General features: G+C 38.7%; 1 protein-coding gene and 1 pseudogene across 1 annotated transcript; one reads left to right on the top strand and one right to left on the bottom strand.

Annotated features, from left to right (window-relative positions):
- Nucleotides 1–259: 259 nt before the first annotated feature.
- Nucleotides 260–605, bottom strand: LOC114686448 (small ubiquitin-related modifier 1-like). The gene has a single exon (XM_037203320.1). The coding sequence runs from the start codon at nucleotides 572–574 to the stop codon at nucleotides 260–262; it is 315 nt and encodes a 104-aa protein (XP_037059215.1). The 5' UTR covers nucleotides 575–605.
- A 20,807-nt stretch (nucleotides 606–21,412) lies between these two features.
- LOC114686446 lies at nucleotides 21,413–21,869 on the top strand (annotated as a pseudogene).
- Nucleotides 21,870–72,089: the final 50,220 nt, after the last annotated feature.

Here is a 72,089-nt window from a genome sequence, read left to right as displayed (position 1 = left end):
CTGAAAAGAGTGGCCTCTCTGTGCACACATGAATTCTTTTAAAATAAGAAGGGCAATATTAAGGGAGCTGAGGTCTGATCACCAAAAATCAGCACAACAAAAACAACCAATAATGAATATTGAACACTAGAATTCAGATTACCAGATGTTCTAAAGAGATGGAGTGCCAGTATTCAATTTTCATTTTGAACACCACATTACAAAAGAACTATTTTCAAAAATAAAAAAGGATTGAGGGAAAAGGAAAAAATAAAAAGAATTATCTAAACCCTGGAATGACCCCCCCCCCTGTTTGTTCCTGATAAACTTCAATCACATCTTCTCCCTCCATTCCAAGTTCTTTTGGAGTATGATTATCAGCAATTCTCTGACCATCAAAGAGAAACCCGAGTGAATCCATTGGAACTCCCTGTCTCTGACAGTATGACTCTTTGAGTTTCTTGAGATGTGTTGTCATTTTCACTTTGAAATGTATCTCACTGCTATCCTGTACAATAACTTTGAGTTTAATGTATTCTCCTTCCTTCTTATCCCTTAAGTCCTCAGTTGAAGGTTTTGCCTCCTGGTCAGACATGGTGACGGTGGCTTCACCGGGGGGGGGGGGGGGGAGGGATATCTCCGCACCACAGCGGCCTCTGGCAAGGTAGAACTGCACACTCTGAGGTTTACAAATCTGTCTCTTTCCTCCCACAGCACAACACCGCGGCAGCAGGCTCATTTCATTTCTTTTGTGTAAAAATGAGTAGATTAGGTGATAACTTTATATTTAACCATTTGAGAAGTTATCAGACTGTTTTCCAAAGAGGTTGTGCCATATTGTTTCACATGCTAGCCCAAACTGCTAATTGCCTATCTATTTAGTATATGTGGAGTGTTATGATATTGTGTTTGGTTTCCTTACCCTAATGACCAGTGATATTAAAGTATCTATTTGTGTATCTTTTGGCCTTTGCTACGTGTTCTTTGTGGAAATATCCATGCAAATCTTTGTCTCTATTGAGTTGACATTTGTGATTATTATTTCCTTTCTTTGTAATATACTCAAGATTCTGAACCTTATTCAAATGTATGATTTGCAAACATTCTATTCTGCATGTTGCCATTTCATTTTCTTGATACTATCTCTGAATGCACACCAGTTCTTAGTTTGATGAAGTCTCATTTATCTTTTAGTTTATTGTCATGCTTTCATTGCTGTAACTTAACTTGAAATTGGAAGTAAAGATGAAACAGAGAGGCATCACTTTGGCTTAGCATCATTTGGATGCCTTAACAACATATAGGGAAGGAGACTACCAAGTTCTGAGTAACTTTCCTGTCTATTGTATTTACTGTACAGAACAAACAAGAGAGATGTTCTTTTAAAAGACAAAGACTTTCTGAGAACTTGACACTCACCTTAAGTAACATTTCTTTTTTTGTTTCAAGACTCAAACATTTTTTTCTCAAGGAGGGAAGTACAAATTATTATTCTTATGATCAATGAGGTATTTTCCGGAATTCCTCACTTCATATATTTTCTTATAAACTGTGATGTTTTTCTATAGGAAATAGTAAAATCTTAACTAAAGGATGCATGTTAGAAGAGGTTCTTCTGACATATTTTAGTACATGATAGGGATACAATCCCAAGTTTCAAGTATGTGAGATCTTTGACATGGATTAATCATTTAATTCTCTGTGTGGTTGATTTTTGTCATCAGTGCATCGAGTTAAGTGATACCTAGAGAGAAGAGGTATTTGCTTTTCTTTCTCAATGTATTCATAAGCTTATATCTGTAAATGATTAGTGTTATACTTGCAAACTCAGAAAATTGGCACTAATATGGGTGAACATTTATGCTGTTGTTAGAAAGCTAGAATAGAACAAAAAAGAGGAGAGAGAGAGTACCAGGAGAGAAAAGCAGTCAGTATGCTTACCAAACTGTGGTGCCAAGAAACACAATAGCCAACATGGGAAAATATCCCCAAAGGTATAACAGTGGCACTTATCTCTTTGCAGTAACCAATAACTGTCTAATTTGACTTAAGACTCACTCATGATGAGGAAATTTATACCTGATATTGTAAACCTAGCCAACGACTCATGGCTGGTGAGACAATGGAATCTAGAAGAGAACTTACTACTGCAATTACCTAATCCATTATACTTTCTAACTTTATTCTAAGTACTTGTCCTTATGACCACATATAAGAGTAGCTCTCACCCTTCAGCATCAAAGATGGTTTTGATTTTGTGGTAGAAAGAGGCCATTGCAGAAAGTCATTACTAGTCAAAATACAGAGAACAGAATCAGCAACACAAACCTACATCTATGGCTCATGGAACATTGTAGAAGAGTGGGCAGAGCAATCATAAGAACCAGAGGCCCAGGGTATCTGATGCAAGATTGGGTCTCTACATATGACAGGGAAGCTACACCCATGACATTTCAATGATATAACTGCTTAAACCATGTCCAAACAATGACAAACACTAGTTGACATGCCTATGTCATCCATAGATGAAAGGCTATAGGCAATTAATGATTACTTCCCACAGTGATGAGGATTCTAATTGATTATCCAAAACCTTGTGGCCAGATCTAAAAACACATACATTTAAACAACACTAAATTAATTCAGGGGGTAACACATATATATATATGAATATATATGAATATATATGAATATATATGAATATATATTGAATATATATGAATATATATATATATATATATATGAATATATGTAACAATAATAAAGGCAAAGCGACCATGAATTTGAGAAGGAGTTGTGAGGGGACAAGAGGAATTAGAGGGAGGAGAAAGAGAGGTGGAATGACGTAAATTTAGTACATATATATGAAATTTAAAAATAAACAAAATACAAGCATATGAGAAAAGAAAGCCTCAATGCTTGGAAAACCACATGTAGAAGAATGAATGTATATTGATATTTCCCACCCTAAAAATAAATTAAAATATATCAAAGGCCTTAAGATCCTTAACTCTGAAACTGCTAAAGGAAGGCATAGGCAAACACAGAGATCTGGGTACAGACAAAGAATTTCTGAAACAGACTCCAACACTACAGGGAATAAACCAAAAGCCAACAGAAGGGCTTACATGAAACAAAAAGCTACTGCAGAAAATGCAAATAATCAGCAGACTGAAGAAAGCCTGCAGGAGATTAATATATTTAATACATAAAGAACTCCAAAAATTAGACACCACAAAGCCAAATGATCTAGTTAATCAGTAGGCTAACAAGCTTTATAGACAGTTTCAAAGGAAGAAATACAAATAACCCAATAAATACTTCACCAAAAGTGTTCAGATTCCTCAACTATCAGGGAAATGAAAATTAAAGTTACTTGAAAATTCCATTTATCTTCAGAATGGTTCTCATCAAGAAAGTAAGTGAGGAGAAATTTTTATTCACTTCTTGTGGGTTAAACTTAAATAACTATCAAAATTGGTATGAAGAAATTAGAGTCAGTATAAAGAAATAACAAAGTTGGGTACCATATTACCAAGATATACCTTTTTTGGTTTATAATTGAAAAACACTAGGTCTTTTTAGACATTCACACATTATTAAGCCATAAAGAAAAATGAAATTATGAAATAAAAAAATGAAAGGGCTAGAAGGATGGCTCAGTAGTTACGAGATTTTGCAAAGGACCTGAAATCAGTTCCCAGTAACCTCACCTGGTGACTCATAAGTGCCTATAACTCTAGCTCCAGAGGATCCAATATTCTCTTCTGGCTGCTACGGGGATCTGCACATGTGGGTGTTGCTGGGTCCTAGTGGCTCCTTTAGGGGAGGGGGTGAGAAGGGGTGGCATCAAACACTAGGAATCAGGTGAAAAGACAAACAGCAGACTCCTTTATTCAGCAATGAGGAAAGCCTTATATACCTTCCTTCCAGCACCCAGGCTGTGTCCTGATCTGGTGACATTGGGTGGCATCCCTCATTGGCTGGGCACAATCAGGAGCTCTGACAGCACCTGTTGCTAGGCCCTCAAGCAAACTCTAGGTTGGCTCATGAGGATGCATGTTATGTATGTCCATGCTTCAGCAACTGTTTTAAGCCAATTTCCTTGACCCTATGGGTCCTACTATACAAGGGCACACACACAAGTGCATACACTTACAAAAATGAAAGTAAATAAAAAATTAAATCAGGACTGGATAGATGGCTCCACAGTCAACAGCATCAGCTGCTCCTTCAGAGGACTCAGGTTCCATTCCCAGTACCCGCTTTGTGGCTCACAACCACTGTAACTCTAGTTCTACAGGATCTAATGCCCTCTCCTGGCACCAGGCTTGTATGGGATACACAGACATACACACAGGCAAAGTACCATACATAAAAAATAAAATAAAATAATTAAAAAAGGGAAATCTTGATATTTAAAGGAAAATGAATGGAGCTGGAAATCATTGTGTTAAGTTAAATAGTCCCAAAGCAGAAAGACAAACACCTCATGATTTTCCAATTATTCAGAACCTAGATTTAAAATTCCACATAATGAGGCTGGGAAGATTGTTGAATTGGTAACATACTTGCAGCACAAGCTTAAGGAATTGGGTTAGAACCCAGCACACAAGTAAGAGCTTGGTGTTGTGGTGTGCACATGTGACCCTAGCATTGGTAGAGGAGGCAGGGGCAGGTGAGTCACCAAGAGCTCACTGGTCTCCAGTCTAAGCATTCAGTGAGCTATAGTTCAATGAGAGACCCAGTCTCAAAAAATAAGGTGGAGAGCAATAGTGTGAGGTGTTGACATCAACGTATACACACATTTACATGTGTATGTGCGCCTGAATGGTGAAGTGTACAATCACACAGATATAGAGTTTGCACATCTCGTAGTGTTCAGGGAGCAGAGAGAGAGAATACTTTACCCTTGGGACTTCTCCCCACTCCCCCCTCCCCTTATTGATTTCTGTCTCCCACCTTATAGGGTGTACCACCCATATTCTAGATGGGTTAGACTTTATGATGACTACTGAGCAACAGACAGAAAAACACAGAACAGACTGAACCTGTTCGCCATGCTTTGTTTCTCAACTGTACTCCCAAACTGAGCATCAGTGTAGTCTGCATTCTCCACTTCTTTCCTGTATTTTCTTATAAGGACCAGGGGACTCCCAATTTCTAAATCCACCATTGCTGATTCTTGAGTGGATTTGAGTCTGAGTTTTCACCCTCTTTTGGCTTGAAGGAGCTGGTTCCTCTTGTTCCCTACTCAGAAGGAAATCGAGTGTTGTTTTCCAAACAGGTAACTTTAACAGAAAACCTTTTAAATTTTATTATTATTATTATTATTATTATTATTATTATTATTATTGTGTGTGTGTGTGTGTGTGTGTGTGTGTGTGTGTGTGTGTACATGACAGGTGTCCCATGAAGCCAGAGATGTTATATTCCTCTGGAGCTGGAATTATAGGTAGCTGTGAGCTGCCTAGTAGTGGTGCTGGAAATTGAACTTGGGTCCTCTGGAAGAACAGTATGTGCCCTAAACAATGAGCCATCTCTCTAGCCACAAAGACCAAAACATTCTAATTCTTAGGAGCAGTTACATTCAAAGGGATGTCTTAGAATGCCAAGTGTCACTGATGACATTGTTTCCATTGGGGAAATCCCTCTCAAATTCGAGCCACTCAGACAAAAAGGAACTTTGGGAATAGGAGCTTATATGAGCTGGAAATATTTCTATAGCCATAGATCCCATTATGAGGCTTACCAGTCTTCTCCCTTTCTTCCTCTTTCCATTCTTATTTTCCTTTTCCTTCCTCTCTCCTCATCTTCTTCATCCAGTGGTTCATGTCTATCACAAGGCAGGCAGCATGAAAAACTACAAGCTCACAAAGCATTAACCTGTCCTGCCATGAGTGCTAAGTCTTCTGTGTTGGCAGGAGCACAGGGCTGACTCTCCCTGACTACATTCTCTCAGAATGAGTTCTACCTGGCACCAAGGCTTGACCTTCAGTCATCAGAGTCCACTAATGTATTTTAAGCCCAAGTCTTTAAATATCAAATTGTCTGGTACAACTTGATTATGATGCACACTTTGAATTTAGGAGCCTATATGTGAGATGCTTGAAAATGAGATTTGATTTTGTAACCATAGAAAGCAGACTTAGTTTAGACACAGATCCTTGTGTCTCCATGCAGAGGCTTATGCACGCACAGAAGAAATAATATATGACTAGTTCAACTTCTAGACTTAGCAAGTTAGTAATTAATTAGACTAACAGAGTCTAGCTGATGTTTGACTGACAATATTAGAGAAAAGTTTGAATCTCCTGCTTGGTGACTAATTAGTCACTCATGGCTTGCTCTAAAGAAGTTAAGCTAAAGGTCACCTTGAAAGACAAATATTTCATAGCCTGTCAAATCTTGGATTTGGTTAGCATAGAAATACATCATTAAAATACCAGAGAGCAAGTAAATTTTTCTTTTAGCTTCAATTCTTGTATGAATACAAGATTAATACTGTCTAAAACTAGTACTGTAAGATATTAGGGTTTGTCAAGTATGAAAAATAAGGTCAGCCATTTCCATGCGTATACACACACACACACACAAAACACCACCTAATGATGTTGCATTTTACCTTAAGAAGTAAAGAGAAAATACTTGTAAAAAAGAGAATAGTAGAAATCACAAAATGAGTGGGAAAGGAATATGGAAATTTTGCCATTGAGGATCCTCTCTTGGGCAGGTGCTTTTCCAAGTATGGCCATTTAGGAGGAGAGAAAAACAAGGCCTATGAACCTCAGGAAACACAAAGACCTCTCCTGGTTGCAATTAGTGGTTTTTTTTGTTTTGTTTTGTTTTTTGTTTTTATTTTTTTTCTGAGAATCTTGTATAATCTGACAATCTACTGTCTTTATAAGTCAACCATTAGGCAGAATGGGGGTAGGTTTTAATTGTTCTCATCTTTACTGAAAGTGGAAAAACTTATACTAAGCTAATTGCAAGTCTTAAATTTGCTTTTCTGGTTTTGTTCAGGCACTTTTTGGCAGACAATGAGAACCTATTACAGAACTCTATTCACTTTAATTCAGTAAATGTTTATTTAGCACATTTTTTGTGCCTTGTAGTATATCATGTGAGAGAGAAGAGGAAAAGATAGTCTCGGTGATCAATGATGTAGACATCTGTGGAAGGATCAGAACTCATCCTAACAGGTTGAAGGTGAGGTAAAACATAACAGAGCCAAGTAGCAGTTCTGACAGAGGATGTGCTGAGAGGTTCCAGGAACAGCCTCGTAAGAACACAATACAGTGAAGAATGACTCAGCCCATGCAGATGAAGAAACACAAGGAGGAACAGAAGTAGGGGCTTGGGACTGGGGCAGAGTGAGTTCCAGAGAGCTGGGGATGTGAGGGTACAGTGTTAAGCTGGCTATAAAGATAGACTATTCTGAATTTTGAATGTTGAACAAATCTTAAGTGAGAGATCCAGTGAGGCAGGTAAGGCTGAAAACACTTAGCCATGCCTTAAGCAAACAAAGAACTCTGACATGCACAGTAGTATCCTGACCCAGAGGACCCTGAAACTGGACCCTCAAGATGACCACTGCTGACATACGAGCCAGAGCCAACCAGAAAACACCACAGCACCTGGAAGCAGAGCTCACCAAAAAGTACACACATAAATACCTCAGTCTTTTGTTTAATAAGTGAGATTGCTTACAATCTACCAGATCCTGTGCTGTTTGGTTCTGTGTCTATTCACCTTTTGCCCCTGGGATCAGAGACAGTGGAACTCCAGCTGCAGAGCCAGCAGCAATCCAGAAAAGTGGTTTTTTTTTTTTTTAAATCATGGCAGTGTCATAATCACCATTTTAGTTTTAGAATATAATTTTGGAGATAGTGTGAACCTCAGATAAGAGAATAGAGAGAATATGGAAGCTGAAGTTCTATAAGGAGCCATTGTTGTCAGTATGTAGTTTAGAAATTACAATGGAATAATCAGGATGTAAGTAATATCACTGGAAAGATATATTAAGGATAGGCAGAGCTCTTGGCATGAGCATTGGACAGCATAAAGGCTGATGGTGCTCACACAGGTACTTAAGGCAAGTCTTCAGTGACTGAGCATCCTCTCCTCATCTGTGAAGGGAAGTGAGATCTGGCTTACAGGAAGATTTGGAAATGTTTGATAATTTTTTAAATTCTAAGTTTCTCTGTACAATAGTATTGCTGTGTTTTTATTACTTTGATATTGTCTCATTGAATTATTTATTTTTGGACTATATATAGAATGTTCAGGCAACCCAGGCATTATTTACTTTCTAGGAATCTAGCAGTGAATAAAACAAAGTGGCAGCCTGTATCATGCTGGGGAATAAAAAGAAACAAGGTAAATAAATAAAGTACAGAATAGTTATAATGTTGATAAAATAATTTAGGAGAAAAATGTAAATATAAAATAATGAGAGAGAATGCCAAAAGTTCAGATGAAGTGGCGAGGACCGATGATTAGTGTGACAGACTGAAAGGTAGTGAAGGTAGCATGCAGGTTGGGAATGGAAGTGGAAACAGGAAGTGGGGGGCAAGGCTATGCTTGGAGTCTGTGAGGAATCATATAGAGACCATGTAGCTGGAGCAGAGGGATAGAAAGCTGATCATGGAGAACTTGTGGTACATAACAAGTATTCTGGCTTTTCCCACTCATGAAAAAGGAAACATTTGGGAGATTTCTAGAAGACTAAATTATGCTCTAACTGGATGCTTCTGACAGTAACTTGAGAAGCTATGGAGGAGGCAAGGATAGGAAAAGACACCATTTTGGAAACTTGGAATCATCAGGCACAGATATACTCAGAGGTGGTGACAAGTGAGATGAGGTATGAGAACATTTTTCATGTGTTTAATCACAGCATTTGTGGACAGATACCAGATAGAGTGTAAGAGAAAGAAAAGTCAAAAGAAATTCACCAATTAATAAAGTGGATTTCTAATTGCTTAGGAAATAAGTGTAGAGCAAAATGAGATGGACGAGAATACCAGGAGTTCCGTTTTGAGTGTTGTTAGTGAACAGTAAGAGCTGAGTAGGCAGAGCTTTGCTTCCCTCATTTGGTCTTGGTTGATCTGCACATTCCTCTCATGTCTTTACATATGGAAACATGAGTCTAGAGAAGTATCCATGGATGTATCTAGAAATAGAGTTGGGCTACTTTGTGCCTTAGAGCCCTCCACCAGACCTTAGCTCCCTCCACCAGAAACACTATAATATCCTGAGATTCCTCTCCTCCATTACTTTTTGGCTTCCTATGAACTTACCAAGCCATCATATTTTTAAAGTATTTAGACTCATTGTTGATGCATCAAAGAACAATTATAATATTAAATTAGCTTTTTTCTACCAAGCAGTAACTGAGTTGAAAACAGTCAGTTATATGATCAATTCATTGTCCTAAAATGGTTACTTTTACAAAAATAAGTAGAACAGAATTGACTATTTACTATATTAATAAGCTTCTGGATTTCATTTGGTTTAAACAATTTACTAAAAGCATTTTTAAAATTTATTTATTAAATTTAATTTTACATATCAGCCACAGATTCCCTTGTTCTCCTCGCCCCATCTTCCCCCCAGCCTACCCCCTATTCCCATCTCCTCCAGGGCAGAGACTCTCCTGAGGATTGAGTTCAACCTGGTAGATTCAGTCCAGACAGGTCCAGTCCCCTCCTCCCAGGCTGAGCCAAGTGTGCCTGTATAAGCCCCAGGTTCCAAACTGCCAGTTCATGCACTGAGGACAGGACCCGGTCCCACTGTCTGGATGCCTCCCAAGCAGATCAAGCTAATCAACTGTCTTATTTATCCAGAGGGCCTGATCCAGTTGGGGGTCATTGCAGGGGATATAATTATTTTTTTAAAAAAAACTGAGATATCAACAGCATTTTTATTATGAAAAGCTTGAAATATTATAGTCCACAGTCTTGAACAGAATAAATGAACCATAGAGTAAACATATTTTCCACAAATACTTCTCTCCACACTTAAGACTGAAAACTGAAATTTTATTGTCACATGAGAAAGAAAAAAAAAAAACCACACTCCCTCAAAACAACAACAACAACAACAACAACAACAACAACAAAAACAACAACAACAAAAAAACCAACCTCTTTGAAACCAGATGGGAGAAAATACTGCATGCTTACTTTTAGACGACTTGAGTTGCAGCCTTTGTTGTGCTACAGACAAATCCCTTGGGCTGACCTTGTAGGTTCTCTTGCCCCCAGTTGTATGAACCCCAAGGGTGGGACAGCATTATCTGCCTTGGGTACTGCTCAGTACCATCTTGCAGATCTAGTGAGCTTACACATGAAAGCCTTTAGTGAGCTAAGTGCTAACAGTGACAAGATGCACAATAACTATCCAATGAAAATTACAGTGAGATTAGTATAAAGCTCTCTTTTGCCTTTCCTTGCAGTTCTAGATTGGACAATGCCTCATTTTATAACAGAACAAGCTAAGCAGAGAAGGACATCTTCTTAGAATGAAAGGGTTGATTTGCTGTGATCAGGCCCCTTTCTTTTATGACAGTAGATTATCATTTCAAATTTGTTTTATTTATTTATGTTTTATTTATTTATCTACATGATTACCACAAAAAACAACAAACAAACAAAATCGGTCCATTTGATTATATAGGAATTAGTATGAGTACCTGCTTTAATCTGTTTGTACTGCTATAACAAAATACCAGAGACTGGGAAATTTATAAAGAACAAAAATGTATTTCTCACAGAATGGAGGTTGGAAATTGCTGGCACTGGTATTGGTGAAGACTGCTCTCTGTATGCTCATGGCAGGAGAGCAGAAGCACTTGAAGCCAAATGGATTTTGAAGCATCCTTTGTAACAGCCTTAGGTACCTTTTCTTAAGGCTATCATATGTATCAGTTATTAAGCTTCAACATGTAGACTTTGAATGGGCTGTTAACATTAAAATCATGCACAGCCCCATTTGGAATTGGTCTAATCTGTTGGAACACAATGGGAAATGCTAATCCAAAACAATGAGCACCTATAGATTTTGCTTAACCTTGAGAAAACATTTCCAGCCAGTGTTACTGGGGAAGAGGTTCTCTTTTGGGTTTCTTAGTCTCATTAATGACAGTGTTTAGACCCAAAGGAAGCTCAAGGACAATCTTACTCATCTATGATAAACAAGATAGTATAGATGAGGGGAAATTCCTGGCAGCCACTAGAAGGAAATGTAAAGTCCTGCCTTTCAAGTTAGATATTGTGGTGGTTTAGATGAGAATATTTCCCATAGGCTCATATGTTTGACTGCTCAGTCTCCGGTTAGTGGAATTGTTCAGCGAGAATTACAAGGTGTAGCCTTGCTGGAGGACATGTGTCACTGTGGATGGGCTTTGTGGCATCACAAGCCTAACCCAGGTTCAGTCTCTTCCTCTCTGAGATGTAAATTCTCAGACACTGCTCTAGTTCCATGCCTGCCTGACTGCTGCCATGATGGTCATGGACTCATCCGCTGAGACTATAACCAACCCCCAATTAAATGCTTTATTTTATAAGTTTCCTTGGTTATGGTATCTATTCATAGTAATATAACATTAACTAAGACAGGTATTTAATAAAAAACAAGCAGTTTATTAAAAAAGAATAAAGTATTCCCAAGAATAAAAGTGGGTTTAGAAATCAGGAAAGAGTTTCCAAAATATATAACCTGGCAATGTTGGTGTTATGTCCTCTTATAGCCCCTGCTCACACTTGTACTTCCTGGGCCCATTCACTCTGTTCTAGGAAGGCAGAGGCTTCTAGTCTTCCTCTACATACTGGCTTCTTTGGCATGCCCATCATGGTTCAGCTTTTTTAGTTCCTAGTCTCCCAGCATAGCAGGCAGTAAGGAGACAATGCTTCACTCCCTTGTTATACCTTCCTCTCTTATTTTACTTTATTGAGACAAACTGCCCATCTCTTTTATCTAACAAGAATGGAAATCTACTTGGTCCTTCCTTATGCTCCACTCTCTAGGAGCTTTAAGTCATTGTTAATGACATAGTCCCTGAGGACTAGTGATTTGTGGCATTCAAAAGGTGGATCTAGACTGGTAAGAACAAATTAGCCTGCAATGGGCATGTATCTCAGCTTCCAATCACTGAAACATATATATTCAAAACATGACTATGTGACTTGGTTTTCACAGGTGATACAAACCAAATGACTCCATTGAACATTCACCTTCCCACCAACATCTCTGAACTCATAAACACAGCATTCCAAATCCAGTGAGTCCACACTTGATAGGTCACTTGGTTACTTTCTAGTGTGTATGCTTTTGTTTTCTTAGATATCTTCTCTTGAAAATAAAACTTTCTTGTATCAACAGGAATGAGAACCTGGACCAAAGTGGTCTGACCTGCTTGTCACTCAACAACAACCTCCCTATTAGTTCTTGTACATATCTAGTACCTCAAAGTGTCCTAGATTGTGTTGAGCCTTCTCAGATGGAGTAAGAAATGCTGGAGGTCCCTTATTCTTAGCAGGACCTTCACATCTCTGTTTTTTTTTTTTTTGTGCTTATAAATAGCAACTGAGTACCAGACTGTAGCAAGTTCCTATGGTTGCAGGACACAGCTCCAAACTGAGCTAGATACTTGAGACCAGAAAAGCAAGAGAATGTTATGAGCTACAGACATAATATTCAAGAACAAAATTTAAAGACTTATTAACAGCTGTGTGGGCTTGTGACTCTCACCCAGAGCTTCTCCCTTCATCACTACTCTTCATGTCATATTCACAGGGTATACGGAAAATACACTCTCATGCCACAGAAATGCACTCAATAGAAGTGCTTTTGGGATTTTTTTCATGTGTAAAAAGAATTGAAATGTACCCAAAGAAAGAGTATTCTCTCTCTTATTAAGGTGTACTCTGCTAACATCCATACAAAGCTGGAGAGACTCTTCACTCCTAATTAGTGGCCTTGGGAAAGGCCTGCAGTGGAGCGCTCGGAATTGTGCAGACAGACTGTGCCTACAGTGTTGTTTTTTGACTATTTGAAGGTTACCCTGAGTCAGGGTGCTCCAGTGCCTTCTCTCAGAGACATGTTGTCCCCTCTGTGAACACAAAGTAAACCAAGGACACGAAATGCTTCAATTTCTCATATGATCACCACATGGTAGCATCTAATTGATTCTATCACTGGGCAAATGAATTAGCAATACTTTCCACTCTTAAATGTATTAAAGATGAATATATTTCACTGGCTCACTTAAGGCAGTGTGTTTTGAATACTTATTCACTCCTGACCTGGGGAAAACATGAGTTCATGATTTGGATTATAACACAATCTTTACCTAGCTTTTCAAGTCTTAAGCTTTTACAGTGTGCCACCACATGAATCTCATACTAGCTCTCTAGTCCTGCATTTTCTGCAGAGACCCCAGTTTGATTACTGCCCCATCCTTGCACATGACAGATAAAGACAGTGAATAAAATGTTAGGATAAAATCATAGCAAGTCTTTGTTCTGAAGTATTTTTCCTGTTTATCACGATTCAAGGTAGTTTCTAAATGTTACCTTGGGACACAATCCTTAGTTACAGTAAGGGATCCTGGAAGTTAGTCTGTTATCTGCCATGGAGAATCAGAACACACCATCCACAAACATCCTACTTTGGAACAGAGATTATTTTGATCTAAAAGCAACCGAGAGATAGAAAATTGAAAAAGAGCTCTCCATACTCCCAGGTGTGTAGAAGGAAGAATATATGTTTCCCTCCATGTGTTGTTCTCTAATTGTTCAAACTACCAAGAGGAGAATGCCCTTAATCAAAAGAGATGACATCAATGGAGATGAGGATTTTATTCGCCATAAACAAACCTTTCAGAATTACCTTTGTATTCCATTAGTTTCCTCCTGTATTTATTGTCTTACATTTTCCTGACCCCCCCAGCCCAAGTCCCCTTTTATTTGTCTAATAACTTTCATATAATTTATCATCCTGTGTTAAAATGGTATGTAAGTGCTTCTTTTCACTTCTTTACTGTGAAGTGTCAGTATGCAAGCAAAATATTTTTTGTTCTATTTATCCTTACTTTTCAAGTTGAATGTACAGGACCTGCACACCTGACTTTACAAGGATTATTTCCTTTCCTACAGTCAGACTTCTAGAAACGCAGATTATCCCTCTATTCAGCCAGGAAACTAAACATCTATACCAACAAACTTGAAATAAGCAGGTCAAAATGAGAAACACACAACTTTATTAATTTTTGTCTCTCCTGTCAATTTAAAATACTGTATGACCTCTATCACACAGGATGTTATTTCTGGCTAGCTACCCCCGGCTTCCCAGGCCAATTGACTCAACTTAGAGCATGCGTGAAGTCATCTTTAATCCACTACAAAGTCTTCCCACTCCTTTCGCTGATTGTGTTTCTTCCAAAACTCAGGTGTGGATGGCTGACCCCTAGCTACGCTTAGGATACCATCTTCTTTCTTCATCTGGATTTACTTCTACTTACATATCTTCTCATCTGGCTGAAGTTCTCTATATATCCTCCTTTATGCAAGGGTTTTGAGGATGGCATACTGGCTTGCCTATCTGACTTTTTAAAAAAATGTATTCTAAGCCGGGCGGTGGTAGCGCACACCTTTATTCCCAGCACTCAGGAGGCAGAGGTAGGTGGATCTCTGTGAGTTCGAGGCCAGCCTGGGCTACAGAGTGAGTTCCAGGAAAGGCACAAAGCTACACAGAGAAACCCTGTCTTGAAAAACAAAAAACAAACAAACAAACAAAAAAACAAAAAGAAAGAAAGAAATGTATCCTAATCTCACAAAGTATTATTTTGTAATAAGTATATTTATCTATAAGCAAAAACTAATTGATGTGCCTTTTAACAGGACAATTAGTTAAACGCACCTTGATGAAAGGTTTTTGTTCCATGGAATATCTATTTTAAAAAGTCTATAATCAGACCTCATGACAGAAGATTCTTTAAGCCCCAATTGATGGCTCACCCCAAGAATCTATGGACAGCACAGATTGGACTTTGAGTTATTGTTTTTTAAAAAGAGAGAGGGTGTGAAATTGAGAAGGGCTGGGTGAGTGGAGGGTTGGTCAGGGAGCAGTCAGGGAAAGAGTGAGGAACAAATATGATCAAAATAATTGTAGGCAGGTATGAAATTCTCAAAACATTAATGAAAGTATTTTATAAAATGTTCTATAAACATGATGTATTAAACTTTAAAAATTTCACACAGGAGTATTGTATTTATAGTATTTCCACTCCACTTTCTTCTCTTTTTAAATCATTCCATGTCCTCACCTCCTCTCAACTTCATGACTTCTTCTTTCTTATTATTTTTTTCTTATATGTGTATATAGGTAAATTCAACCTTCTGCTTCCATTTAGTGTTTTCACGTGTACATGTGTTCAGGGCTGACCACATGGAGTTGGACAGCCTCTTAGGGATTTATTCTTAGATAAGAACTGATTCTCCATCTCTCAGCAGTTATTAATTGCTTGTATCTCACAAACTTATGAGACTTCTCCATTCACTTTGGTATGATAACTGGTGTTGTCACTTGCAGGTCTTGATTAGGAGACTATATTTTTGAATTTCTGTAGGTACAGCTCCTTGTCATATATGGAAGATGTTATCTCACATCAGATGTCCTGGTCCTCTGGATCTCAGTCTTTCTGCCCCTTCTTCTGTAGTTTTCCCTGAGTCTTAGGTGGTGATGCAGATGTATCAGTTGGGGATTGGCACCCCATGGTCAGTTTTTCTCTGCATTTTAAACAATTGTGAATTTCTTGGATGGCCTTTGTTGCAAAAAGAAGTTTCTTTGATAAGGGGTGTCCTAGTCAAAGTTCTATTGTTGTGAAGAAATGCAATGGCCATGAAAAAATGTTATGAAGGAAAATATTTAATTGGGGTAGTTTATAATTCAAAGGTTTAGTCCATTGTCATCACGGCAGGAAGCACGGTAGCATGCTGGCAGAAATGGTGCTGGAGAGTAGCTGAGAGTTCTACATCTGGATTGACAGGCAGCAGGAAGAGAGAGAAAAATTCTGGGCCTGGTTTCAGCATTTGAAAACTTAAAACCTACCCCTCCATCCCCTACCCTCCCATCTTCCAACACGGCCATATTTCCTAATGGTGCCATTTTCATTCAAACCACCACTAGATGGTGGTTATCTGTGAAAATAAGGATAGGTGTTTAGACTGCAGTTGGGAATTGTACTGGTCTCAGAAAGTGGCAGTAGTAGGTTCTCCTTTATGGTCTATGACCTCATCAGTCATAGGTTGGTTATGTTTGGAGTGCCAGGCATGAATTCCTTCCTATTGAATGGACCTTAAGTTCAATTAGGCAGCTGCTGATTAAGATATTTAGTATTTTATGGCTCTATTGAGGTAAAATTGACAAATAAAATGTGTGTATATTTCCAAATTACAACATAATGTTTTGTTATATGCATACATCACAATTTGATTACCACAGCCGAGCTAATTAATATGCATGAGCATCTGTGTTTGACGAGATCTGTCAATGTGTGTGTGTATATATATATATATATATATATATATATATATATATATATACACACACACACATATATATATATAGCAATTTTATATATATCTATATATAGCAATGTTAAATTATATAATGTGTTAGCTGCTGTGATCAGGCTATACAATAAATCTCCACAATTTATCCGTGGTGTCTTATTGGAGAAATTATTTTGGCCACTCCACGTAGTTAAAAGGATATTTATTTAATGGCGAAACTCACAAATTAAGTAATGGGTAGGTTGCAGGGTCTGGGAAGGTGTAATGCAGTCCAACGGTGTTCTCCGGAGCTCTACACAGTCAATCTGCACTGGTCAGCGTCCCGGCACGAGAGAGCGCCCAGAGCGAGCGCTGGCCCATCCAGCTCTCGGGTCCCCAGGCGCCTCCCCTTGCCCCGCCTCGTAGGCGTGACAGTTGCCAGAGTCTCAATGGGGGTTGGAACTTCCAGAACCAAGTTGGAATGGCTACCCACTACATCTCCCCCTTTTTGTCTAAATAAGAAGGTTCTAAACTAATACAAGACTATATACAAAGGAATGGTTATCAAATATTGTCCAGAAATAATGAGAGATAATGACCTAGATAAGATGTAACTACAACCAATGCAAACAATATCAAGCAAGAAACACATACTAAAATCCAGAGAAGTATAGAGCATAGGTAAACAGCATATTATAAAGATCATTCAAAGGTGTCCTATCCTAAAGAAACTGAACCTAATACTTAATAAGTTCTATCTAAGATATTATATATATACTAAGTTGTAACTATAACTGCTAGTCTTCAATCCCATCAAAGACCTGAGAAGGAATATAACGGTACCTGAGAAATGGAAGACGGATGCAAGCAACTTTCGGGAATCTTGCAAGAGTAGACCAAGACAGCTGGCAGCCTGGACAGTCACCTAATGTTTCTCAGCATTGTTGGTGCATTCAAATTGGCTACAGGCCTAGAGTATCTGACAGACCATTTTCAGAAGCAGGATTTCTGAAAGACCATCTTACCCTGTCTTGGCAGAGTACAGTGGTCGCTTTCCTTGTGTCCCGCTTGTCCAGAAAGGAGAGCATTGCATTTGTACTGTCAGCCATCAAGGCAAGGGCAGTTCTTTGGCCAGTAGGCCATTTTGTGCCAAAAGACAAACTTCCAAATGGAAATGTCTTAGAAGCCCAACATTCTCTCGGGATCAATTGGTGCAGCCAGGAGCAATTGTGTCTCACGTCAACAGAATTCTAAGTTATTTAAATGCCATATTCTCCAGGTCTATGAAGTGTTTGAAGATTACCTGCCCATCTAACCTATGTATCTGTAAATCCGGATAACCTAACTAACGTAACTATAGAGATGACATAGGCGACTATAAATCTATAAATCTTATCTATCAAAATAACCTAAGGACTAAGGCTTCACGTAAATAAGGTAAACAGTCTATAAGCAAATGTATGGTGAAGAACGATGACTTCAAAATTGTGACAATACACAAGATATTTATAACAGAGGTAGGAATATATAGTGCGATATGCAATATGACAATAATATTAAATATATATCAATATACCGAATATCCTAAACAGAAGTAGAACATATATAAAGTATGACAGATATAAATTTACATTTGTATCAATATAAAAATGTTTCAAATAAGAGTAGAAATATATGTACATTATAACAAATATAGTTCTGTATTTGTATCAATATACAAATTATCTTAAACAGGAGTATAAAAATAGTCTACATTTGTATCAACATATAAGATTCTATAACAGTACAAATTACAGTGCAAATTATCTAAGATTGCTATTTTACTAAGTTTGTTTACTAGTATATACAATGATTTACCATCATATCTTATACCTATCCGTTCCATTTCTTCTCCCCCACCCCTTCTTTTTTTTTTTTTTTTTTTTTTTTACAATCCTGAGTTAATATTTTCTTCCACCCCAACCCTATAACCGTCATCCATAACCCTGAGAATTATGAAACCTAAGGGAGAAGGGGCGTCGTTTTCTTAGAATTGCTTCCTGCCGTTTAGGGGGTGATGTTATCTCTGTTGGGTACTGTGAGAAAGCTCAGATAGTTAAATCTCAGTTAGACTAACTGTAGGTTCTGCAGCAAGTTTTAGAGTAATGGGTAAGATTGTCTGAAATTCTGGCAAGAAGTGTAGTATGATGATGATTACCATGGCATCATTCTGGATTGGGTAGAGTTGTTGTTGTTGGGGCCCCATCTTCCTTCTGGTGACTTCTGAGATTGCTATTGGAAAAACTTATTTGTTATCAAAAATGGGAGGTTTGGATTTAAAGAGGACATAGCATGTAAGAAAGGATTCTGAGAAATCAAGAGTAAGCATGGAGAGAATTAGAATTTAGAAGACAATGGTCCCTTTTTATTGGTTTCCTTCTGTCTCACACCAGAGGGCTCTTCTGATATGGGACTGAAGAATCTCTTAAACTTTTCTTTTAGCAATATGCTTGGGTTTAGAGAAGGAGTGAGCCAATTCCATCTCCAAAGCCAGCTTGGCTATAATTGAATTGGAACCACAACTTTTCTAGATTGATAGAGAGAAAGATGTTAGACAGTGAGATTTTACCATGTGTAGATTGGTACCAATAGATTCTTCCTTTCTGCTGTAAACATCCGGATATCCAAGGCCTTATGAGTTTTGAAAGATGGGTATTTCCATTATCCTGTAAAGACAAAAACAGAACCCTACCCCACCCTTTGATTGTTAAATTTTTCTTACAACTTGTAGAGATGTCACATTGGTGGATGATCTTTTACTTCTCTTCATCAAGGGTTTTTCCTGTTCGAATCGAATTTTTATTAATTTTGTTGGTATCCATAGCTTTTCTTCTCCTGCAGAAACAAAGGCAAAACCCCTTCCCCAACGTAGAACATATCCAGGTTTCCATTCTGAGGTCAGCACATCCTTAAAATAAACTGGTTGGTTTAGCTCAGGAGTTTTGTCTGTTGTCCAATGTCTCTCCGCAGCTGTTGTTCCTTTCTCATTAGCATTGAGAAAATTCAAGGTTAATAAAGCACTATGCAGTCTATTTCTAGGAGTCATTGTTACCTGTTGCTGTTTATTTAGCATATCCTTTAAAGTTCGATTGGATCTCTCTATGACTGCTTGGCCTGTGGGATTGTGTGGTATACCTGTAACATGCTTTATATTATAATAAGCAAAGAACTGTCTCATTTTATTGGAGACATATGCTGGGGCATTGTCTGTCTTAATTTGTACAGGTATTCCCATGATGGCCATAACTTCTAATAGGTGTGTAATCACAGAATCAGCCTTTTCAGAACTCATAGGAGTTGCCCATTGAAATCCTGAATAGGTGTCAATGGTATGATGTACATACTTTAATCTTCCAAATTCTGCAAAATGAAACACATCCATCTGCCAAATTTCATTTCTTTGTATACCTTTTGGATTACTCCCTGCAGGTAATGGAGTTTGGTTATAGATGGAACAAGTAGGACATTTTTTCACAATATCCCTAGCCTGTTGCCAAGTGATGGAGAAATCCTTCTTCAAACCTTTGCTATTTATATGGTGTTTCTTATGATATTCTGAAGCTTCTAGCATGTTACCTATTAGTAACTAATCAATCTCATCGTTACCTTGTGCTAGAGGTCCTGGCAGACCTGTATGGGATCTGATATATGTTATATATATAGGATGTTCCCTTTTTCTGATGATTTCCTGCAATTGTATGAATAATGAAGTTAATTCTGTATTATCAGGAATAAATTCAGCAGTTTCAATATGTAAAACAACTCTCTCTGCATATTGAGAGTCAGTGACTATATTGAGGGGTTCTGTGAAGTCCATCAGTACCATAAGAATGGCATACAGTTCTGCCTTTTGTACAGAGTTATATGGACTTTGAACCACTTTACTTAAGTCTCATGATTTGTATCCTGCTTTCCCTGATTTATTTGCATCAGTATAGAATGTGAGGACTCCAGAAATTGGCTTTTGTCGTACAATGTGAGGAAGGACCCATTCAGTCTTCTTTATGAATTCTATTCTCTTGCTTTTGGGATAGTGGTTGTTAATCTCTCCCAAAAAGTTACTGCAGGCTCTCTGCCAGTATTCATTATCTTTCCATAGTGATGAAATTTCCTCATTAGTTAATGGTACTACAATTTCTGCTGGGTCCATTCCTGTCAACTGGCGAAGTCTTAATTTACCCTTTTGAATCAAATCAGAGATCTTTTCTATATAAGTCTTTAATTTCTTATTTGGTTTACGTGGTAGGAATATCCATTCCAATATAATATCTTCCCTCTGCATCAAAATACCTGTTGGGGAATGTCTGGAGGGGAATATGACAAGAATGCATTTAAGTTCTGGATCCACACGATCCACATGTGCTTCTCGAATTGTCTTTTCTACTCGCCAGATATTGGAGAAATTATTTTGGCCACTCCACGTAGTTAAAAGGATATTTATTTAATGGCGAAACTCACAAATTAAGTAATGGGTAGGTTGCAGGGTCTGGGGAAGGTGTAATGCAGTCCAACGGTGTTCTCCGGAGCTCTACACAGTCAATCTGCACTGGTCAGCGTCCCGGCACGAGAGAGCGCCCAGAGCGAGCGCTGGCCCATCCAGCTCTCGGGTCCCCAGGCGCCTCCCCTTGCCCCGCCTCGTAGGCGTGACAGTTGCCAGAGTCTCAATGGGGGTTGGAACTTCCAGAACCAAGTTGGAATGGCTACCCACTACAGTGTCTATCTGAAACTTCGGAGCATTTAGCTTCTTAGTCAGCCCCTAGTTCTCCAGTGCAGTTCTCCAGGCTTCGACTCCATTGGTGGTGGATGCAGGCCTGGTTGGTCTCTAAAGTGACTGAAAAATGCAGGACAGTGGGCCGCTGGCACCTTTACATTATCTCGGCTTTGGCTATGCAGCCCTGGTTGCTACTGGTGGGATTATTGGCTATGCAAAAGCAGGTAGTGTGCCGTCCCTGGCTGCTGGACTCTTCTTTGGGAGCCTAGCAGGCCTTGGTGCTTACTAGCTGTCTCAGGATCCCAGGAACATGTGGGTTTTCCTAGCTACATCTGGGACCTTGGCTGACATCATGGGGATGTGAATATACAACTCTGGGAAATTTATGCCTGCGGGTTTAATTGCGGGTGCCAGTTTGCTGATGGTTGCCAAGCTTGGAATTAGTGTGCTGAATTCTCCCCATCTATAGTAGCCACACCCCTGCTTGGGCTAATGAAGAATTGAAACTCTCCAAATGTCCACATTTATAATGTCTGAAGAAAAAAGTGCAGCATATTTACATATTCTGACATTTTACAAAGATACCCTGAAGTAGAAGATGAGATTTCACTGGGTGGCAGGTGTTGAACCTGAGACCAGCTGCTACCTTCATGCAGTTTCATTCTTGTGTGATGACATCTCACCTTTTTGTACTAGTAAACAAGGGGTAAAATGTTGGGTGTCAACACAGGGGGTCCCAGAGCCACATGTCCTGCCCAGAAGTGTATGAAACCTCTTGGTGACATTTGTGATGTGGGATCTTTTGCGTAGGTCTGCTATGAAATTATGTCCAATGAAATACCGGTGAAAATAAAGTTTGCTGTTAAGAAAAGAAAAAAAAAAGAAATAAAACATTTTACAATGGCATTAAAGTCACTGAGGTCAGAATAGGTTTGAAAATAAATTGTCTTTGCTTAAACTGAAAGATTTTTCAGCTCAAAATTAATTGTCCTAGGAACTGGTTTCTTAGGTCCAGCCTCAGAGACACACAGAAGTCTGTGCAACTGTGGCTCAAGGAGATCAAAGTATAACCTCAAATGAAATTTGAAACTGGCAAAGTCATCCATATTATACTGGTTTTGTAAGCATGGAAGATATAAGAGTAAGGAGGTCATGTAGGCTAATGTTCTTTCCTTCCAGTTGTATTATGCCTATCATTAGGATCACACATTTTGAACTGTTTGACCCAGTTCATTACCTCTCAGATGGAGGTCATGAAGCTGCAGGTGATTCTGACCTCAGAGCCAGTTTATCAGGTGGTCAAACAAGGGCACCCTGATCTTGCAGGCTTCTATGACACAGAATTTTAAATTGGAGCTTATAAAATATTTTAATAGCTCCAACAAGGGGAAATGAGGTAGAAGAAACTCAAAGTAATAAAATTGATATAATAAAAGATTTGCTATAAAATATTTGCTTAGGAGTCATTAAAACACACAGCGTAGAATTTAGCTAAGGGAGTGCTGCTCCCCAAATACCCTAAAGACCAGTAGTATACTAACCAGGCCTGTTAATGACAAGGGAAATTGTTGATGCTAGGATGTAAATGTTTGTTTACTAGGATTGACCAGCCTCGAGGCTCATCCCCAGCTCAAGGGGGCAGTACAGGGTCACAAATATCACTAGGCCTTGTCTGTCATTAAGTCCCCTGTGCTTTTTTTAAATTTAATGTATTTATTGATTGATTAATAAATAAATTTGTAATTTTGAAATTATTTCCATTACTGTAAATTTCTGATTCTTAGAAATAACATAACTTACTAGAAGTATTACTGAAAAATTCAATTGATCATAAAAGAATATATATTGGAATTTTTTTCTTACTCTGAAATTACTCTTTTTTAAAAAATTAATTTAATTTTACATGTCAGCCACAGATCCCCCTGTCCTCCCTCCTCCCAGCCCCCTCCCCTCTATACAACCCCAGTTCTCACCTCCTCCAAGGCCAGGTCTCCCCTGGGGATTCAGCTCAGCCTGGTAGATTCAGTTGAGGCAGATCCAGTCCCCTCCTCCCTTCACCTAGGCTGAGCCAAGTGTTGAGCATAGGCCCTAGGTTCCAAAAAGCCAGCTCATGCACTAAGGACAGGTCCTGGTCCCACTGACTGGGGACCTCTTAAATAGTTCAAGCTCATCAACTGTCTCACTTACACAGAGGGTCTAGTCCAGTACCATGGGGGCTCCTCAGCTATTGGTTCACAGTTCATGTGTTTCCACTAGTTTGGCTATTTGTTCCTGTGCTTTTTCCAATCATGGTCTCAATATCTCTTGCTCATATAATCCCTCCTCTCTCTCACCGATTGGACTCATGGAGCTCCAACTGGGGCCTGGCCGTGGATCTCTGCATCTGCTTCCATTAGTCATTGAATGAGAGTTCTGTCATGACTGATAGGGTGTTCGACCATCTAATCACCAGAGTAGGTCAGTTCAGGCTTTCTCTTGACCATTGTCAGTAATCTATTGTGGAGGTATCTTTTTGGATTTCTGGGGACCTCTCTAGCACTTTGCTTCTTCCTATTCCCATGGGGTCTTCATTATCATGGTCTCTTATTCTTTGTTCTCCCTCTCTGTTCTTGATCCAGCTAGGACCTCCTGCTCCCCTAAGCTCTCTTTACCCCAATCCTTGTCCTTCATTACCTCCCCTCCCCATGTCCAGTTTGCTCATGTAGATCTCATCCATTTCTCTGTCGTTGGGAAATCCCTGTGTCTTTCTTAGGGTCCTCTTTACTAGGTAACCTGCCTGGAGTTGTGAGTAGCAGCCTAGTCATCCTTTGTTTTACATCTAGTATCCACCTATGAGTTTACCATAAAAAAAAATACCATGTTTGTCTTTCTGAGTCTGGGTTACCTCACTCAGCATGATTTTTTTTTCTAAATCCATCCATTTGCCTGCAAACCTCATGATGTCATTTTTTTCTGCTGAGTAGTACTCCATTGTGTATGTGTACCACATTTTATTTATCCATTCTTCAGTTGAAGGGCATCTAGGTTGTTTCCAGGTTCTGGCTATTACAAATAGTGCTGCTATGAACAAAGCTGAGCATGTGTCCTTGTGGTATGATTGAGCATACCTTGGGTATAAGCTCAAGAGTGGTATAGCTGGGTCTTGGGGGAGACTGATCCCCAATTTTCTAAGAAAGCGCCATATTGATTTCCAAAGTGGCTGTACATGCTTGCATTCCCACCAACAGTGGGGGAGAATTCCTCTTGCTCCATATCCTCTCCAGCATAAGCTGTCTTCAGTGTTTTTGATCTTAGCCATTCTGACGGATGTAAGGTGGTATCTCAGAGTCATTTTGATTTACATTTCCCTGATGATTAGGGATGTTGAGCAATTCCTTAAATGTCTTTCAGTCATTTGAGTTTCCTCTGTTGAGAATTCTCTGTTTAGCTCTATAGCTCATTTCTTAATTGGAGTGTTGGGCATTTTGATGTCTAATTTCTTGAGTTCTTTATATATTCTGGTTATCAGTCCTCTGTCAGATGTTGGTGAAGATCTTTCCCCATTCTGTAGGCTGTTGCTTTGTCTTGTTGACCATGTCCTTTGCTCTACAAAAGTTTCTCAGTTTCAAGAGGTCCCATTGATTGATTGTTTCTCTCAGTGTCTGTGTTCCTGGTGTTATATTTAGGAAGTGATCTCTGGTGCCAATGTGTTCAAGACTACTTCCTACTTTCTCTTCTATCAGGTTCAGAGTAACTAGATTTATGTTGAGGTCTTTGATCCACTTGGACTTAAGTTTTTTTCACGGTGACAAATATGGATCTATTTGCAGCCTTCTACATGTTGACATTCAGATATGCCAGCACCATTTGTTGAAGATGCTTTCTTTTTTCCATTGTACAGTTTTGGCTTCTTTGTCAAAAATTATATGTTCATAGGTGTGCAGATGTCAGGGTCATCAATTTGATTCCATTGGTCCACATGTCAGTTTTTATGCCTGTGCTTTTATCAAAGCAAACAACCAAACAAATACCATAATTTTTCCAGGTGGGTAAGATGACTTTTGGTAACAACTGTTCAGAAAAGAACAACACCTTTGTGCTTAAAATAATTTTGGCAATATGTGATATTTTTGCTGTGTAAATCTATCTGTCTAAGCAGCCAGACTTGCAGTCTCTGGCCCTGGGTCAGAGAGTTGAAAGAGATTTAAGGATGACAGAGTATGTGAAACATATAAGCTGATGTGCATATGAGTTAGTAAAACCTTCTGTTCAATGCAGACACTTTGTGTGTTTGCCTGAGTCAGCCAGCACCTTTAGGAAACATCTCTCCCTTCATCTCTAAGAAGTAGAGTGATTTTTATATAATGGCATATCATTTCTATAGCAATATTACTAAACATGTGAGAAACAGAAAAAAACAGAAGCATGAAGGGCAAAGGGAAAAGATGTAGGGTCGGAGCAGGTTCTTTCAGAGGTGGTAGTATGTCTGTTGTTCCTATGTTAATGAATAGCTGGAAGGTAGCCTGGCCTTCATGTGCTGACCTACACTCTCTGCACTTCAGTAATGTCCCTTCTTGGCCCACAGGGACCTTTAGCTTTAAAGTTTGTGGGCTACATTCTCTGCCATCCTATCCTCATCAGGTCACACACCTAGGAGACCAGATAGAAAGCTCCCACAGCCAGCCTAGCCATGGTTCAGGGCTACCAAATCCAAAGCTACTTCAGTTGGTAATATCTGCTTCCAGCCACTGAGAGTGGGCTACCTTTCCCTATGTCCTTCATTTCCTGCTCCTCAACTCTGGCCACCTGAACTTTTGCATGACATTGTCTGATCCTTGTAGCTAGAGTTTTGCTGCCTGGCCCACAGTCAGGACAAATCTCTCTCACCCACCAGTCCTGCAGCCACTCAGACTCAACCAAGTAAACATACAGAGACTTATATTACTTACAAACTGTATGGGCATGGCAGGCTTCTTGCTAACTGTTCTTATATCTTAAATTAACCCATTTCTATTAATCTATAAGTTGCCACATAGCTCATGGATTACTGGTATCTTAACATGTTGCTTTTCATTATGGCATGTGGCAGCACCTCTCTGACTCAGCCTTCCTGTTCCCAGAATTCTCTTCTCTGCTTGTTCTGCCTGGCTACTGACCAATCAGCATTTTATTTATACAGAGCAATATCCACATCACTTCCCCTTTTCTTCTTTTTTTTCAAAATGGAAGGTTTTAACTTTCACATAGTAAAATTACATATAACAAAACAATTATCAAGCATGAATTACAGTTACAATATCTAGTCTATTTATAATCTCTAGTCTATTTGTATTTGGTAAAATTAAAGAAGATATCCTATCTGTCCTATATTTGTGAGTCTAAGGTTTCATATCTAACTTATTTTTATCATAACTAAAGAAAATTATAACTATCTAGTCTCAACTATACCAAAAACCTCAAAAGGATATAATATTACCTAAGAAATGGGAGAAGGACGCAAGCAACTTTCTGGAGTCTTGTAAGAGTAGATAGAGACAGCTGGCAGCCTGGACAGTCATCCAAAGTTCCTTTGTAAAGTTAGGGCATCTGCCTTCAGCCCATAGGTCTAGAGTCTCTCAGTCACTTCTCTCTGTGTCTTGTAGAATGTTTGGTAGTTTCCTCTGCAAAGCAGGAACCTGAAGGACCATTTTGCCAAGCAAAGTTCAATGGTCACCTTTCTATGGGTCCTACATGTCCAGTCAAAACATTTTTTTCAAGCAGTTCAGGCAAGAACAGTTTCTTGCCCAAATGGTTATTTTTGCCAAGAAGAAGATAAACTCCATATGGAGTGTCTTCGATGCCCATCCTCCTCTCTGAAGTAATTTGGTGCTGCCAGGAGCAGACATGTCTCACTGTCCAGAAAATCTAAATTTTTAAAACATTTTAAATGCCATATTCTGTAGGTCTTTGAAGTATTTGTAGATTACCTATTTATCTGAAATATATCTATGTATACCTAGAAAACTTAACATGACTATAGGTTTGACTATCTTAGAAGACTAATTGTAACATTACAATTTAAATGAGTTGCATAAACACAATACCTTAAATAAGAGTAAAAATACACATACAGTATAAAAAAATTAAGTTTAAACTTGTATCAATAAACTAAAATCCATAGCAATGTAAAACATTTTAAACAAGTTGCTCTTTAAAAGTAGATTCAATAATCTACCCTTTCATCCTATCATATCTATATCATATCCCCTTTTCTTCTTTAGAAAGAGATTGCATTTACCATCAACCTGATTTAAATAAAAATATTGTTTTTTCTCTGTCCCACACCAGAGGGCTCTTCTGATATGTGACAAAGGAAACTCTCAACTTTTTTTTTAAGCAATATGTTTGGGTTTAGAGAAGGAGTGAGCCAATTCCATCTCCAAAGCTAGCTTGGTATATTTGGGAATTTGGGTGTAGCTTCTCTTACTATTTCCTGCTGGAGGGGGGTGCTGTATCTTAAGCGGACACAAAGAATATTTTAGGATTATGGAGTAGTCTGTGAGGGTGTATCATCTGAGCTGGTTTCCTTGAAACCATTCTGGATGTTGGATCATCTGGGCCATGGTGTCATTTGAGACCTTTCAGGGGGTCTTGGTTGGTCAAACCTGATGTATCTTAATCTAGAACAAATCCATAGCCTCTGGCTTTCTGTGGAAACAAAAGCAGAGCCTCCTTTCCAAAGCAACATATCCTTAGATCCAAATTTTGAAGTCAAGGTACCTTTAAAATAAACATATTGGCTTAACTCAACAGCTTTTACAAATGTTTTTCTGTAGTTAAAATTCCAAAAGACAACACAAATCCAGATTCTCTGTGTAATGTCCATCTTTTCATGACTTGTTTTTTATATTAATTTTACTGTCTCATTAAAGACTATTTTTTAATTTAACATATATATTATATTTATTACCAAACTAAGGTTCATTAGCATTTTTCAACTTCTGTCTTCTAATATCACTGCCAGAAATGATTCACTAATAAAAGATGCTATTATAAATGTTCTATAAGGAATAAATTAAAAACTTACCTAATTTAAGATATCTCTCTGTGGTAAGGTGAATTAGAGCAGTCTACTCCCCATACTGAAATAGAAATTCAAGTATTTCTCTATATATCCAACAAATACCCACCTGACACATAGTCCTTCTCCAGTCCCAATGCTATTGACATATAGATGTTATTCTAACTTTAGTGCACTACTTCTGTAAAATATCTCTGACTTTATTTTTAAAAACTATCTGTTTGTATAACTGTATATATTCCTTTTTCTCTCTCTTTCAAGCCTACATACATTTTTACACACATTGTAAGCTATTCCACTGAGTCTGTCTTATTGTGAACCTCTTGCTTTAAACTGCAGCATTCTAAGACTGAACTGGCACTGTGGCTGCTGGCTCCACTCACTTCCCAACCTGGCAGTGGTACATTTACCGCCAGCTCTGGGAGCCATCAACTCTTAGAAACGGTGCTTCTATCAAAGTAGTGTGTAGCCCAGAAACCTCTCTCTCTCTCTCTCTCTCTCTCTCTCTCTCTCTCTCTCTCTCTCTCTCTCTCTCTTTCTCTCTCTCTCTTAACTAGCAAAAACTATATCCAACACACAGCATAGTGTACAGCTTGGAGACAACTCTGTGTAACACAGCATAGGTCAAGCTTGCACACCACGAACCCACCATAGAGTAGCTCAAACCTGCAGGCTGCCGCTAACTTGAGAGAGACAACTAGGAAGCTGTTTTTAGCTCCATTTTAGAATCTTTTTTCTTAGGTTTTAGGTGGAAACTCTTGACAACCCATTGAATGCCATTTGTAGCTCGAGTGTTTTCTTCCAGCTACCACCAAGCCCTGGCAGTCTGACAGCCCACTTATAAAATAAACACACAGACGCTTATATTATTTAAATGATTTGGCTTAATGGTTCAGGCTTCTTGCTAATACTCTTTTATCTTAAATTAACCCATTTCTATTAATCTATAAGTTGCCTTGTGGCTTGTGGCTTGCTGGCACTTTACATCTTGCTTCTCATCACGATGGTTGGCAGCGTCTCTCTGACTCAGCCTACCTGTTCCCAGATTCTCTTCTCTGTTTGTCCCACCTATACTTCCTGCCTGGCTACTGGCCAATCAGCATTTTATTTAAACAGAGTGATATGCACAGCAGATCCTCATCTCTTCCACAGCTCCTCTGAGGACTGCCTCTCACCCACATGCAGTGGCTGGTGGAATCTGGCCTCCCTGATGTGGCATGTTCCTGCTCTCAGACTTTTTCATAGAAAACTAAATGTTTTTATTGTTGAACTTTTAAATACTATTTTTGAATTTATTTGTTTTCATTTCAAACATTTTATATTGAGTTATCCAATAGTAATATTTTATTTTTTCTATTAAAATTACAGGATTTTTACCTAGTATAGAAAGTACATGGCCAGACTCCCATTGTTGCTTTTAGGAGCAGACATTTCACTTATCTGTTTCTGAGGAACTTTACTATCAGCCTGATTTTCTGCTTCTCCTTGTGTATTTAAAATCAGATTTTATAGTGGGGTGTGTGTGTGTGTGTGGGGGGGCTAGAGTTAGGCCTAGAGTTGTGGCCTAGCACATCTAGCACATGCAAGGTTCAGGGTCAATGCCCATGATGAAACAAAGCAACAGAAACATAATGAGTTGACTTTCCCTGTATAATTCTTTCAAGCAAGCAAACCCAGTCCCAGCTGGTGCCACCTTCCTCTCTCATGTGTGGAAATAGTCACGCAGTATGTGAGGACATATTGCTAACCAGTTCCTGAGAAGCATGGGATAAGAACAGTATTTTGAAGTATTTCCTGTAAGAAACTAATCCTGTAAAAAACTATTTCACAAACATCCATATTTTTCTGAGTATTCCAAATAAAGATTCAGCCATGTGATATCTATTACAAGATAAGAAAATAAATATTTATTTATTACGTGGATTCTAGTGTGTCTTTTTCTTGGCCTTTCCTTGGCAGGAGAAAGTAAAACCTTAAAAGTTGGTTTATCCATAACACAGATGAGCCTGAAATTGAAGAATATTGACAGGGACATAGAGAAGACAAAGCCAGTTTCAGTGACAGAAGCAAGCAACCGTGTGAGTGATGGGAACTGGGAGTGAGAGTGTTAACTGAAATATCTAATCTTGGTTAGGAAGAATAACCCATAGTAAATACTGCAGGGAGGAGAACATCTGAGGCACCTTCAGGTCTACTTCCTCTGTGATGTCAGCTGGAGGAGTCTTGAATTTAAGTATGCAAAGCTCCTAGGGAATTTCATGAAGGCTGTGGCCACAGTGTGCTGTCCTCACCAGCCTTACTCACAAAGCTGCCTGATTCCATCTCCTGATTATCTTTAGCTTCTTGTTCCTCGAGGAATGTGGCAAGGGTTTTTCAGAGGGATCCTGTCTGGTGAGATTCTCCATGTAGTGTGCTACCCTTGGTTACCAGATATGAGTCTCTTCAACAATCAGCTCATATGCTGCTGTCAACAGCTTATGTTTTCCAGTCAGAAAGGGGGTTTTCAGTTCTCTGAAAATGTCTCCAAGTCTGCCATTCTTTACATCGAGCTTGTAAAGCAGAGCTGAGATTTCTTCAGTGTTTGTTTTCTCTCCTCAAACTGTGATAACTACATATAACTTCCCTCCTCAACTACAATAACCGGAAGACTAAACTACCTTTACCTGATACAATAGCACTGTGACACCTCATGCACATCTGAGACTGAGCAACACCCTAGACTCTTTAGTGTGATTCGGATTCCCTCTTACTGTGGTACCCTCTAAGTCACACAGACTGACAAGATGGCATTTGTCTCTACTGTTGACTGTCTTCCAGAGGATCACTGTCTCACAAACGACTGTTTCTGAGGCTTGTCCTATGGGTTTCTGGCTTGCCCTTTGAGTGAAACTTTCCCCCACCTCTTCCTAACAAGGAACCTTGTGTTTCCAGCTGTTTAGGGTGTGGCTTGTTTTCAGTCTATCATTTGTCGTACTCTCCACACTTTTCACTTGTCTTCCCTCTTTTCTTTCCTTGGACTGGCATACATCTTGTCATATTCTGATGTTGGTCCTTCACTGGGTCAGACATAAGCAGGTGCTAGTCAGCTGCCTTGCTGGGAAATCCCTGGGTTATGCTTGCTTCACTCCTTCTTTTGTTCATTTATAAATTCATTCTGTCATCTCACAAGCAGTCATGGAGCAAATATTGTGAGATGACTCTGGCACAGGGCATGATTGCAAAGTCAAATCCTACTATTATCTGCAAAGGACAACACACCCAGGAACCACTCCTGGCCAGAAGCCTGGGGCTAGCTTTAACTATCATCTTACTTTCTCTGTTGTGTAGATCTGAATGCATCCTCTTCTTGGAAAACCAGAAGCAACTCCTGTCAGGGAAGCAAATAGGCTGACTACAGATCTTCACCTCTCTTTCTGCTCATCAAGTCCCAATTACCCAGTCTCATCTCCAGCTCTGTAGCAGAACACTTCCTGCAGTCTCCTTTACTTGCTGACCCTATCCTCAGTGTATCAAAAAGATCTTCTTCTCCACCCTTCTTTCCCAATTCACCCTTCTTTCCTAATTCACCCCAGGATTGCAGCCTCTAATACCAGTAGACATTTTCTGCAAGCACAAGAGCTGAGCAGGCCAGGGAAACTGGTAAGCTAACTGAAGACCTTCACCATTCTCCTTCCCCGAGTCTCATCCCTACCTTTACAATAGAACACACGATGCAGCCTTCCCTCCCCCTCTGCCCACATCTTCTGTGGATTCAAGATCTTCCTCCACAGCCCCCTCTCCCCACTTGTTGCTTGAATCCAGCCCTCAACTCCAACATGAACTTCCTGATAATACACAGACCACTCCTGCTAGGGAAACAAGCAGGCTGTTTGTAGACTTCCTCTCTCCTTCTGTTGCTCTAATTTCACCCCACTAGTCTTATCCTCAACACTATAGCAGACTTTCAGAGTAAACTATTTTCACTGTCTCCCCACATTCTACTGAGACAAAATAAATAGATCCTTTATTCTATACTCTGTTCTCTCCCTCCTGTTAACCCTTCAACTCCTAACCTATCCTCATTCCTAAGTGTCAGCTCTCAAAACCCAGAAACACATTTATCAGGAACCCCCAATGGCCACAACTAGCAGGTCCAAAGAAAATGTTCTACCAGGCAACATACAGCGATTACACTCTCTGAAAATCTACAGGGGAATCAGAAAACAAGCAACAAAACAATTACCCACAAAGACAAATCCAGATATAAGCACCTTGGCCTATAATCATCCCAATTCCAGATACCTAGGCACCAGCATAAAGACACAATCAATAAAATCTAAGGCAAGATGGCTCCACTTGAGCCCAGCTAACTTACCACCAGAGGCCCAGCATAGCTGCAGAACAGAGAACAACTTAAAATAGCCTGTATTAAGATAATAAAGATCCTTAAAAAGGAAATTAACAAATATATTAGAGAAATCCAGGAAAGCACAAACAAACAGTACAAGGAAATCAATAAAACTATTCAAGACCTCAAAATGGAAATAGAATAAATAAAGAAAACTCAAACTGAGGGAATTCTGAAAATGAAAAGCTAAGATTTCAAACAGGACATACAAGGCAAGCTTCACCAACAGAATATAAGAGATAGAAGAAAGAATCTCTGGTGTTGAAGATATGATAGAAGAAATGGATATATATGTCAAAGAAAATGTTAAATCTAAAAAACTTCTGACAGAAAACAACCAGGAAATCTGTGACAGTATGAAAAGACCAAATCGAGGAATACTAGTGATAGAGAAAAGAACAGAAATCCAGGTCAGAAGCTGAGAAAATATTTTCAAAAAAATCATAGAAGAAAATTTCATAACCTAAAGATAGAAATGCTTATAAAAGTAAAAGAAGCATACAAAACACCTAATATATTGGACCAGAAAAGAAACTCTATTCATTACATAATAATCAAAACACAAAACATACAGAACAAAAAATAATATATTTTGTTGCTAAGGAAAAAGTAGCAGATAAGAGCAGACCCATTAGAATTAGAGAGAATTTCCAATGGAGACTCTAAAAGCCAGAAGAGCCTGGACAGATGTGCTGCAGAATCTATGAGACCACACATGCCAGCCCAGACTACAATAACCAGTTATAGTCACCACAGATGGAGAAAATATGACATTCCATGATAAAAGTAATCTTAAGCAATATTTAACTACAAATACAGCCCTACAGATGGAACTAAAAGGGAAACTCTACACTAAGGAGGTTAACTATACCCATGAAGACACTGGGAACAAATAATGTGACACCAGCAAAATAAAAAGAAGGGAGGTACACAAACACACACCAAAAATCACACAACCAACAACAACCACCACCACAACAACAAAATAATAGGAATCAAAAATCACTCATTATTAATATCTCTTTTAATTCCCCAATAAAAAGCCAGAGACTAACAGAATAGATGAAAAAAAACAGGACTCACCCTTCTGCTGAATTCAAGAAACATGCTTCAACATCAAAGACAGACATTCTCTTAGGGTAAAGGGTTGGAAAAAGATTTTCCAAGCAAATGGACCTAAGAAGCAAGCTGGTGTAGTCATTTTAATATTTAACAAAAGAGACTTCAAAAAAAATCAGAAGAGATAGAGAAGGAAACTACATACTCATCAAAGGAAAAATCTACCAAGTGTTTACAATTCTTAATATTTATTCACTAAGAACAGGAACATCCAAGTTTGTAAAAGAAACACTACTACAGCCTAAATTACATATTGACCCTCATGCACTGATAGTGAGAGACTTCAATACCCTACTTTCACCATTGGATATGTCATCCAGAAAAAAAACTAAATAGAGTGATGCTGGAGCTAACAGATGTTACAAATAGACCTAATATGTATTTACAGAACACATCACCCAAACACAAAGAAATATACCTTCTTTTCTGCACTTCATGAAACTTTCTCTGAAATTGACTATATTCTCAGACACAAATCAAGTCTCAATTGACACAAGAACATTGAAATTATTCCTTGCATTCTATCAGAGCACCATGATTAAAACTAGAGATCAATCACAAAAGAAACAATAAAAAGATTACAAACTCACAGAAACTAAACAAGTCTGTACTGAATGAACAAGGGGTCAAGACAGAAATAAAAGAAGAAATTATAGATTGTCTAGAGTTCAATGAAAATGAATATACAGCATACTGAAACTTATAAGATACACAAAAATGTTCCTAAGAAGCAAGTTCATAGCAAGAAGTGACCTCAAAAAAGAACAACAAAACACAACAAAAACTGGAGAGATTTCATACTAACAATTTAATATCACACCTTTCGAAAGCTCTAGAACAAAAAGAAGTGATCAAGAAATAATCAAATTCAGGGTTGAATTCAATAAAATAGAAGCAAAGTGACAATGCAAAGGGTCAATGAAACAAAGAGTTGGTTCTTTGAGAATATTAACAAGATAGATAAATTCTTATCCAAACCAATTAAAAGGTGGAAAAAGAATATCTAAATTAATAAAATCAGAAACAAAAAGAGGGATATAACAGACAACAAAGAAATCCAGTGAATCACATGAACATGCTTTCAAAAATATATATTCCTCCAAAATGGAAAATCTAAAAGAAATGGATAATTTTCTCAATAGGTACCACTTGCCAAAGATAAATCAAGATCAGATTCAAGCAATTTAAACATATTTAAAATCCCTAGTGAAATAGAAGCAGTCATTAAAATCTCCCAACAAAAACAGGTACAGAGCCTGATGGTTTTAGAGCAGAAGTCTACAAGTGTAGATGTAACCAATCGTCTTATTAAAATAAGAAACACAGAGCCAATGTAAAAGAGAAAGCCGAGAGGTCAGAGCTCAGAGATAAAATCTTACCTCCTGCAGTGCTCCTAACTTCCCCATGAGAGAGAGCTACTTCCTGTTTTTCTGTGTTTAAATAGTCTTTCTGTTCTGCCTTCTCATTGGTTCTAAACCCAACCACATGACTGCCTCATCACTGCCTGTAAGTACCACCCTCCAGGTCTTAAAGGCATATGTCTCCAATACTGGCTGTATCCCTGAACACACAGAAATCTACCCAGCTCTTCTAACCACCACACTCTTGCGATGGCTCTAATAGCTCTGACCCCAGGGCAACTTTATTTATTAACATAAAATTAAAATCACATTTCAGTACACATAAAATATCACCATATTTCCCCTTTTCTATTTTAATAAAAAGAAAAAAGGCAAAAGGTTATAACTAACAAAAGAAAAACTATATACAAAAGTACAATAACTATATACAATATATACAAGTAACAAATACCTAAATGATGTCTAGTCCATTTGTATTTGACAAATCAGAGAAAATAATTCCCTTATCTATCCTATTTTAGTAAGTCCAAAATGTATCTAATTCACTTTCTATCCTAATTAATCTTCAACTATAACTAACTAATCTTCAACTCCCTCAGAGACCCAAGAAGGAAATAATATTAGCTAACAAAAATAAAAACAAGAAGTACACAAAAACAACTTCCAAAAATTTTGTGAGTTGACAGAAACAGCCAGCTGCCTGGACAGTCACCTGAGGTTTCTCTGCAGTGTTGGGGCATCATCTTCAGCCTATAGGCTTAGCGTATCTGACAGACTCATTTGTGAAGTAGGTTGTACACAAGGTCAACAGTTCAACCTCACATTGGGTGAGAGCAGTCCATGTACCAGAAACACCTGAATTCCACTAGTGTCATGTCATGATTCAGGATTTTAAATTCTGGAAATTGTTGACAGTTTTTGAATTCAGCTGTCCATTCTTCTTGGCTGTGTATATATGGCTTCATCTCAGCATCCCCTTCTTCTCCACATCCCTCTATTAGATGCCAGTCTACTATTGAGAGGCGTGAGCTTTCAGTTGCTGTTCCATTGCACACCAGAAGCCATCGGCCCACTGCCTGTTCAGCTGCCTTCAAGAAAAGGGCACTGTACCTTTTCCAGATTGTGAAGGCCACTTCAGGGATGGTGCCATATTGTCCTGGCCTCAGAAGATGCCTTCTGATAAAGCCATAACCACACTTGTTTTGGCAGGAATCGGTAGTCCTTTGTTTCGTGTTCTGTCTGTCCATTTTGTCCTGTTGATTTGAGGATACTTTGTTGCCCAGTGGCTAACTTTTGCCACAATGAAAATTAACTCCATATGCAGTTTCTTCAATGCCCATATTTTCTCTGAAGTAGATTGGTACTGCCAGGAGCCGACATGTCTCAAAAAAGAAAAATTTCTAAGTTATTAAAACATTTTAAATGCCATATTCGGTAGATCTCTGAAGGGTTTGAAGATGACCTGTCTAAAACATCTGCTCAATTTTTAAAATGTATCTAATATGACTACAATTTCTATTGTAATGTCTATAACTACTAGCTTTCATTTCCTTATATCCTAATAGTTGGTAATAATGTAAAATATTTAAAACTAGTAATTATCTTTTTCTTTTCTTTTCTTTCTTTCTTTCTTTTTTTTTTTAAACAAGAACCTTAAATCTAATCTCCTTTGCTTAGCCTTTTTCCTAACCCTTGACAACAACTTGTAACCAACCCCCTTTAACAATGAAAATTATCCCAGACCCAAAACCCATTAAAAGAACCAAAAAACCACCCGCCTCATACCACCTCTTTGGGAATGTGGGTATCATTCTTAAAATTGCTTCCTGCTGGGTATGGGCAAAGTTATCTTTATCCTGAAAGAAAAATTTTAGGTTAATTGTCAAATTCTAGGAAAGGTAACTATATCCTTCATTATTATCCAGTCTGTGTATAATGCCAAAGTTCAGGGTTTATCTCAAGTCCTTATTCAAGTAGTCTTTGAGACTGGATCATCTCAGCTAGTCATCTCAAAATTGATCTGAGCACCTTGTAGTTCAAAGCTGATCTGTAGATGATGTTTGTCAGTTCAGTGATATTATTATTGTCCACGTGGAATTGTTGTTGTTGTGGGGCCCCATCTTCTTCCTGGTGACTTCAGTTGATGTTAGGCCTGGCCATGATTTCCTGCAGAAAACTGATAAGAGACTCGAACACAAAGACATATATATGCAGCTAATTGAAGCCTTTTTTCTAGAATTAGTTAGTACTCTATATGACCATTCATATCTTAATAAAGTTTAAAATGTATATGTATATATTAATCTTGTAAATTTTGATATAAAATTTATACTTTAAGAAAAGTTTAAAGAATCAGAATAGAATCAAAGAGTTGAGATTAGTAATAGAATAGTCCCTTAATTAATTTGGCTTTTGTCCTGTCCCATAGCAGAAAATGGCTCTTTTATTCTGGCATGATACAGGGAGTTTGTATTTTCATTTTAACAACATGCTTGATTTTAAAGAAGGAGAGAGCCATTCTCCAACTCCAAAGTCAGCTTTAAATTTTAATTGAACTGGGACTATTAGAAGACCAATAGTGTTAAATCTTTAGAGAAAAGCAGAAACAAACATTTAAGAAGATATAAAATTTTTTAGATAATATATACCCATACGCCGTTTCACTTTGTTTCCTGGGATAGATGATTTGTCCCTTTTCTTCAGTTGTCTCATTTTTCTTGTGTTCTTCAGATTCCTTAACCATCATTCTCCTAAAAGACAAAAACAAAAACCTTTCCCCAAGACTAATTTTGGGGATGTTCCTTTTTGGCAAGTTATTATCTGATTAAATGAAAAGACATGTGTTACTGGTACAAGTTAGTTTAAATTGGATGTTCATGCTGATTGATGAACTATCATCTCCTCTAATTAAGAGGTTTCTCTTGTTCAAATGGAACCTTTATCAATTTTGATGGTACCCACAGCTTATCTTCTCCTGTAGAAACAAAAGCAAAACCTCGTCCCCAACGTAATACATACCCTGGTTTCCATTCTGAGGTCAGCACATCCTTAAGGTATATAGGCTGATTTAATTCTGTAGTTTTTTCTATTATCCAATGTCTCTCTGCAGCTGTTGTTCCTTTCTCATTGGCATTCAGAAAATTCAAAGTTAATAGAGCATTATGCAGTCTATTTCTGGGGGTTTTTGTTACTCCTTTCTGTTTATTTAGCATATCCTTTAGAGTTCTGTTTGATCTTTCTATAACTGCTTGACCTGTAGGATTATGTGGTATACCTGTAATATGCTTTATTTTGTAATAAGAAAAAAACTGTTTCATTTTAACAGAGACATATGATGGAGCATTGTCAGTTTTGATTTGTGCAGGTATACCCATGATGGCCATAACTTCTAGCAAATGAGTGATTACAGAATCAGCTTTTTCAGAACTCAAAGCAGTTGCCCATTGAAATCCTGAATAAGTATCAATGGTGTGGTGTACATATTTCAATTTTCCAAATTCTGCAAAGTGAAACACATCCATCTGCCAGATTTCATTCCTCTGAGTACCCTTTGGGTTACATCCTGCTGGCAATGGCGTTTGATTATAGAAGGAACAAGTAGGACATTTCTTTACTATTTCTTTGGCTTGTTGCCAGGTTATGGAAAAATCCTTTTTTAAACCTTTACTATTGACATGATGTTTTTTATGAAATTCTGAGGCCTCCAGCACATTTCCTATCAATAATTTATCAATCTCATCATTGCCTTGTGCTAAAGGGCCTGGCAGACCAGTATGAGATCGGATGTGAGTTATATATAAAGGATGACTCCTTTTCCTGATTGTATCTTGTAATTGAATAAATAGTGAAGTTAATTCTGAAGCATCAGGGATAAATTCTGCAGTCTCAATATGTAACACCACTCTTTCAGCATACTGAGAGTCAGTTATTATGTTGAGAAGTTCTGAAAAATCCATTAATACCAACAGAATAGCATACAATTCTGATTTTTGCACTGAATTATAAGGACTTTGAACCACTTTACTTAAATTTTCTGATTTGTAACCTGCCTTTCCTTGTTTGTTGGCATCTGTATAAAATGTACAAACTCCAGATATGGGTTTTTGCCGTACAATTCGAGGCAAGATCCAATCAGCTCTCTTTATAAAATCAATTCTGTTGCTTTTGGGATATTTGCTGTTAATTTCTCCCAAAAAATTACTGCAAGCTCTTTGCCAAGGTTCACTTTCTGTCCATAATTTTTCAATGTCCTCCTTAGTTAAAGGTACGACAATTTCTGCTGGGTCTATTCCTGCTAATTGACGAAGTCTCAATTTTCCTTTCCAAATCAAGTCAGAGATTTTTTCCCCATAAGTTTTTAATTTTTTATTTGGTTTATTTGGTAAAAATATCCATTCCAATATAATATCTTCCCTCTGCATTAATATTCCAGTAGGGGAATGCCTAGAAGGTAAAATAACCAAAATGCAATCCAGCTTTGGATCAATACGATCCACGTGCCCTTCATGTACTTTCTTTTCTACCAAGGCAATTCTTTCTCAGTTTCAGGTGATAATTCTCTTGGACTATTTAAGTCCTTGTCACCTTCTAAGGTTTTGAACAAATTAGTCAGTTCATCATTTTTTACCCCAACAATAGTTCGTAGATGAGAAATATCTCCAAATAATCTTTGAAAGTCATTAAGAGTCTGTAGTCTATCTCTCCGAATTTGCATCTTTTGGGGTCTAATTTTTTGTAGCTCTATTTTATATCCTAAATAATTAATAGAATCCCCTCTTTGTATTTTTTCAGGAGCAATTTGTAATCCCCAGCAAGGCAAAATTTTCTTTACTTCTTCAAACATTCTTTCTAAAGTATCTGCATTTGAGTCAGCTAGTAAAATATCATCCATATAATGATAAATTATAGATTTAGGAAATTTTTTACGTATTACTTCCAATGGCTGTTGTACAAAATATTGGCACAGAGTTGGGCTATTTAACATTCCCTGTGGGAGGACCCTCCATTGAAATCTTTTAACCGGTTGAGAATTATTATAAGTAGGCACTGTGAAAGCAAATCTTTCTTCGTCTTTTTCTTGTAAGGGTATTGAAAAGAAACAGTCTTTTAAATCAATAACTATGAGAGGCCATCCTTTTGGTAACAGAGTAGGCAAAGGAATTCCAGATTGTAGAGAGCCCATCGGCTGAATTACTTTGTTAATTGCTCTAAGGTCTGTTACCATTCTCCATTTACCAGATTTCTTTTTAATAACAAATACAGGAGAATTCCAAGGGCTGGTTGGCTGTTCAATATGCTGAGCATTTAACTGTTCTTCTACCAGCTCTTCTAAAGCCTGGAGTTTCTCTGTTGTTAAAGGCCATTGCTGAACCCATACAGGCTTGTCTGTTAACCATTTTAAAGGTAGAGCTGTTGGTATTTTTGGAAGATTATCAGTTGTTGTGCTCTGTTCTTGTATAATATGGATGGCTAGTGACCACTCAAAATAATGCCTTCTAATATTTCTCTCAGAAACATGTGCTAGTTTATGATTTGTTTCTGAGATTGGAGGGATTTTAATCTGAGTATTCCATTGTTGCAACAAGTCTCGACCCCACAGGTTCATAGCTATGTTAGCCACATATGGTTTTAATTTTCCTCTCTGTCCTTCTGGACCTATACATTCCAGCCATCTTGCACTCTGTTTCACCTGAGATAATGTCCCAATTCCTAACAGTTGAACGTTTACCTCCTGAAGAGGCCAAGCTGGATGCCAAAATTCTGGTGCAATTATGGTAACGTCCGCACCTGTGTCTACCAGACCAGACAACAAAACACCATTTATTTTTATCGTTAATTTTGGTCTTTGTTCATTAATAGAAGTTTGCCAAAAAATTTTCTTTATGTTTTCTCCTGAATTTTCTATTCTCTCTGTTTCATCATTCTGACCAGCATGATTTATTCCAATAGTCATTTGGTTATTTAATCGCTCAGAGCAGGGATTTCCTCTACAGCTGCAGGAAAGGTTTGAACTGGTTTTGCTATGGGGGCCTGCATGAGGCCCCTCTGGGAGTTTCCCGAAAACTGAGGCAAAGGATTACCCTGTCTGTCCTTTGTTGATCTACATTTATTGGTCCAGTGTTTTCCCTTACCACACCTTCTGCATACTCCAGAAGGAAGGGACATTCTGTTGCCATTGTTCCTTGAAGAAACATTGCTTCTAGGAATGACCTGTTTACAGTCCCTTTTAAAATGTCCTTGCTTTCCACACCCAAAACATCTAACACTCCTCAAACCTTTTGAAATTACTTCTCCTACCCACGTATCATCATGCTCATCAGCCTCAACATTAATTGTTTCTCTAATCCAATCTTCCAAAGGTGCAGATCTTGCCCTTAATGGCCTGATTATTCTTTTACATGCTGCATTCGCATTCTCAAATGCCAAAGCTTCAATTATTGCCTTACTAGCTTCTGATCCTGAGACCATTCTGTTTACTGCTGAAGCCAGTCTTTCTAAAAAATCTGTGAAAGATTCTTTTGGGCCTTGCATAACCTTCGTGAATGACTCAGGTTTTTTTCCTGGTTCCTCAACTCTGTCCCATGCATTCAAGGCTGCCATTCGACATAAAATTAGGGTTTGAACATCATATAAACATTGTGTTTGTATTGAAGCATATTGGCCTTCTCCAATAAGCTGATCCTGACAAACTTGTATTCCTTTATTCCTCCATTGTTTTTCTACGTTTCTAGCTTCCTCCTTAAACCACGTTAGAAATTGAAGTCTCTGGCTGGGTTCCAGAATAGCTTGTGCAAGGTCCCGCCAGTCCTGTGGTATAATCCTATTATATGTTGACCAAGAGTTTAACATTTGCTTTACATATGGGGAATGCATGCCATAAGATACTATTGCCTCCTTAAACCTTTTAAAATCCATCAGTTCAATTGGAGCCCAAATATTTTGTGTATCCATTTGATCAGGCATCTGCTGTACGGTTACAGGATAAATTAAGGGTGACTGTGTGAAAACAGGCTTTCTTTCTATAACCTTATGATCCAAACTTGAACCAACTTCACTTTTAATTTCTTCTGTCTGAATTTTTACAGGTTTAACAGGTTTTTCTAAAGCTGTTATCCTGGCACTTAAATCGACTATCATTTTAAATAGTAAAATGAGAATAAGCATGGTGATAAACTGCATAATTCCCATAATACTAATCTTTTCATATAGTTGTTCCATTGTCAGACTGCCTAAAATTTCAAACAAAACCCAATTTTCTTCCAATGTACACAGGAAACCCATTTTTTTAAATGTGGAAAAAATTTGTCTTTTAAATAGTTTCCTTTATGACTTACCAAATCTGCGTAGAACAGTAGAAATCCGAGCGAATTTCAAAACAGCCACCTAGTGTCCTAGGTGTGAATCCAGAGAGAGAGATAGAGAGACAGAAACAGAGAGACAGAGAGAAAGCAAGAGAGAAAGCAAAAGCGAAAGTGAAAGTGAAAGTGAAAGCGAAGGGGTAGCCGGCTAAAGCTTAAATCCAGCCACTTGTTCCCTCTTGAACCGAGTCAAGGCTTGGCTTTACAGGCAGGGGCCCTGTTTAGCAGGGCAGGCCTGAGTTGTTTGTAGCACTGGCTTTAAGCAAGCAGCTCACAGTCTGGCCTGAGCCCAAGCAGACCTGGGCCGGGGCTAGGGATCCGGCTGCTCCAGCTAGGGAGCCGGCCCCAAGCAGTTTTTAATGGATTCTTGTCACGTTGGGCACCAGATGTAGATGTAACCAATCGTCTTATTAAAATAAGAAACACAGAGCCAATGTAAAAGAGAAAGCCGAGAGGTCAGAGCTCAGAGATAAAATCTTACCTCCTGCAGTGCTCCTAACTTCCCCACGAGAGAGAGCTACTTCCTGTTTTTCTGTGTTTAAATAGTCTTTCTGTTCTGCCTTCTCATTGGTTCTAAACCCAACCACATGACTGCCTCATCACTGCCTGTAAGTACCACCCTCCAGGTCTTAAAGGCATATGTCTCCAATACTGGCTGTATCCCTGAACACACAGAAATCTACCCAGCTCTTCTAACCACCACACTCTTGTGATGGCTCTAATAGCTCTGACCCCAGGGCAACTTTATTTATTAACATAAAATTAAAATCACATTTCAGTACACATAAAATATCACCATATACAAGACTTTCAAAGAAGAGTTAATGTCAAGACTCTTTAAATTATCCCACAAAATAGAAAGAGAATACTGATAAGTTCATTTTATGGAGCCACAATTACCCTTATATCCTAACTACATACAGACCCAACAAAGAAAGAATTGGAGGCCAATTTCCCTATGAACATAGATCCAAAACCAAAATCCTAGAACATAACGAAAAGAACATCTACCATCATCAAGTTGGCTTTGACACTGACTTGCAGAAATGGTTCGATAGAAGAAAATCAATAAATATAATCCAACATACAAACAAACTTAAGGAAAAAAAAACACATGATAACTTCATTAGATGCAGAAAAGGCCTTTGACAAAATTCAGCACCTCTTCATGACAGAAGTCGTGGAGAAATTAGAGATATGAGGGACATATGTAAACATAATAAAGGCAGGTTACATCAAGCCAATGGCCAGCATAAACTAAAATGTAGAGAGACTCAAAGCAACTCCACTAAAATCAGGAACAAGACAAGGCTGCCCACTCTGTTCATACTTATTCAATATAGTATCTGAAACCTTAGCTGGAGCAGTAAGACAACTGAAGGATGCAAATTGGAAAGGAAGAAGTCAAAGTGTCTTTATGTTCAGATGATAGGATAGTATACATAAATGACCCTAAAAATTCCATCAGAGAACACCTACAGCTGATAAATACTTTCAGCAAAATAGCTGGATTCAAAATTAACTCACAAATATCAGTACCCTTCCTATACACAAATGACAATTGGACTGAGAAAGAAATTAGGGAAACAACACATTTCACAATATCCTCAAAGAATATAAAATGTCTTGGCGTAACTCTAATCAATAAAGTGAAAGACTTGTATGATAAAAACTTGAAGTCTTTGAAGAAAGAAACAGAATAAGATATTGGAAGATGGAAAGATGTTTCATGTTCATGGCTCAGTAGGATTAATATAGTAAAAATGGCCATCCTACAAAAACCAATCAACAGATTCAATGCAATCACATCAAAATTTCCACACAATTATTTAAAGTTCTTGAAAAGACAATTCTCAACTTCACATGGAAAAATACCCAGGATAGCTACAACAATCCTGAATAATAAAAGAACTGCTAGAGGCCTTGCATTCTCAATTTCAAGCTATACTACAGAAATATAGTAATAAAAACTGCATTGTGTTGGCATAAAAAATAAACAGACTGCTTAATGGAATCAAACTGAAGCCATAGACAAAGATCTACAGACTGATGGGCATCTGAATATTTTTTTTAAGAAGTCAGATACACACACTGGGAAAAAGAAAAAAAAAACTACATCTTTAACAAATGGTGCTGGCCAAACTGAGTGTCTATATTTAGAAGAAGGTAAATAGATCCTAACTTATTACTGTGCACAAAAATCAACTCCAGATGTATCAAAGACCTTAATATAAAACCAAATATACTGAACCTGATAGAAGAGAAAGTAGAAAATAGTCTTGAACTCCTTGGCACAAAAGACGACTTTCTGACCAGAACACCATTAGCACAGGCACTAAGATCAACAACTAATAAATGGCACCTCAAAAAACAGAAAATTTTCTGTAAAGCCAAGGATACCATAATTTGAACAAAGCAGAAGCTTATTGGTTTTTACCATTTCTTCAACTGATAGAGGACTAATACACAAAATACTGAAAGAACTTAATAACTAGATATGAAAAAACAGATAATCCAACTAAAAGTAGAGTACAGATCTAGACAAAAAATTCCCAATAGAGGAAACTCCAATGGCTGAAAAACACTTAAATAAATGTTCAACATTCATAGCCACTGGGAAAATGCAAATAAAATCTACTTTGAGATTCTATTTTACACCTGTCAGAATTACTAAGATTAATAGCACAAGTGACAGCTGATGCTGGTGATGATGTGGAATAAGGGGAACATTCATCCATTGCTGGTGAGAGTGCAAACTTGTACAACCACTATGAAGTCAATATGTGGTTCATCAGAAAGTTGAGATTGGATCTACCTCAAGATTCTGTTATTGCATCCCACTGTATATTGGAGTATATATCCAAAAGATGCTTCATTCTAATACAAGGACACTTGCTCACCTATGTTCACTGCTGCTCTATTCATAATAACCAGAAACCTAGACTGTAGTACATTTACACAATGGAGTATTACTCAGCTGTTAAAAATGATGTAATGAAATTTACAGGCAAATGGATGGAACTAGAAAAAAATCATCCTGAGTGAGGTAACCTAGACTCAGAAAGATTAATATGGTATGTATTCACTTATTGGAAATTTAGCCATTAAATAAATGATAAACAAGCCACAATCCATAGACCAAGAGAGGTTAGGAGTAGAGGAAGTGATTAAGTAGGGCACATCGATCTTCCAGGGAAGGAAAAATAGAATAGATTTTATAGATGGACTGGTGGCAGAGCAGGCACAGGGAGGGAAGACAGGGTTGAGAGGGAATGTAGAGAGTCCTGGAATTGGAGGGCATTTGAGGGATGGAATGGAAACCTACTGTAGAGGAAGGTTCCATGTATACATGAAGGTAATCCTAATGAAGTTTCCAAATAATGGAGGAGATGGAGTTCCACCTGGCCATATCTTGTCACCAAGTGAGGTTTCCAGTGTCATGACTGGGTTGCATTAAATTTATTTGTTAGTCAATGGGTCTCATGGAAATTTCCCCCAAAACCCAGGTTGTTGCCAGGACAATGGGTTGGTCTCAGAAAATTTACAGCAAGGTCCCATTTCTGAGGACAACACCCACACAACTCATTGAACATGAAGAATTCAAGATGGTGCCTACATGGAGCCTTCACCCCTACATTCCAGGAAGGTACCCTGTAGGCTACCAAAGGAGAAATCTAAATACCAACCCAGCCACAAAATATTTGACCTGTCTATAAAATCTGCTAGGGCAATGGTAGCACAGAACTTGTGGGAGTAGCCAACCAATATCTGATCTTACTCAAGGCCATGCCAAAAAATGGAAACCATACCCAACACTGCTTGGATGACCAAGAACAAGAAACTAGACAGCCCAGAGACTTGGGGTAAAATCAAACACTACTGGTCTAAAAAAAGGTTTAGTAAAATGACTTCTAATGATATTATGCAATACTGATAGATCAGTGCCTTATTCAGTCACCATTAGAGAAGCTTCTTCCTGCAACAGATGGAAACAGATGCAGAGATCTATAGCCAGACATCACACACAAAGAGAGAGCGAGTGTGTGTGTCCATCAACATACCGCTCTAAATAGGGTGTTTCCATCCAATCCTTTTCCCCAAGGCTCAGGGAACCCCATGGAGGAAGAGCCAGAGTGAAGAAGGACACCAACCAAACAAGGTTCTCATATTGTCTAGATACCAGAGAGTCTTCTCATAGATAAATATTGTGGCTTCTACAGCTTCAATTCATTGTCAGAATTGCTTAATTTCAATAAATGTGTTCAACAGGTATTCTTCAAGGCAATTTTCTTCTATTTTTTATTTGTTTTTATTTTATGTGTATGGTTGTTTTGTACAATATGTGTGTGCCTGGTGCCTGAGCAGGCCAGAAGAGGGCAAATGCCCTGGAACTGGAGTTACAGATGGTTGTTGCTTCAAGCTGCAGAAATATGATGGAGGAACTCAGCTGGCATTGACACAGCTGACCCATTAGAGCCAGGCCTATGATGGAGGTGACAAGGAGTTCTGATGATATTGGCTTTTGAATGTATTAGCTGTTTCCTGTAGTAAATTTCTGTGTGCTATTGTAGCTTTCCCACTTGATTCATTTCCCAGGAACCTCCAACAGTGTGACTGACTAATCTTTATTGGGCACAACTTCCCCTATAAGTTTGGAGCATACAGATGACATCCGTTTGACTATGTGAAACAGTCACAGAAACAAAGACCCTTTTTCCCACAATCAGGCCTTTGTTCCTCTTATTCTAGCATAGACTTAGAGTCTGCTTTCCTGTAGTTATCTTCATTAGCAGACAGACATCTGGCCAGTGCCATCTCTGAGCAAAAGTATTTCATTGGAGACACTCCTCAGACATCCAAGGACAGACTGCAGATAGCTGAGCACTAGCATGCCATGGGTTCATCTTACCAGCAAATAGGAAAGTGCTTCCCCAAGCTAACCCCAAACTACCAAATTCTTAACTTCTTTTACTTTCACTGTGGTTTGTTAATTAGCTTATTATCTAACCACACTTAGGAATGCAGTATTATACATGGATTCTCCCCTTTCCTTTCTTAGATTTCCCTAATTGATTTAAGGTCTCTCTCCCTCTCATTTGACCCTTTTCCTTTAAGATTTTTTTGCAAGTCACCCCCTCCTTGAGTCATAAAGCAAGCCTGACAGTTACTGCCTGATGTAAACTCTTACCTGCTTTCATGACCCTGAAAGAATTCAAGCCTCCTGACCTGGCTTTGGCCAGAGAATTGCTGATTGTATGTGTAAAAAAACAAACAAACAAACAAAAAACAAAAAAAAAATACCTGGAAACTTCAGAGATCTGGAGAAGAACTAAGAACAAAGAGAGAACAGCAGAAAAGTGCTATGGGATGCTCTGCATGTCAAATTGCTCTTATTGGTCAATAAATAAAACACTTTGGCCAGTGGCTAGGCAGGAAGTATAGGTGGGACTAACAGAGAAGAGAAAAGAAAGAACAGGAAGGTGGAAGGAGTCACTGCCAGCCATCACCATGACAAGCAACATGTGGAGATGCTGGTAAGCCATGAGCCATGTGGCAAGGTGTAGATTTATAGAAATGGGTTGATTTAAGATATAAGAACAGTTAGCAAGAAGCCTGTCACGGCCATATAGTTTGTAAGCAATGTAAGTCTCTGTGTTTACTTGGTTGGGTCTGAGCGGCCTTGGGACTGGCGGGTGACAGAGATTTGTCCTGACTATGGGCAAGGCAGGAAAACTCTAGCTACAGAAAAGGGTACAGACAGTCAGGCAAAAGAAAAGCAAATAATGAGAGCTGAAAAGAGGCAGTATAGGTAGAGAGAACTTAGAACAATAAAGTGAATGGACTGATAGAGCAGTGTAGGTAGATTCTTTTGATACCCCTTCAGATCAGATCCCAGATGTTTGTAGCATCTTCCCCCAGATTCTGGAAAGAAAACCTTATGGGGGCTTTTGACAGGTGGTGAGCCTCTATGTGAGTGGAGCCAGTAATGGAACCTGGATCCTCTATAAGAACAGTCAGTGCTCTTCACTGTTGAGTCACCTCTCCAGCCCTGAGGCAGTCCCTCCTCAAGGAGCTGAGTTAAATTGGAAATTTGCTTTCACTCAAATGAACAAAATAAAGTACAGAAGCTTCCAAATTCTCAGACACAACTGATGTCTTTTAACATCAGAGTTTAGTGATCAAAAAAAATCCTGAAGAATATAGAAAACAACTACTTCAATATGTTCGAAAACACTAAGTGCCTAGTTTAAGTCTGCTGAGGAATGAATAGCTCACTCAGGTCTCTAAGCCGACCCCCTCTTCTTTTTTCCTCCTTTTCTTCTCTCTATTTTGTGATATTGGAGATGACAATGTGGTCTTCCAAATACTGGAAAGTGCTCTACTATTTAGCTTATTCCACTTCCCCAGTGTTTTTACACAGTGAAGGAAATTCAGGCCTTCACCGTGGTTCTAAATCATTCATAATGCTGTACTCCATTTACAGTTTTTCTAATCATGTATGAGAATGATAATTTGTGACACAATGATGTATCTGGCATCTAGCACTTTGCACATAATTATAGAGATTACTGTTATGTGATACTCTTCTGCTTCATATATGCAGACATTGTATTTCACTTAGATAAATTTCTCATTCATATTTATTTGCTTAATTGTTTTTCAGGAGCTTTTAATTCTGTATTGTTCTTGATCAGTTAAATTCTTTCTTATTAAGATTTACAGAGGTCAGATTCATATCAACTCATGCAGAACATGCACACCCTGGTAAAATATCTGCTTTGTCAGAACTATGTAAAATGATGGTGTTTCATTATTCAATAAACTGGGAAAACAAGCAAATTATCCATCCATCCATCCATCCATCCATCCATCCATCCATCCATCCATCCATCCATCCATCTATCTATCTATCTATCTATCTATCTATCTATCTATCTATCTATCTATCTATCTTCATCATTATCTATCTATCTATCTATCTATCTATCTATCTATCTATTTATCTATCTATCTATCTATCATCTGTCTGTCTGTCTATCTATCTTCATCATTACCTATCTATCTATCTATCTTCATCATCATCATCATCATCATCATCATCTGTCTATCATATGTCACCATCTGTCTGTAATCTATTTATCTGCAAACTTTATCTATCTACCTATTAGTCATGATTTAATATTCTGGTTAATTTTTTGTCAACTTGACACAAACTAGTCCTTCCTATAGTTTGTTATGATACACTGTATCAATTCATTTTACTGGGAAAGGAATGGCAGCAGGAGCAAAGGTCACACTGTATGGACAGTAAAGTAGCAGAGGGCAAAGAGGAAGTGGAGTTGGGCTGTAAAACAAAGCTTATTCTTAGTGACCCACTTTGTCCAGGCCAGCTACCTCCCTTTATGTGTGTGTGTGTGTGTGTGTGTGTGTATCTATGGTGTGTGGTGTCTGTGTGTATATGTGTGTGTATAATTGATATCAATGATAAATATATTATATCACAATTCTTTACTGTTTCTTTGGGAATTTCACATCATGAACCCCAATCCTGCTTACCTCCCAATCCCTCCATATCTGCCACTCACTCCTGCAGTATCCTCCCAAAGAAAACTCTTCACATTGATTAAAAACAAACAGAAAACCCAACTTGCTCCTCCATCTTTCGCATTTCTCCAACACCTCTTCATTCATCCTAGTGGCATTAGTAGCTGAGGCAGCATGTCATGCAGTTTACCCTCGTGTTCAATCAGCACCATCTGTAAATAGTCATTGCAATGAGTCATCATTGGTCTGGTTCAAGGCCTCTGGCCTGAGGCACACCATCATCACTGGGCCCTCACTGAAACTCCTCTTAGAAATCCTGCTGTTGCCTCTAGTAATGGAGAACCTGTGGCTATCATTCTGGGGGACCAGTGCCTTCATGTGCTTTATCAGGTCACAGATGGGGTAGATACTAAGGTAGGTCAACCCAAGGCTCAGGTTGTGGGCCTGGGTAGTAGCTTAGCTGGTCAGTCTGGGGATGCTGGGACTGCTCACTCAGATGAGGGGCAGAGCCAGCTGTCCTTTCCTTGACTCATGGCAATTGGAGCCAGCTCTCCCATGCCCTTGGTGAGGGGTGGGGCCATCACTCACAAGAACTGGGAGGAGGCAGCTCTCCCATGAGGGGTGCTGCAGTGTGTAGTGAGGAGCAGGGTTGGCTATCCCTGGGCCAGTGAAGAACAGAGCCAGCTTAGCTTAGCCCTCAGACTTTAACACACATGGTTCCTATGCCCACCCTGTGGTAAAATGACTCCTGTTACCACTGATGGCCATGCAGATGCCTAAGATCTGGTCAGCTAGCTGAGACCATGTTCATGTCCGAGGGACATGTGGCCACTTGTGCCATACTGATCTGGATGGCTTGTGCTGTCACCCGGTGCCATGATGACTTCTAGGCCTGGCTGCTGCAAAAGGCTATGTCTGGGTCCATGACCCTGCAGTAGCCATGGTCTAAGTTGATGTTCATGGTTCCTGTTACCACCGAGGGCTGTGCAGATACCTGAGGTCTGACCAGCCACCTGAGACCATGTTGGTGTCTGAGGGACATGCTGCTGCTGGGACCATACTAATCTGAGTGACCTGCACTGCCACTGGGACCAAGATGCTGCCTAGGATTATGTCTGGGTCTGTGGTCCTGTTTAAACTGGGGTCTGTGTTGATGTCCATGATCCATTTTACCACAGGGGCCATAGGAATAATGCAGCTCTTAAAGGTTCCATGACCTTCTTGTCCTAGATTACTTTCTGCTATGATGCTAAACAATGTGACCAAAAGAAACCTGGGGGAGGAACTGATTTATTTGGCCTACACTTCTATCATCAGAGAGTCAGGAATGGCAGTGGTGGAATTCAGGGCTGGAACCTAAGCAAGAACTCAAAGTAACAAGCATGAAAAATACTGTTTGCTGGCTCAGTCACTCACTCACCGGCTTGTGCTTAGAACTACTGCCTATGGATGGTGTCATCCACAGTGGGCTGGGCCCTGCTGAATTAATTAATCATTGAGACAATCCCCCACAGACATGCCCACAACCAATCTAAAGGAGACAATCCCTCAATTGAGGATTCTCTTCTCAGATGATTCTAGGCTATATCAAGCTCACAATTAGGATTAACTACAACACTTGGCCACCAGTGCCACCAATGATTGAGTGTTCAAACACATGAGACTATGGGAAACATTTTTGCATTCAAACCACAAAAGATACTGAAACTTTCTACGTTGTATAGGATGGCTACATATATAAAAGGAATGTGTGGCCTAAAACATCAAAAATGCCAGTGATCTTTCCATAGCTCATCTCATCCTCCCTTCCATATACCTACTTTATTTTTGTCTTGTTGCATATTTCTCTTTATATACATTCTGTTACATTATATCCAATTAGATATAGATAAAAATAATAAATAAGCTAGATAAGAAAATAGAGACTGTTTCATTTTGTCTGAAAGCAAAAACTAAACTCTCATCAATCTTTGTAAGCAAGATACAGTGAAACATTAAAATTAGTAAGCAAAAGTTTGTAAAGAGAAAATATATTTTAATTGTCTCAAATTAGTCCCCTAACGTATTTATTAATAAGAGAAATATAATTCATGTAGTTATTATCATACAGCTTCATAAACAAATGACTATAAACTTTGTGGTTTAATATAACATCTATTTATTGTCAGTTTCCCTAGGCCAAGAAGGTCTGTCTGCTCAGAGTCTCATAGACAGGAATCAAATGCTGGCAGGTTCTGTTTTGATTTATAGCTCAGGGTTGTCATGTAAACTCAGGTAGTGTGTAAGCAGAGTAACTATGTGATAGAGTTACCATGCACCTCCCCACCTCCTATGCCCTCATGCTATCATTTAAGGTGTTTTCAGGTCCTAGATAGCACCCTAGTTCCCTGCCACAGAAAGGGAAGGGTATTTATTGCAATTTGCAGTTTACCCCTTCAAGGCCAGCAGGGAAGTCTTCCTCACTTGAAACTGAGTCCCCTTCTTTTGCTAGCTCTTTACATTAGTACAAACCAACATAGAAATAGTCTTTTTTGATTGACCCCAAATCAGCTGACTGTATTTAAACTGCAAAATTTGTTTTTTTTTCAGTACAAAACAAACATGGCAGTGTTCTCTACTATTTCGTTTTCAGAACTTCTTTATAAGCCTCAAATTATTTCATAATGAAAAGTTAAAGAAAATCAGTTAGTGCTCTTTTCCAGAAGGTGGGTGAGGTCTAAGAGCTGATGGGTTGGAGCTGTGCATTCCAGCTGTGGTTGTATGTGTGAGGGGAAGAGTAGGATTTATTATCTTGACTTTTCAAACAGTGAACCCTTTGAAGAAGACAGAGACATGTATAGAAACAATCTGTCACTCAATTAGTAAACAATCCACACAAAAATTGGGGGACGGGGAGAAAGGGGCCACCACACACTGACAGTACAAAGTATGCTGAGGTCAGTCAGTGCATGCCATTGGTTTAGGGGGCTGGATGCCAGTTTAATTGATTCAAGATGACCAAAGCTAAGAATTGTTTGAACACAGATGGAAAGCTAAAAATTTAAACAGAGGTAATTCTTAATAACCCCAAAGACAAGGCTGGTTTCCTTTATGTGTCACTGTCTCCAGCATAGGGCACTGCACATGGAGAAAAATAGGAGACTGTGGGAACAATACAGGAAGGAATAAGAACCACAAAGCACCCAACACAGCAGAGTGCAAAGCTGAGCCTAAGTAATGATCACCAAGAGTATGAGAGTGGGTCTGTGGGTACAACAAGTTGAGGTCTTAGTCAAGACACCATTGTGCTGAAGTACCATACCAGCAGGCTGGGCAGTGCAGAGCAATTCTCAACCTCCACTCAGTTGTGAGGTCAGGTTGAGTTGTTTGGTGATATATATTCATTTATGCCATAGTCTGGAATCCATAGGTAAAGAACCAGGCCTAGCAGAGCTAGGCAAACTGCAGGAAGTAGTCATAGACTCCTGACCTAGACATGGTGCCTGAAAAACAGCTGAGGATTAGTCAGGTAGTGTCTGAATTCTAACTAGAGGCAGCAACAGGAACAGACTGAATGTGGGTTGAATATACAAAGGGGATTCATAGGCAGATTCTGTCTTAATCACTAAAGCCCTCTGAGACCTAAAAATAGCTCCAAAGGCTGTTGCTCACCTCAATACTGCTGGCAGGATGATGGGGTACAGCTACCAGTGCCCGCAATGATTCACTAAGAACTGAGCACCAGCAGGGAATATATCAGAGGTCTCTCTTTACAGGATCCACAGCCACAGAACAAATCAAGTTCTGGATGAAATATTTGAAAACAAATATATCTATATGAAACTTTCATAGATTTATTTTGTTCGTATTTTCCCCTAGAAAATATAGTATAACATTTAATAAATTTCTATGAATGAGTATTTTAAGTAGTTTAGGGATGATTTAATGTGCACAGGTTTTTCATTAACTCAGTACTACTCAGTAAAAAACATGAACACTTGCAGATTTTAGTGTCTGTGAGCAGGCACTGAAAACACTCCCATACAGAAGATCCTGAAGGATGACTGTGTTGACTGTTGTACCAAGTCACCAAAGACCACCAAGAGACTGAATCCAGTGCAAAAGTAAAGGGTCTTTTTACTATTATGAGTTAACTCGGGACTCTCCATCCATCTGATGCAGTACACCCCGATTAGCAATGGGGCAGGGTTTTTAAAGCAAGGGGGGCTTAGGGTCTACACACTACATAGGAACAGACTCAAGATTGGTTTATGTGAGTGTCAATCAGGTTAGTAAATTTTAATTGGATAGGGTTAGTTGGGGGTGGGTGGGTTACAGTTATCCATTTTTGGGTAGGCCTGGACAAGTCCTAAGCTTTGTCCTTGAGCTGTCATGGAGGCTGGCTGGCCTAGCACATACTGACCGTGGGGGCTAACTCAGTGGCCCAGGCTCTGTCCTTGATAATACATGGAGGCTGATTGGCCTAGCATGTACTAATTGTGGGGGCTGACTCAGTGGCCCAGGCTGTCACATTGATCCATGCATATAGCTTTAAGTTGGTGAGGGGTCCCAGACAATAAACAATTGGCTTAATCTTGAGCACTCAGAGTATATGCAGAAAGGGAGCTATTGCAAGAACTATGTCTTTTGTTCATGGCCATCCCAAAAACTGCTTGCTCAAGTCTTAGGAAACTGAAATTGAGGCCTGATGTCTCAGAGAAGACTGAGCAGCCTGTTATGGCCTCTGGTCCTTTCTTTGACCAGATGTGTCCAAGTCTGGAAAGGCCTCATCTAAGTCTTCCAGATATCCCTGTACACAATTCATTATTTTGTTTTGATATTACTAAACACCATATGTACAAACACATGGAATAATTAAATATTGTTAATCACTCATGAATTAAATATTTAACACATTGATCTTGATCAATGTTCAGAAGAATATGAACAGTTTTTATTCTTGGTTTTGTCCTATTCATTCTTCTCCACAATAACACAACCCAGACAAAGATGATTTCTAGAGTGGCACAGTTTTCTAAAAATCTAATCCAGTTCAACTTCCAACAGACCTTTAAAAGGCTGATTACACTAGAGGAAGCATGATAGAGTGATATTTGCAGATGTGTCATGGGGAAGAAGCCGTCAGGAGGGGATAGATTGGTACACATTTTTCTCTCTGGCAGTGGGACTCCTGCACAGATTTTTAATAAGCACTGTTTTTCTTAACCTCATTTCACAAATTTATTTTCAAAGCTCACTGCATGTTTAAGAACTTAATTCTTTGCTTTAAACACACTGAGATCATTTGCCTACAAACTATGTTTTGGCCAGGGAATATTATTATCATTTAAATTGTTTACATAAATTATATAACAGTTAGCAACAATAATAATTGTTAGAAATCTTTTCTTTCCATATAAAAACCAAATATTTATTTCTTTTCATATTAATTTTTGTTATAATTCAAGAAAAACATTTTTATTTTATATCATTACCTAATTTCCTATTTTTCATCTTTAATTACATTAGTTCCTTCTACCCTTATATACAGGATTCATTTTAATAGATTTGCAATAGTCATCTGAAACCTCAGATAGTAGTGAACCTTAGGCACAAGCACTGTAGTATCAGGAGTGGGAGTCCATCTGATAATTACAATAGATCTGAAATGGCCAATGGCAGTTCAGTGTGCACAGTGTGAATACTCCATACAAAGGGTCTTTCATATCCTAATGGGACAGAATGAGAATGTGGGATTTTATTACACTACTCTGAACACCAAACTTATAAAGTATCTACTTTAGAAATATTTTCATTTTTAATATTTTAGATCATGATGGTTGACATTGGGTAACACAAATCATGTGATAAAGAAAATTACTATAATTTAAATACTCTATTTCACAATGAGATAGAAAACATCTTCCTAAATTCACTATGAAGATCTTAATTTAGCTATTTGTCAATTTTCTTTCTCTCTCCATCCTCCCTCCCTTCCTTTCTGTCCTTTTTCTTTCTTTCTTTTTTTGAAACAGGGTCTTACTGCATAGCCCAGGTTGGGCTCAGACTTGCCAGTCCTATTATATTTTTACTTATATGAAGGAAGTTTAAAATTTTTGGTAGTGTTCACTTAATTTATTTTTTATTTTGTTTCTTGAAAAAAGTTGAAAAAATGGCATTCTTAGTCGAGGGCCACTGACATTTACATCATCATACATTTTGGTTCTGTGTTAGGTGTAGCCCTTACATTCAGGATATTGGTTACTTTTAATTAATTTTTTTATTATATAATGATCTAACATAGCTTTTCTATGTGTTGCTATTCAGGTATATGTAGTGATTTGTGTCCCCCAATATATTGTGCACTCTAATAAACTTATCTGCGGTCAAAGAGCAGAACAACCACTAGACAGATATAGAGGCCAGAAAATGGTGGCACACTCGCCTTTAATCCTAGCATTCCAGAGACTGAGATCCATCTAAATCTCTGCGAGTTCAAAGCCACACTGGAAACAGTCAGGCATGGTGACTCACGCCTTTAATCTCAAAGTGGTGGCAGGAAGTAGAAATATATATAAGGCATGAGGACCAGTAACTAAGCTTGTTAAGCTTTTAAGCTTTTAGTAGCAATTCAGCTGAGATCCATTCAGATAAGGACACAGAGGCTTCCAGTTTGAGGAAACAAGATCAGCTGAGGAATTGGCGAAGTGAGGTTAGCTGTGGCTTGTTCTGTTTCTCTGACTTTCAGCATTCACCCCAATATCTGGCTCCCGGCTTTGTTTTTATTAATAAGACCTTTTAAGATTTATGTTACAGGTATCACATATCACAAAGGTATCCCAGAACTATTTGGTGAAAGACCTGCTTCCTTCCTCCAATTGTCTTGACAAAGTCTTTGGAAAATCACTTAATTTATTGAGGTTTATTCCTGAATGTGGTTTTGATCCACTGATTGCTTTTTGTTTTCAAATTAATGCCAGCCTCAAAGGCTCTTCATTACTGTAGTCTTCCATTAACTTTTGAAATTGGATGTTTGACTCCTGCAATTTTTTTTTTTTTTTTTGGTCAAACATTATTTCAACTATTTGGATTTTCACATGAGTTCCTATTCAGCTTTCAATTTTCACATGAATTCCTATTCAACTTTCAAATTTCTGGGAGAAAATGGTAATGTGAGTTTTTACTGGGATGATATTAAATTTATGATCAAATAGTCATTTTAACAACATAAGACTTTCAAATGGTATATATCTGTTTTAGTTTATTTCAAAGGCATTTTTATTTCAGAACATGTTTTGCACATTTGATTACATTTATTCTTATGTTTTTATCCTTGACACTACTTAAAATTGATTTAGTTGATTTTATTTTTGATTTGTTTCTTGCTACTGTACAGAAATACAGATATTTTTCTACTGACATATACCCTGGCATTGTGGGAAAGGTTAAAAAAATGCACTGTCTTTTCTACCAAAGGGTTAAGTAGACAAAACTTTATTTAAAAACTTTATAAAGAAGCCACTTGGCAGAAATTCAATTCATCAGGGTCAGCACTTCTTGAAATCAAAATATGTACTCAAGGTTTCTCTCTGTCCACATTGCCTTCTGCTTCTCGACTTCATTACTTTAAACTAGCCAATCCCATCTGAATGTGAGGCCAAACTCAGACTGCTCAGTTTGAGATATAGGACTTTTGTGTGATTTTTGTTCACATTCTGATGCTCCAAAGACTTTTAATAAAATTTGCTTTGAGTCAGAGGGCAGAGCTAGCTACTAGTGGACCAAAATTGACCATCAATGTTTTGGGGGACTGAGGACAGATAGAGAAGCAGGAAGTAGTAGGGTCTCAGCTCTTTTGGATGGAGTAATGAGAGAGAAAGGAGATCACTAGTCACTTCTCTGCCACTTTTCTGATCATTCAGGTTCTTATCCCGTTATCAGACTCCCATGTTTTTATTGATAAAGAATAATTAGATAAATGCATCGTAAGACCCCTTGTCTTAGGAATAAAAACCTGGGAGGGGTCAGGTAGGTCTACTTCTCTGTTTAACATGCCCTTTGGAAGAAATAAAATTTTCTGCCTTGCCAACTAACTGTATGGTTATTTTCTTGGGATCTCAAACCCATTTCTTCTTTTTTTTTCATTTTTCTTTATTAAGAAATTTTCTACTTGCTCCACATACTATCCACAGACCCCCCCTCCTCCCTCCTCTCACCCCCAAACCTCTTTCCCAAGCCACCCCGCATCCCCACATCCCTAAAATGGAGGTCTCCCATGGGGAATCAGCAGAGCCCAGCACACTGAGCCTAGGCAGGTCCAAGCCCCTTCCCACTGCACCAAGGCTGTGCAAGGTATCACACCACAGGACCAGGTTCCAGAAGCCCACCCATAGACCAGGGAAAGATCCCGATCACCCCGCCTGGGTGCCCCACAAACAGTTCGAGCCAAACAACCACCTTCTGTATCCAGAGGGCCTAGTCCAATCCCATGGGGGCTCCACAGCCACCAGTCCACAGTTCATGGGCTTCCACTAGTGTGGCCGGTCATTTCTTCACGTCCTCCCATCATGATCTCGACATCCCTTGCTTGCAGTATCTCTCCTCTCTCTCATCAGTTGGATTCCTGGAGCTCAGCCTGTGCTTGGCTGTGGATCTCTGTATCTGCCTCCATCGGTCACTGGACAAAGGCTCTATGATGACAGTTAGGGTATTCACTAGATGGTCACCAGAGTAGACCAGTCCAGGCACCCACTGGACCACCGCCAGCAAACCAAGGTGGGTCAATCTTGTGGATTCCTGAGAGCCTCCCCAGTACCCTGCCTCTTCCTATTCCCATGATGTCCTCATTTATCATGGTATCTTCCTTCCTGCCCACCAATTCTGTCCCTGTTCCAGCTTGACCCTTCCATTTCCCTATGTTCCCACCCCCCATTCCTCACCCTCTGCCACCCCCCCCCAGTCCACTCATGTAGATCTCATCCACTTCTCCTTCACAGGGTCATCCATGTGTCCCTCCTAGGGTCTTTCCCTGTTATCTAGCCTCTCTGGAGTTGTGGGTTACAGTCTAGCTATCCCTTCCCTCACATTTAGTATCCACTTATGACTGAGTACATACTATGTTTGCCCTTCTGAGTCTGGGTTACCTCACTCATGATGATATTTTCTAGTTCTATCCATTTGCCAGCAAATTTCATGATATCATTGTTTTTACTGCTGAGTAGTACTCCATTGTGTATATGTGCCATATTTTCTTTATCCATTCTTCAGTTGAGGGGCATCTAGGGTGTTTCTTGCTATTACAAATAATGCTGATATGAACATAGTTGTGCATGTGTCCTTGTAGTAAGATTGAGCATTTCTTGGGTATAAGCCCACGAGTGGTATAACTGGGTCTTGAGGAAGACTTATTCCCAATTTTCTGAGAAACCACCATACTGATTTCCAGAGTGGCTGTACCAGTTTGCATTCCTACCAACAGTGGAGGAGTGTTCCCCTTGTTCTACATTCTCTCCAACATAAGCTGTCTTCAGTGTTTTTGATCTTAGCCATTCTGACAGGTATAAGATGGTATCTCAGAGTTGTTTTGATTTGCATTTCCCTGATGACTAAGGATGTTGAGGAGTTCCTTAAATGTCTTTCAGCCATTTGAGATTCTTCTGTTGAGAATTCTCTGTTAAGCTCTGTAGCCCATTTTTTATTTGGATTGTTCTGTATTTTGATGTCTAGCTTTTTGTGTTCTTTATATATTTTGGAGATCAGCCCTCTGTCAGATGTGGGGTTGGTGAAAATCTTTTCCCATTCTGTAGGCTGTTGTTTGGTCTTATTGACCATGTCCCTTGCTGTACAAAAGCTTCTGAGTTTCAGGAGGTCCCATTTATTAATTGTTGCTCTCAGTGTCTGTGCTACTGGTGTTATATTCAGCAAGTGGTCTCCTGTGCCAATTCATTCCAGACTACTTCCTACTTTCTCTTCTATCAAGTTTAGTGTAACTGGATTTATGTTGAGGCTGTGACCCATTTCTAATACAACCAAAATGAATTTATTTATTTTAATACTTTTTCCATGGTCATATTGGGATTTTCTATATTTAAGGAAAGATCAGTACAAAGAGAGCAGTTTCACTTCTTCCCTCCCAACCTGTGACTTTTCTTTCTTTTCTCACTCAATTTCCTTACCAATCTCCAGTACAATGTCTAATAGATGTTGCTAAAATGAGCATGTGCTTTATTAGTGATATTACCTATGATATCATCTATCATGTGAGCTGAGAGATTTTTATAGTTGTTCTCTATAAGGTTGAAAAAGTTTCCTTTCCATTCCTAGTGGTTGAGGATGGACTTAACTTCTTAATGGAGAATGAAAAATAAGTTACTGTGTTTGTTTAAATCTTGTTTCCTACAGATTACATTAATATATATTGGAAAAAATATAAAATTCTGCATTTATTGCTGCCACAGGTTGCTTTTGCCTCTAAATTTACAAGACTGTTAAAAAGGACTGTACCTGGAGACTGTCCAGAAAGGAGGAGGAAGAATTGTGATGTCTGTGTAAGCAGACAACACCAGGCACCAGCACACATATATTGGCCAGCCTAGACACTAAGAATTGCTGAGCACAGACATTCAGCAAAAAGGGGAATGAGCACTGCACAGCTGTGCAGGGAAAAGGGGAATGAGCACTGTACAGCTGTGCAGGAAAAAGGGGAATGAACACTACACAGCTGTGCAGGGAAAGGGGAATGAGCACTGTACAGTTGTGCTGGAAAAGGGGAATGAGCACTGCACAGCTGTGCAGGGAAAGGGAAATGAGCACTGTACAGCTGTGCAGGGAAAGGGAAATGAGCACTGCACAGCTGTGTAGGGAAGGGGAATGAGCACTGTACAGCTGTGCAGGGAAAGGGAAATGAGCACTGTACAGATGTGCTGGGAAAGGGGAATGAGCACTGCACAGTTGTGCAGGGAAAAAGGAATGACCACTCTAAAGCTGTGGTGTGATTCTGGAAGGATGGTTAGGATGTCGGAGCCAATCCTCAATACATAGAGATGGGCAGCAAATTCATTCTGTTCTTTGGTAAGTCTGCCATTGCCTCCAACAAAGCACCAATTTGATGAGGGTTCAGCCTAATGAGGAATTCTGCTCAGGGAAATAAGCTCATAGTATTTATTGGGTAAAATTCTAATATTACAAAGAGATGATTTAATATTTAAAAAACTCACACTTTTATTTCCTATGTGAATTGAAGTTATTGTTTTATAAAATAAACCTCATTGATAATTAAAATGTATCATAGCAAAACCTTTCTTTTATATTTGTAAGTCAAGAAACTAAGAAGAAGAAATGAATGAGAAAGGTATATATCATTGGACTGACCCACAGGTCCAGGACAGTGTGGCCAGAGTTAGCTCAAGAAAAGTCTCTGTCTTAGTCAGTGTTCTATTGCTGTGAAGAGACACCACAACCAAGGCAGCTATTATAAAAGAAAGCATTTAACTTGGGGCTTGCTTACAGTTTCAGAGGTTTAGTCTATGATTCATCCTGGTGGGGGTATAGGAACATGCAGGCAGATGTAGTGTTGGAGAAATATCTGAGGTTCTATGTCCTGATCTGTAGGAAGCATGAAGAGAGTGAGAACTAGGCCTGACAATGGCTTTTGAAACATCACAGCACACCACTAGTGACAAACTTCCTACAACAAGGCCACACTTAACTCTTCTCAAATAGTGACACTCCCTGATGACTAAGCATTCAAATATATGAACCTGTAGTTTGAGTTTTCCTGCCTGGCCCACAGTTAGGATAAATCCAGTCCCACAACTGCTCAGACCCAACCAAGTAAACACATAAAGACTTACATTGTTTACAAACTGTACGGCCGTAGCAGGCTTTTTGTTAACTGTTTTTATATCTAAGTAAGATGTTAAGATACCTGTAAGCCACAAGCCACATGACAACTTATAGATTAATAAAAACTGGTTAATTCAAGATATTAAAACCAGATAACAAAAGGTCTGCTGTGGCCATACAGTTTATAAACAATATAAGTCTCTGTGTGCTTACTCAGTTGGGTCTGAGCGGCTGTGAGACTGGCGGGTAAGAGAGATTTGTCCTGACTGTGAGCCAAACAGGACCAAAAAAACTCCAGCTACAAGGGTCATTCTTATTCAAACCACCACAGTCTCCAAATCTGAGCAAGGAAGAAATATTAGTTCAAAAGGAACTCAGAACAGTGCTGGCAGAATTGACTCAGCTGCAAGTTACCAACGCTGATGGAGGACAGGAGATGCAGCCTGTATTCTTCCCAACAGGCACTGTTTTTACAGCCTGGCTAGCAGCTGTGCCTCTGGACCACTTGTGAATTAACTTGAGCCCTGAATGCACCTTGTGTCTGAGCCAATATGGGGTATGACACTCTAGAAGGGTCTCTTTAGTAGCCAGGACTGTACCTCTTACTTGGGTAGAAAAGGATAGTGTTGCTTGCTAGACAGATCTTTGCTAGTAGAAACCTCTTTCCCATCAAGAATGAATTCAGATAGAAATGAAAGGGAAAGCTTAATAACTTGATGGGTAGATCTGCTTTTCACTAAGACAATTATATACCTCAGGTTGAGTTAGTTTGCACATAATTATAAACAGTTTGAAACAAATTTAACTGTTCTCAGTATGTTACTCTAAAGGGTAGCTTTATCAGTGTGTGTGTGTGTGTGTGTGTGTGTGTGTGTGTGTGTGTGTGTGTGTAAATGTTTTATAACATGCTTTCATAAGATACCATAATTTAAATGGGTAACTATGTCAAGAATTTTCTTTCCAGGGGATGAGTTTAGCTCATGATGGTGTTTGTTTTGAAAAGGAAATGGCCTTATATATTTTCCCATGAAAATGAAGTATCTATTAAAGAAATGTTTCCAACACTTAAGATTCTTCCATTATCTTGAAAAAATTATCCCCTGAGATTGGCAGGCAATTTTGAAATCACAGTAACATAGTCAGAAAAAACCTGTTATTCATGTTCAATTACTTTGCAAGTTCACAACTAAAATGGTGTAATTCTAATGCCTTTCCATTGTAATGTGATGCAGACAAGGTATAGAAAGAATTGCTTGTGGGCCTTGTCTGACTAAGAAATCATTGCTGTCTTCCAGGGGATGTGACATATTCAGATATTCTATTTTCCATTTAAACTTCTCAGAAATAGAAGTTCATTTGATTACATTGAAATGGTTTTGTCATAGGACTTCATCTACATTTGTATGGGAATCTGATGTGAGTTTACTGAGAAGGCAAAGTTTCTGTTCTTACCCAAAGCAGGGCTGGTATGAGAATGTTAGAAGCAACCTTATCCATTAACATTTGATTAAATATCTCTTATTTCTGTTTCTACATACCTACAGAGCTTTGCATGCCAAACTTGAGGCTAGAGAATGATGGAATGTGAGCCTGGGGACAAGCACGGGGTTCACTAAAAGCTTCTACTAAAAATATTTCCACACAAAACACTTCTATCCATCTCCCCTCAGATCTGTTGTCTTGGAATCTGTTTCCTTACCAATTTCATCCTTAGATACTTCTGGTAGGAAAACCAGTTTCTTTACATTACAGAAAGAGAAATAAGACTCAGTTTGAATTAAGCCATACATGGTGTGCTGACTTGTTTTATGCTATCTTGACCCAAGCTAAAGCCATTTGGAAAGAGGGAACTGATAAGTCAAAATATATCCACTATTAGTGGGTAACTCCACTGATGCAATCAGCTAATCAAGCCAAATTAATAAGTCCAGGTTTGATAAACAGAGCAAGGGAACTCCCAGGTATCTCTTGGGAAGGCACAAGAGGAATCACATGGCAGGTCTAGTGGCCAGGTCTTGAGTAGGCATGGTCTTGAGTAGCCCTGGGGGAGAGGCTGACCCTTGTCAGGCTTTCTGCTTGCCAGGGTCTGGAAAGAGCAAGTCTAGGGAGCTGCTGCTTGTCATGCTGAGGGAGGGTTTGGAATGAGGCCTGAGCTAGAGAATCCCAACATTCCAACCTTCTTGGAAATATATGGATGTAGGTTCAAGTCTGGCTACTTCCTGCTGGCAAGGGACAATATGGAGAGGGAGAAGTCAGGAGTTGGTGAGGCCATGCTCAGTGGGAAGTGTGAGTAAAGAAGCATTCAGTTAACTGAGATCCTGGAGACCTCAGGAACCTATTTCTTAAGGAGACAGAGAAGGCAGGTTGCTAGGAGAAAAATAAATTATTAACACTGGCCTATGAGTGGGGCTAATCATGGGCAAAAGAATGGAATGGAGATATGCCCTGGTTGTACAGAAGAGGCAAGAGTGAGTGAGCCAGAAGAAATATTGTAAACTATTGGGGTTCAGCCTCTTGATAGCCTGCTCCCAGGGTCCAGGAAGAAACTACAACCAGCTGATAATCTAATCTTTGACAATATCAAATGAATCTAAGTACATGAAACTCTTTAGTCCATACACTTTATTCTTCTGAGTCAGTTCTCTCTCTACACAGCTTCTTTTCTGCTCTCATGCTTAGCTCCTTTCTGTCCCCTCTCATCCAGTCCTCTCATAGCCCTAACTAGGCTCTTCTGCTTTCAACCTCATCTTTATCCTCAGTTCCTCTATCCATGCTCATTCCTTCTTTTCCTACTCTCCTGACCTAAGCCAACCCACCTACCATCTGCAAAAATCTCTGCCTTGTTCTTTCTTCTCTAGCCATGTGACTCTGTTTGGAGCTAGGAAAACTACCTCAATCTTCCTTCACCTGGTATGCCAAAAAACCCTTTTTGTTCTGAGTCAATTGCTCTGCAATGCCATTTGGCCTGTGAGGGGAAGGAGGGTCTGAGCTTCATTTGCACGAGAAACAAAGCTATGCATCTACACATCTACCTAAGAGACAGGCAATGTCTCTGTAGGGGTGTTACGTAGTTCAGATCATCAGTAAGTCTGAGAAGGTTAATTTGTTTGCTGTTATGACCTATGAGTATATGAGTGCACAAGAAATTGACAGCAGGAAACAGCTGATACATTAAAAGGAGAATAACATCAAATGTTCCTTGATATTTGACATCTTCTCCAGAAGGATTTCTTGATCCTTCTAGGTATGGCTATATCATATACAGCTGAATATCTAGTTTATATTCTTGAGGGATGCAGCAAAGAAAGAGCAAGTATGCCCTTGAGTCTGGAGAGGTGGTATCAGCACTGATGTTCCAGGACCTTGAGGGGATGGCATGTCAAACCAGGAGATGATGTGTTCAGAAGTATGTGAGTCATTACATCTGCTGTTTCCCTGGAGTTGGGGAGTGCATCCATCTTGTAAAGGTGTCAATAAGAGTTAAGAGATAATGGAGGTTTTTATGAGTGAGCACATGAGTGAAATCAATCTGTCAGTACCTGCCTGGTTGGTGTCCTTGGAGCTGGTACAGGGGATGGCTGGTGTATCTGGAGGACCACCTATGGGTTGGCCTTGGCACTAAGAGAGGAGTGGATCTGTAAAATACATGCTTCAAGATGGGTGAGGATGGGTGGAGTCAAAGAGAGATTCTAAAATCTGTTATTATTTTCTACCAGGCCAAATTTCTTGATACAGTAGTATAACTCTTTCTCAGAAACCTGTGGGTGTCTGTAAAACAACTGGAACAGATTTACATCTTAGTGCCACAGCAGGAAGCTATGGTTTTGGGTTAAAAAGTATGAACATTTTTTTCTAGGGCCTGGAGGAACAGAGTTGAACATGCCAGCAGGATTCTGTACCCTCTCTAATGCTAATCCATTTATAAAAGTTGGGACCAGTAAATTCCACAGAAATTTAAGAACTTCTAAAAACTGTTGTCTCAGGAGGAGAGCTGTTAAACTGGTAAGGCTATCATTACCCTAGTAATCAAATGTCATCAGATCTGAGAAAGATAAGTAAATGAATAGAAGTGACACAGTTTTCCAGCTACCTAGGCAGTCTTAGGTTTCTCCTTGGTCATTAGGGGACAGAAGTCCCAAAGACCGTAGCAATCTTTGGCTGCCAAATCCAGAAGATCTGACAGACTTTCCTGTAGGGTAGGAATTTGTGGAGAGTGTTCTACCTTGTCTTAGCAACGTATGGCAATCAGTTCCCCAGTGTCCTACTTATTCACAGTCTGGTGACCAGTTCTTATATACTCTGTAGGCATGGTCTTGAGCAGCCTAGAGGAGGGGTTGACTCTTGGTGGACTTTCTGAAAGGTGGAGTCTGGAAAGGGAAGCTCCAGGGAATTGCTGCTTGGCACACTGAGGGCAGGCTTAGGAATGGGGCCCCAAGATGGAGATCCCCAACAGGAATATCAATTGAGCAAATGCTCACATCTGATGGGCCTGTGGGTAAGCCTGTGGTACATTTTTTTTTTTTTTTTTTATTGATGATTGATGTGGGAGAGCCCAGCTTACTTTGGGCAGTGCCACTCTAGAGTTGTATAAGAAAGCAGGCTGAACAAGTTATGAGAAGAAAGCCAGTAATCAGCACTCCTCTGTGTCCTCTTCTTCAGTTCTTGATCCAGGTTCTTGTCCTGAGTTCCTGCTCTCACTTCCATGGATGATGGACCACAAGTTGTAAGCTGAAATAAAACCTTTGCTCCTTAAGTTGATTTTGGTCAATGGTGTTTATCACAGCAATAGAAAAGCAACTAAGACGCATGCTGTTATAACACTTGACTGCCAAGAAATAGGGCTGACAGTGTCTGGCTCAGTTCACATAGCTCTAGGGGTCAGCGTAGTGGGCACCTTTGGGCTCACTATGCAGGGGTGGACAGCACTGCATGGATACCTAATTCTTTCATCACAGCCAACCTCAGGTTCTTTCTTTGCCTGCTTCTGCTTTTCTCACTCTGAATGCCACTGATGGTGATATTCCTAGCAGCTTCCTGTACACAAATCACATGAGAACCTGTTTCCTAGAAAACTCAGCCTAAGCCAAAAATTAGATTACAAATGCACAGAATCTCCCATGCTCAGTCAGTCATCTGTATGTAGTTGCAACATGTAGCCAATGATGCTGATCCCACTGTGCATGGAGGTTTGGGATTAAACCTAGGGAAAAGGAAAAGAAGATGAAGTAACAAAATTATACTGAGGCAAACAATTTTAATATCCTTCCCAGCATCCTGACATGCTTTTCCCAGCTGTGTCCAGTTAAGTACTGCATACTGCTTTGACGACAGCTGTGCACGCTACACTGTCCCATTTAATCCCACTGTCTGGCAAGTATGTGGCATCTTGGCTTGTGTAAATGAACTTAGTGATGTTTGTACCATGATGAAGGTGCAATTATCCATTTCTTAGAAGGCATCCTTGTTGCTAAGTGATACATGACTGAGCTGTCTTGCCTAATTTAACAAAAATGCTGTGGGATGGTCTCTCTGTATGCTGTGAATATGTGTTTCTACCATTGATTAATAAAGAAGCTGCTTCGGCCTATTGCAAAACATGTTATAGCCATGTAGAAAAATCAAGCAAAGATACAGGGAGAAGAAAGGCAGAGTGAGAGGAGATGCTGTGAGCTGCCAGAGGAACAAGATGTAATAGAATACTGGTAAAGTCATAAGACACGTGGTGATACACATATTTAAAAAAAAATGGGTTAATTTAAGATGAAACACCTAGCTAGCCATAACCCTGAGCCAAAGACCAAACAGTTTGTAATTAATATTAAACTTCTGAGTAATTATTTTATAAGCTACTGTGGGGCCTGGAAGGATGGAGAAAGGCTTCAGGTTACATTTGGTAGCCAGACTGGCAAGAATTTTCACATAAAACCTGAGAACTCAAAAAAGTTTCTTAAACAGAGCCAAGAGCAGCTTCCTAGTTCATGTCTCATTATGGTCCTCGGTGCAGAACCCTGTCCCATGGCTGTGGCAGGCTTCAGTGGCAACTTGGCAGACTCCCACGGTCTCCTACAGGCTTCAATACAAAGAGGCTTCTCCCAGCTGCTGCCTGCAGGCTTGTGAGAACAGCTGCAGGCTTAAAAACACAGCTTCATGGTAGTTAATACTAGTTCCCAGAATTGGAGAGGTAAGCATGACTCCTTGGTGCCTCCAGCCATGTTGAAAAGCCGCATGGGGCAAAACCAAAGCTTTGGTTCTAGCCATGCAGCATAGCAGTCTATAAACTCTCCTGGTCAGAAAAGGGTTAAAGATATACAGTGAGACAGATTCAAATGGAAAAAAACCTTTAAACAGGTTACAGTGTGTTTAAGAATATACATTGGCTTTAAAGAGAAAAAAGAGGTAGAGAAAATCCTTAAGAAATAGAGTAATAAAAATAAGCCATATAAAGAATTAAAAAAGACACATAGAGTCTGGATACTATATATTATTATGCTGATTATGTTGTCTTTGGGATTTTTAACTGCAGAGAGACATTTAATTGTGGGGGCTGCTAAGTTAAACCAATATATATATTTTAAAAGTATCTTGACTTTGAAATTTGGGTGTAAGGATATGCTGCTTTGGAAAAGAAGTCCTTCTTTTGTTTCATAGGAGATGAGAAGCTGTGGATTCCTTCCAGGTTGATATGGTTCTATCAAGGAAGACCCCCTGAGAGGTCTCCAATGGGAGCTGTGGCCCAGATGATCCAACATCCAGAACAGCTTTAAGGCAACTGGCTGAGATGATGTAGCCTCACAGACTACTACAGCCAAGATTTAGCCATAATTCAAAATTTTCTCAGGATCCCCATATGATTACCAGTGCCCCCAATCAGCAGGAAATAGTATGGGAAGCTATGGCCACATTCTCAAAACATTGCTTATAAATAAATGTTTGTTTTCATTTAAAGGGATTTGGTTATTAATGGTTATTGATCATAGTCAACCTCTTTTTAAAAGAATAAAGGGGAATATGATATAGTAATATATGCTGTAGGAATGATAGAATAAGAGTAGATTATTGAATCTACTTTAATCCCCAAAACAACTATCAAACAAATATTTTACATTGGTACAGATTTTGGTTTATTGATATAAATTTAAAATCAATTTTGAAATTATGTATTTATATTTCTACTTTTGCTTAAGATATTAAGATAAAGATTAATAGTCATTTATAATAGTCAAATTTTTAGTCATGTTAGTTATGTTTTTTAGGTATACAGAGATATATTTCAGATAGAGAGGCAATCTTCAAACACTTCAAAGACCTACAGAATAGGGTATTTAAAATGTTTTAGTAACTTGGACATTTTATGACAATGATACACATCTGCTCCTGGCAGCACCAATTTACATCATAAAAGGATGATGGGCTTTAAAGAAACTTTGCTTTCAATGTGGCAAGATTGGCCATTTAGGCAAGAAACTGCTTTTTGCCTTGACTGCTTGACTGTCATAAACTGGACATGCAGGTCCCACAGGAAAGGGACTGCTGGACTTTGCCAAAACAAGGTGGAACAGGCCTTCAGGGTTCCTGCTTCACAGAGGAAACAGCCAGATATTTTTCAGGACACAGAATAAGTGACTGATGAACTTTGCCATAATAGGTGGGACAGTTCTTCAACTTTTCTGCTTCACAGAAAAGTCTGCTTGATATTCTAGACCTATAGGCTGAAGATGGATATCCCAATGTTACAAAAGAACTTTGAGTGACTGTCCAGGCAACCAGATGTCTCTTTGTTATTTCTAGAGTTTTGGAAGTTGCTTACAATGCACTTCCTGTTTACTCAGATAAATTCATTCTGGGGTCTTTGATGCAGTTGAAGACTAGATAGTCATAATTGCAATTTTCCTTGGCTATGATAAAAGGTAAATTAGATATGAAACTTTAGACTCACAAATATAGGATAAATGATATAATATTTTCTTTAATTTTGCCAAATACAAAGACCAGATATTGTTAGCTGTACTTAGTTATAATAAAAGATAAATTATATATGAAACTTTAAACTCACAAAAGTAGGATAGATGATAAAACACTTTCTTTAATTTTGCCAAATACAAATATACATTGTAACTGTAATTCTTGCTTGATAAATATTTCATTATATATAATTTTACTATGTTAAAGTGAAAACCTTCCTTTTAGGTTAAACAGAAAAGGGAAAGTGTTGGATGGTCTTTCTGTATGCTGTGAACATGTGCTGTTACCATTGGTTAATAAAGAAGCTGCTTTGGCCTATGGCAAAACAGGTTATAGCCAGGCAGGAAATCCAATCAAGGTCAGGGCAAAGGGGAGATGCTGTGAGCTTCCAAAGGAACAAGATGAAATAGAACACGTGCATGGCGATACATAGATTAAAGAAATGAGTTCATTTAAGAGTCTCTATCAGATAACTAGGAATTAAGTTGTTGTACTATAGGTGTATATAACAAATTATGGTCCTTTAACCTTTTTGAGATCTGCTGAATATGACATTTAAAACATTTTAGTTTTCAGCAGTGAACCATGACTATGCCTAACAGCAACCTTTAAAGTCTCCGACAATGATGATTCCACCTGCAATATGATAATGCTACTAAGCTGACAAACACCACCCAGATATTTACTTTGGACTGCAACTGCTCAGGACAATTTTGTGGTGGCTAGCTGAGATGATCCAGTGCCACAGATTACTCTAGTCAAGACTTGAGACAATCCCTGCACTTTCCTATTATGCAGAGACTGGACAACAAATGATACAGCTACCTCTCCTAGGATTTGAAAATTTACCCCAATTTTTCTTTTTAGGATTCCCTAAAATGCTGTCACACCACCCCAAGACAGCAGGAAATAATTTTAAGAACAGGACAACCACATTCCCAAGAGGTGGGTAGGTGGGTTTTGGTCTTTCATTGGGTTATAGATATTTGTCATTGTTTAGGGTAGTTGGTTACAAGTTGTTATTGGTAATGGTCAGGAAAAAAGTTGAACAAAGGAGATTAGATTCAGAGTTCCTGTTTTGAAAGGAAAAAAGGGGGATATAGATATGATATGATAGAAGGAGAGATTATTGAATCTACTTTTAAAAACAACTACTTGTTTTAAATAGTTTATATTGCTATAGATTTTATATATTGATACAAAATTGAGATTATTTTTGTTAGAACATACTGTACATACATTTCTAATCTTGTTCAAGCTATTGTAACTATACATCTCATTTAACAATGCAATGTAAATTGCTAGTCCTTGAAAGTTATTATTACAAACTATTTAGAATAATAAAGAAATAAAGGTTAGTAGTAATTCACCTATTATAATTACACTTGTAGTCATGTTAGTTACAAGGTTAAACAGATGTATTTTAGGTAGACAGGTGGTCTTCAAACACTTCATAGGTGAATATGAATACATATATATATATATTCATATAGTGAATATGACACTTAAAATGTTTTAATAACATAGGGTGTTTTTTTTGTTTGTTTTAATGACAATGAGACATATTTGCTCCTGGAAGCACCAATATACTTCAGAGGAGGTGTTGGGAATCAAAAAAATTCCACATGGAGTTTACTTTCTTTGTGACAAATGTTAGCCACTGGGCAAGAAAATGCCCTTGCCTTGACTAGAGATAGTATGCTGTCCAAATGGACAAGCAGGACACAAAAGGAAAGACAGCCAAACTTTGACAAGACGAGGTAGCACAGCCCTTTGGAAAATCCTGCTTCATAGTTAAGTTTTTCAGATAGTATAGGCCTGTAGGCCTAAGACATATGCCCCAACATTGCAAAGGAACCTTGGGTGACTGTCCAGGCAGTCAGCTGTTTCTATTTCTCACATTTTTTGGAAGTCACTTGCTTGCACTTTCTGCTTACTCCAGTAGTATTATTTCCTTCTCAGGTCTCTGACAGAGTTGAAGATTTTATAGTTATAGTTACAATTTTCTTTGTTCCAAGATTAAGAAAATAAATTTGCTAAGGAGTTGTAATGTGTATAAGGTTGAGAGACATTAAAAGATAGTTTTGGTAATGCAAGTTAGAAAAGAAAGTAAGTTAGGTACAACTTTCTGTACCTCACGAAGATAACCTAGATATGGATTATTTTTTTCTGAATTTGCAAATTGTTAATGGACTAGACATTGTTGATGT

The sequence above is a fragment of the Peromyscus leucopus genome, chromosome 2 (genome assembly GCF_004664715.2).
Source record: "Peromyscus leucopus breed LL Stock chromosome 2, UCI_PerLeu_2.1, whole genome shotgun sequence".
Taxonomy (NCBI): Eukaryota; Metazoa; Chordata; class Mammalia; order Rodentia; family Cricetidae; genus Peromyscus; species Peromyscus leucopus.
Note: the sequence above shows the minus strand (reverse complement) of the source record. Positions and strands in the feature narration are given on the sequence as shown.

What these genes read in the sequence shown, in the direction of transcription:
- LOC114686448 (XM_037203320.1), bottom strand. Translation starts at nt 574, where the DNA reads ATGTCTGACCAGGAGGCAAAACCTTCAACTGAGGACTTAAGGGATAAG.